Source organism: Erigeron canadensis, chromosome 1 (assembly GCF_010389155.1).
Source record: "Erigeron canadensis isolate Cc75 chromosome 1, C_canadensis_v1, whole genome shotgun sequence".
Lineage (NCBI taxonomy): Eukaryota > Viridiplantae > Streptophyta > Magnoliopsida > Asterales > Asteraceae > Erigeron > Erigeron canadensis.
In genome coordinates this window covers 54,970,666-55,031,786 of record NC_057761.1, presented here as the reverse complement: position 1 = coordinate 55,031,786, position 61,121 = coordinate 54,970,666, and the positions used below count along the sequence as shown (strand labels likewise).

General features: G+C 34.1%; 5 protein-coding genes, 1 long non-coding RNA gene, 1 other non-coding gene and 1 pseudogene across 10 annotated transcripts; 6 read left to right on the top strand and 2 right to left on the bottom strand.

The window, feature by feature from the left end:
- Nucleotides 1-3,321: 3,321 nt before the first annotated feature.
- On the top strand, nt 3,322-8,493 carry LOC122610212 (pre-mRNA-splicing factor SLU7-like). 2 transcript variants are annotated; one of them, XM_043783206.1, is made up of 6 exons: nt 3,322-3,450; nt 4,894-6,001; nt 7,189-7,405; nt 7,563-7,666; nt 7,930-7,998; nt 8,085-8,493. In XM_043783206.1, exons 2-6 carry the CDS (start codon nt 5,165-5,167, stop codon nt 8,160-8,162), a joined length of 1,305 nt encoding a protein of 434 aa, XP_043639141.1. In that variant the 5' UTR covers nt 3,322-3,450; nt 4,894-5,164; the 3' UTR covers nt 8,163-8,493. The 2 variants fall into 2 exon arrangements, with proteins under 2 accessions (XP_043639141.1, XP_043639146.1); XM_043783211.1 differs by lacking the exon at nt 3,322-3,450 and adding an exon at nt 4,524-4,604.
- A 4,850-nt stretch (nt 8,494-13,343) lies between these two features.
- Nucleotides 13,344-18,717, bottom strand: LOC122607709 (probable pectate lyase 13). Of its 2 annotated transcripts, XM_043780737.1 has the most exons (10): nt 18,405-18,717; nt 16,964-17,315; nt 16,628-16,838; nt 16,460-16,528; nt 15,921-16,137; nt 15,287-15,433; nt 14,442-14,793; nt 14,100-14,310; nt 13,935-14,003; nt 13,344-13,733 (listed from the first exon to the last, which is right to left on the bottom strand). In XM_043780737.1, the coding sequence occupies exons 1-10, from the start codon at nt 18,700-18,702 to the stop codon at nt 13,509-13,511; spliced, it is 2,151 nt and encodes a 716-aa protein (XP_043636672.1). In that variant the 5' UTR covers nt 18,703-18,717; the 3' UTR covers nt 13,344-13,508. The 2 variants fall into 2 exon arrangements, with proteins under 2 accessions (XP_043636672.1, XP_043636680.1); XM_043780745.1 differs by lacking the exons at nt 15,921-16,137; nt 16,460-16,528; nt 16,628-16,838; nt 16,964-17,315; nt 18,405-18,717 and adding an exon at nt 15,763-15,862.
- Nucleotides 18,718-21,580: 2,863 nt separating this feature from the next.
- LOC122585804 (ankyrin repeat-containing protein ITN1-like) lies at nt 21,581-25,025 on the top strand. 2 transcript variants are annotated; one of them, XM_043757929.1, is made up of 4 exons: nt 21,581-21,599; nt 22,000-22,665; nt 22,934-23,343; nt 24,204-25,025. In XM_043757929.1, the coding sequence occupies exons 1-4, from the start codon at nt 21,581-21,583 to the stop codon at nt 25,023-25,025; spliced, it is 1,917 nt and encodes a 638-aa protein (XP_043613864.1). The 2 variants fall into 2 exon arrangements, with proteins under 2 accessions (XP_043613864.1, XP_043613865.1); XM_043757930.1 differs by lacking the exon at nt 21,581-21,599 and having other exon boundaries at nt 22,161-22,218; nt 22,312-22,665.
- An 11,402-nt stretch (nt 25,026-36,427) lies between these two features.
- Nucleotides 36,428-40,124, top strand: LOC122605073 (ankyrin repeat-containing protein At5g02620-like). Its single transcript, XM_043777949.1, has 4 exons — nt 36,428-36,708; nt 37,062-37,415; nt 37,924-38,333; nt 38,783-40,124. The coding sequence occupies exons 2-4, from the start codon at nt 37,085-37,087 to the stop codon at nt 39,659-39,661; spliced, it is 1,620 nt and encodes a 539-aa protein (XP_043633884.1). The 5' UTR covers nt 36,428-36,708; nt 37,062-37,084; the 3' UTR covers nt 39,662-40,124.
- Nucleotides 40,125-40,782: 658 nt separating this feature from the next.
- LOC122600735 (protein CANDIDATE G-PROTEIN COUPLED RECEPTOR 7-like) lies at nt 40,783-42,335 on the top strand. The gene has a single exon (XM_043773492.1). It carries the CDS (start codon nt 40,836-40,838, stop codon nt 42,138-42,140), a length of 1,305 nt encoding a protein of 434 aa, XP_043629427.1. The 5' UTR covers nt 40,783-40,835; the 3' UTR covers nt 42,141-42,335.
- A 3,276-nt stretch (nt 42,336-45,611) lies between these two features.
- On the top strand, nt 45,612-47,135 carry LOC122585661. Its single transcript, XR_006321752.1, has 2 exons — nt 45,612-45,825; nt 46,709-47,135. It is a non-coding gene; the product is annotated as an uncharacterized LOC122585661 (long non-coding RNA).
- On the top strand, nt 45,736-45,837 carry LOC122586196. The gene has a single exon (XR_006321903.1). It is a non-coding gene; the product is annotated as a U6 spliceosomal RNA (small nuclear RNA).
- An 842-nt stretch (nt 47,136-47,977) lies between the features above and the next one.
- On the bottom strand, nt 47,978-54,737 carry LOC122606656 (annotated as a pseudogene).
- Nucleotides 54,738-61,121: the final 6,384 nt, after the last annotated feature.

The following is a 61,121-nucleotide window of genomic DNA, read 5'->3' as shown; positions in this document are numbered from 1 at the left end:
AACTCAAAATTTCTACCCGTTGCATATTCGATTTCTCCATATAATAATAATTTATACAGTATTATACAAACATTTATATTTACATTAAATTATAAAACATATTGCAAGAAAACAATAAAATGGGCCCACATGAATTGTTCCCAATTTGCTCTCACACAAACTGAATCTACAACTTGTCATACAAACTAAAACCCCAATGGAGACACCATTTACCTTTGGAGATAGCTTTATTAGGGATGGTTTCGGTTTGGTACCGGTATCGAACAGTACTGAAACCGAGAAATATCGAAACCGAATGTACCAAAAATAAATCCCATTACTGTACCGAATCCACTAAACCGGTACCGGGACTTTCGGTTCTAGACCGTTTTGGTACCGAATTTACACACTTTTTCACCAACCAACAGTTTTTGAACACAAACGAGGCTTTCAAGATCGCAACGTTAGCTCAAACCATGATCATGAGTAACTTCTGAATCGTTACTACCTCCACCACAACTTCTTCATAACAAGATTTCTAATTAATACTATTCACGCACGGCTTTCTGAGTCACCTATAAAAATGGAAAACAACTAAACAGTAAGTAATTGCTTAGTGAGTATATCTACATGCATACATACATATCATGGCCACAACATAACATAATCCATTAGGAACGTTAATGCCAACCGGGTCTTACATAACGCCCTAACCATCATATCTGATATGGATCCATATTACATCACCAAGCTCATGAGTCGTCACCCAAACTTGTGGCCTCACACATCAACGTATAACCGGTTAATCATGATTTGTTTTCCAAATTATATTAACCCCCATGACAGAATATATACGTATAGATATACTCACCTTAACCACGACGACCGAATAGTTTCAAATATCAAATTTCCACATGAGCACCTAGAAATACAATTACAATTTCATTAAGTAACTAGCCCATTCGTTAACCTTACTAATATATCCATAGTTTGAACCTTATCATGGTGTTGACTCAGTCTACTTAATATTAAAAGTTCCATTTTCCATATCATTTTTAGCTTTCCAATTTCTTCATTATCGTTAGCATTTTGCCAAGTCTAACTAATTTATATTTCACCATTCAATACATTAAACCTTTAGCCAAGCACCATAATAGGATAACTATAGGCTAGCCAGTAGCCAATCAAAGAATCATCCTAAAACAGTTGAGATGCATCATTGTAAAATTATAGGACATTGATCAAACGGAACCATGCCTCTAGTTTGATGAGAATTTAGTTTATGTAGTCAACAAGTTTATTTAACTTATTGCATCTTCTCTTCGTTCCTTTCTACCTGTCTCAATATACGAACACTCCATACTTCAAAATTGGTTGCTTGAATTTTGAGTTGTACGTTATTATTATTATTAGTTTTAGCATTTAATAATAATTATACAATTCAAAGAAATGATAAAATGGTCGAATGGAAGGAATGCCAATTAGAATGGGACTATAACGAGGGCATCATAAAATAAGTGATAAGGATGAGATTTACGTTAGTTTTGGTTGGCATGATTTTTTTGTTTGCCACGTACTTACCCTAGTCACTAATTATCCATATCAATATGTATACATTTACTTTATAAAAATCTCTTATTTGTTTTTATAAAATATATGAATAATAATAGTTTTATCGTCATAATAATTATTATCATTTTTATTTAGCATACTGGTGTTACAATTTGTCGTAATGCATTTTTATTTTTCGAAGATTCAAATGACGAATGAAATGAATTTTCTCAAGTCTAAGTATAAATTCCATTAAATAATGGAATGCTTATATAATGAGATTTTTTCACTTATAAACAACCAACCAAACTAAAAAAATAAAATTTAATTCTAATTTTATTAGATTTCGTCAAATTAAACCCGACCTTAATTTCATATTATAGAAACATATTTTATAATGACTATAACTTTGTAGCCTAAATTTCTATTTGTATTAATTTGCATTAAACCCATGATAAAATAAGTAATGATGTTTTTGATTCTAACCGGATAAAAATTAATTTTCACTATACCTGGTTAACTTGATTTGAATGGATGAGTCATTTGTAAGAGATTTTTTGGGTTACTCATTTTCAGAGTGGGTTTCAGATAATCGAAACTAACTATAAATCAAATTACCAACCATCAGATTTTAAGAGTTTATCGTTGTGAGTTCAAATTATGGTGTAAGCAACAAATGCTCATAGGACTTAAAACGTGAGTTGTCCTAGGCTGTTTTTGTTTGTAGTTAAAGTTAAATATACATAAAGACAATACGGTTAAATCAAATTCGACATTAAAAAATATTTACAAATTGAATCAACTCCAAAATCATTTTAACCAAAACCAATGCTTGCCATGAAACGGATAATGTAGGCCCACTAGTATATATATATATATATACACGTATTTTTGTTTAAAGTTAGTTTCAAACTAGATATAGCACCCGCGCTTCGTTGCGGGTGTAGACATGTTAACAAATACTCATCGTATCGTATTCGATCTTATAATGGCACTACTTAATTTAAACTATCGTATTCATTAAAAACACACAAATGTATAGTAACGTTAATTAGAAAGTCATGCATATTATCATATATGTATCTTTTGTCATCATATAGTTAGAGATATAGCCAAATGCTTTCTCAAAATATAGTAATTCATAGTCAAATTATTCTACCGCTACAATTTCTTGCAACAACTGCAGTGAATCATAGTTTCAACGACGATGTCGACACTCTTTTTGTTTCAAGATGTCATGTGTTTAGTTTTTTTCAATGTTATTGGGATAACTCATTCGTAGGTTATTGATTCGGGTACAGACTCTAGTTTATTTGTACAAATCTAGTATTATGCCAATTGAATCTTCAATCTTCTTTTATGTATGCGACGGACATTTTAAGTTTCTTTTGTTACAAATATTTTTTTCATTTATGCATAAGGAAGCTGTACTTCATGCTTTAATACTTGTACTTTGGTTTTACGTGATGGATTAAGAATCCTTTTGGTGTGTGTAATGACAAAATTAAAAAAAGGAATGAAAAGACAAAAAAAGACTGAGGGAGTACACGTGGATAGGGAATGTAGGAAATGAGAGTTATACCTTAAGCATGTATACTTGTATATTATACATTATGCATATAGAGTTGTAAAAAACCAGTTGGTTTTTAGTATATAGGGTAAATTAGATATGTTGACCTCCAACCTCTCTTTATGAAAAATATTTTAAAATGTGAAATCCTAAACCTACGTACAAATAAAATAGCCATTATTTGGATTTTAATTTAGTTTAATTTCCTTCTTTCCCAATCAACCATCACCGCCATATCGTATGTCTCCCCCTTTCGCGAAATTTCACTCCAATTCGATTTTTAGGGTTTCACTTCTATTATTTGTAAAATCGTAACTTCGACTACAGATCAACCATGGCGACCGCATCAGGTATTAAAATCTCTACTAATTTAATTGATTTCTCTATTTCCTTCCAATTTGTTCCTTATGCTACAGTTAGGTTTTTTTTTTTTATATATATATATATATGCCTCCATACATGTACTATAGATATAGATACAATTAAATAGCTTTCCTTAATTCTTACTATCTGCCGGATTTTCAATCTCATCTTCCTCTTTCATATCCGCATACCTATACATATTTATGTATATATATAAGTGAATTTTATTATTAAGTAAATTATATACTTCCATGAGTTATCACTGCAATTTTATATTAGTGCCGGTTATAGAAATTAATCATCTTTTCCGTATGTGCAATCAACGACTGCAAATAGATTGAAAACTCTTTCTGCAAATAGATTCCTCGGGAACAAAAACGGAAAGTTATAAACTTGATTAGCTGAATCAACTTGAAAGTTGAAGAAAAAATTGGAAACCGTAGCTTTGGATAGACTGAGAACGGGTTGGAGCAATAGCATGCCATAGACTACACTAAGCCTTTTTTTTTAATAAAGAAAGTATGTAGATTATTGTTTATGCCCAAGTACCCGTGTTAACATATATTAAATGATTTATACATTCATCATAAGATTATATGAAAATTGATTACATATATACATTAATCGTCATTTGTTCATGATATGAAAATGGTGAAGCGCCACAGCTGATAAGTTGAAAAATATAAGCTTGTTTAAAAAATGATACAAAATACGTTTTAATGCATACAACTTCTATAAGTGTTCTGCTAGAAGATTTGGATTATTTTTGTTTGGGTAATTGTTATAAATGTATAAATGGTTGATTAAAAAAATCGAAACACATACAAAAATTGTGATATGTTATAACATATTTTGGATCCACACAACTTGTTACTCGATCGAAACTACATACCCTCGGTCATGCCAAACCACATACACTGGGTAACGGTTTGCACAAATACATGAATGATTCATCCATCTCGAGGCAAAGAAGGTGGAAGTCAAGGTGGCTTCAATTTTTCTGTCACACTAACCTATATTTGTAAGTGCTAGAAAGACTCAGCATCTTCAAGTATGACCTCATCAAATTCTAAGAAGGTTCATATGAGCATATGAAGTCTGATCATCCGCAGTCATAAACGGGATATCTTTCTATTAACTAGTGAGTTAACCAAGATTGGTATATGTTATTTTAGACGTAAAACTAAACAATCAGTAACTTAACGTCTCAAGAATCTTCTTATAGTGACATCTATCTCTTTTGCTAAATAGCTAATGTTGCTGCAAATCAATATGGCCAATAGTGTTTGACTTTTGGTAGTATATTTGTTCTGTTTCCAATCATGATCTATGCTGTTAATGTATATTGTTATCAAAAATGCTATCACATGGAGTGACTTTTATGTTCCTACGATGGGTCACTAAATTATTGCAGTGGCGTATAAATGTAGGGAGGATCACAAGAAGCAAATGGAACTGGAAGAAGCTCGTAAAGCTGGGCTTGCACCTGCAGAGGTTGATGAAGATGGAAAAGAAATCAATCCACATATTCCTCAGTATATGTCATCTGCTCCTTGATATCCCAATGCAAAGCGGCCGAGTTTGAAACATCAAAGGAAATGGAAGTCGGATCCAAATTACACAAAGGCTTGGTATGACAGAGGAGCTAAAATATGCGAAGCTGAAAAGTACAGGAACGGTGCATGTGAAAATTGTGGAGCTATGACCCACAACACCAAGGCATGCATGGAGAGGCCGCGGAAGCTTGGAGCAAAATATACCAGTAAAAACATAGCACCTGATGAGAAAATTGAGACTTTTGAGCTCAATTATGATGGGAAACGGGACAGGTGTAATGGTTATGATCCAGCTTTGTATGCTTATGTCATTGATAGATATGAAGCTCGTGATGAAGCTTGGAAGAAGCACTTGAAGGATCAGCAGTTAAAAAAGCTAGAGAAGAACAATACTGGAAATGCGGAAGAAGGGGTCAGTGATGACGAGGACAATGAAGATGCTTTGAAAGTAGATGAAGCCAAAGTCGATGAAAGCAAGCAGATGGATTTTACTAAAGTTGAGAAGCGTGTTCGTACAACCGGAGGTGGGTCTACAGGAACTGTGAGAAATCTGCGTATTCGAGAGGATACAGCAAAATACCTTCTGAATCTTGATGAAAACTCTGCACATTTTGATCCGAAAACTCGATCCATGCGTGGGGACCCCCTTCCAGATATGAATCCGAATGAGAAGTTTTATTCTGGGGATAATCAGAACAGATTTAGTGGGCAAGCTTTGGAATTTAAGCAATTAAATATACATGTCTGGGAAGCATTTGAGAAAGGGAATGATGTGCACATGCAAGCGGCTCCTTCACAAGCTGAATTACTGTACCAAAATTTTAAGGTTAATATAGAGAAGTTGAAATCTCAAGTGAAGGAAACGATTGTTGAGAAGTATGGGAATGCAGCTGCCGAGGAACCGCTTCCGAGAGAGCTCTTACTGGGGCAAAGTGAGAGCGAAGTTGAGTATGATCGGGCTGGTAGGATCATTAAGGGCCAGGTATGCTATATTTTCTTTTCTTTTGTTGCCAATGCATGGTTGATGTTTAGCTGAACATCTGAGGGTCTTTTTTCTGCATTTATGCCTTGTCCTATTTGCTTCATGTATTCTGAGATTATTGAAAGTTGATTTTCGTTTTGTAAATTGTTTGCCCCAACATTGGATGTTTCGAGTTGGTATGCATGCACGTTTAGTATTGCTAGGTTATACATGACCCTGACTACTCTTGAAGATGCCTGTAATTACCAAATTTGTCTATTAAGTTTCAACTAGTTTCAATTCCTATCTAGTTGCAGTCCTTTTAGTAACCCCCATTCTATAGAAGGCTGTAACAAAGAAATTGGAACATCCTCAAGACCTCAACCCACCCCCCAAACTCTATATGTAAACAAGAACTAAAATGATTTTTTATGGTTTGGATCTTTTGGAATAATGATACCTGGTTGAATGATACTGATACCTAGATTAACCCACAGGCTATATGATTCATGATCTAATAGCAATTATGTGTGGATTTTTTGGATAGTTATTACACGTAATACCAGTGATGGATCTTGGTTCTCCAACTTACCCTATATAAAGTATAAACTACTATTAGTAAATTTTATTAAATACACTTTTTTGTACAAGTAAACAGCACACAGAAATTTCTTATTTGGGTATGTTCAAGTGGTCAAGTTAATTTTTCCTTCTCTATATAGCACATCAATAGTGAGTTTAGACTAAAGAATGTTTTACTCTTTTACCAAGACTTTTTGTTCATTTCATTGATGGTATGTGATCATCAAACCAAGGAAACATAAGTACACAACATTTTATTTACCACACCTGCAGCTTCTGAGATGCGTGAAGGATACATTGTGCATAATAAGTTAAGGTTTATGAAATATAGAAAATGATTGAAGTCCATAAGATTATCACAACAATAACATCAATGCCTACTCCCTCACTACATACATTGCCTAAACATAACAGACCTTTAATGTGCTAAAAAACCTTAGATCAGGCTTTCGTTTTTTAAAATAGGGTCCCTTGTTTTGAATGAACTTGAATGACCTAAATATCTTTGTAAGTTGTTGTTTAATACAGATGTTTTGAATGCCAGTATAACCAACTCCCTGTCTTCAAATCTTTAGAGAAGCTTTGTATCTTATAACCGACTCGCTGAGTGTCTGTGTTATTTGCAGGAGATGGCCCTTCCCAAGAGCAAATGCGAAGAGGATGTTTATATTAATAACCACACAGCTGCTTGGGGCTCGTGGTGGAAGGACAGTCAGTGTGGTTACAAGTGCTGCAAGCAGTTTGTTAGGAACAGTTATTGTACTGGTGCTGCTGGCATAGAAGCTGCGGAAGCCGCAACAGACCTCATGAAGGCTAATATTGCTCGCAAAGAGGCCACAGAGGGTGTGTTTTCCATTTATTATTTTCTGTCTTGCTCTTGGTACTATATATTGTCACGTGTGTTAGTTTTTTATCAAAAGTTTGAATTTATGTATGTAAATGTATTTGTCCTTATAAGTTTTTCCTTTTCATGTAATAATAACATGTTTTGTCTCAATAGATGTGATGGCTCCAACCGAAGAGAAGCAGCCTGGGACTTGGGGAACTGACATTCCGGATGACTTGGTTTTGGACCAACATAAACTGGCTGAATCACTTAAGAAGGTAAGTTTGAGACTCTGCATTTATTTGCTTTTTACTAGTCGGGCTTCTGTATGTATAATACCCCAAACATGAGGATATGCCAAATTCTGAAAATGATTTTGCTTTTAAATACTCAGCTACGTTTATTTTTCTGGTATGGTAAAGAAACTTATTTCATACATTTAAGAGATGTTATTCGATTTAGGAAAGGGTTCTGTGGAGGATATGATTTAATGTTTTAGGTGGGTGCTAAAATGATTAATTATTGCTTCGTATCTTTGTAGGAGGACAAGCGGAAGAGAGAAGAGAAAGATGAAAGGAAGCACAAATACAATGTCAAGTGGACTGATGATGTATGTGAAATGTTTAATACCATGTCATTCCAGATATAATTATATTGTTGATTCTGGTTTTAATCTCACTTCTTTCTGATTTGCAGGTCACGGCTGAAGACATGGAGACATATAGAATGAAGAAGGTTCATCATGATGATCCAATGAAAGACTTCTTAAACTAGTTTTCATCAATAATCCACACTTCATGCTCTTATCTTCAAGTACCCATTTATCGAAGATGTTGGGGAAGTTTGTGAGCTTCAAATTTACAATAATGAAACGTGATTGTATTAGTTTCATATTGTAAGTTATAGGAGGTCGCTGGTAGTGTTTTGACACTAGTATTATCTCAATTTTACTTGATGGTGGGTTGTAATGTCACAATGACCTCTTTGGCATAATGGTTGCATGTAAATTTGTTCCTTTTTGCGCCAAAACTGACCAATGAACTTCTGTTTTCTAGAAGAATGATATGACTGATTTTTTTAATATATTTTATTTTATTTGGGCTTATCCTATGTAACATTTGTAAATTTTGATTTGTTTGACTTTTAATAAATGAGATTAAACGTGGTTATTTAATTTTTGAACTGTTGAACGAAACGTGTTAAATAACAAACTATTTTAGTTAATTTAAATACTTTATCCGTTCCACTAGAAGTGTCCATTTTTTAATTTTTAAAGCTTTTTTTACACAACTTTGACCTTAAATATAATTGTTTGTGTTATATGATACTTAATGAAATTTACATGAATTGATTGAGTTTTAGATGTGCTTCAATTGATATAACTTTCATCGAATATTTATAACACAATTAGAAATATAGATGGTCAAAGTTACAAAACAAAAGACTTTGAAAATTCAAAGTAAGACACATATAATGGGACAGAGGGAGTAATTCATTTTACTGAATTATGAAATAGAGACGTGTATTATGCTAGACGAGGCTACGTGGTCGTATTGATCGGTTTAGGACGTAACTCGTAAGACGATTTCTGGTGATCCACGGGTCGACCCAACCCTATCTAACCACCCAACCAAAGTCTTCCACCCTTCTCCATTCATTTAATCTCTTTCCTTTCTTTCTCTATATTAAGACTTCTCCCCCTCTCTCTCTCTAAGTTCTTGAGTTAATTAATGATACCCAAGCTAAATTAGTCATAAATTCTTCATTTCCATCATCATTAATACATCATATCAAAAGATCAAGTCTTCTAGTGCAAGAATTACCATTTACGGGTTAAATTCGAATTTGAAGCTTTGTTGGAAGAATTTGGTTAGTAAACTTGTTTCAATATCACCATTTTATATTCATTGTCAAGTTCCTAATCAAAATGAAGTAATCTTGGGTCAACTTTTAGTCAAATCGATTATGGGTCAAAATTTTGGGTTTCCGATGGTCAAAATCGGGGTTTTTGCTTGCTAGGCGTAATGAGTCAAATTCAAGGTGTGGGTTATGTTTGTAGTCATATTCCTAATCCAATATAAACAACTTTTGGTCGATTTTCGAGCTAAAACCGAATTGAAATCAAAATTAGGGTTTATGTTCATAAATTAGGTCAAACTAAAATTTAATATGAAATTTAAGATTTTGGATCGGTTTTGGTAGAGATTTAAGTTGTTCGTATCCATTTATGTATAACAAAGCACAAAAACGTGATTTGGGTCATTACAAAACGATTTACAAGCAAAATTTAGGGTTTGGTGCATTTTGGTTAGATAGTCAACTCCGTTTTCTTGCCCAGATGGTTCATGGTTGTTGTCCACAGTTTCTGTCTTTTGAAGCCACCGTTTGCCCGTTGATTGGGCGTCCCAGACGCTTCATAAAACTGCTCCACCGTCTCTTACGACCAAGAGACCGTCTGAGACGGTGCCCCACAAATTCCAGTTTCGAGTTTTGCTTGTGCACCTTCTGTTTTACACCTAGCAAACGGTACCTAGACGCCATAAATACTCTTTATGTACCACCGTCTTAGACGGTGGGTTATACTGTCCTAGACACCAGGCCGAGCTTGGTACACCGTCTCTTACAGTGGCTGAACACCGTCTTGCACGCCCATCTATATATGGACTACCGTTTCAGACGCCATGTGTGGCATTTGTTACGCTACTTGCTGTGCTAAATTTTCTAGTTTTTCTAGCTGTGGGCCCATCCTTCTAGGATCTGTTCGGGCTTTCTTTCGGGCTGTTCCCTAGTCTATATGACATCCTATTCGAGTGGTTTAGATGGTTCAAAGTCGAGCTCACAAGCAATGCCCATATGTATATAAAAAGATTCGTGTATTGTTAAATATTAATATATATATATATATACATGTTAAATATATTGATAGGTGGTGAACACAAGGCGATCATCAGATAATCTGACTTTGATCCTTAATTTCCTTTTGTTGCGCCTGATAATCCTTCTGTAATTTCTCCATATCCTGATTCCTTGTTGACGTCATCAATTTGAGAAAAATTAGGGTTTAAATTGGAGGTTATTGTTGAAATCAATGAATTATACTAAAATTAATGAATTAGAATCAAAGTTGATGAAATAATACTGAAAATTTGAAGAATTACGGTTTTGATTGAATGAATTGTGATTTGAGTGTTTTTTTTTTACACCGGTAGGTTCACCGGAGAAGAAGAGATCGCCGGCGAGAAGAACGGAATCAAGGTCGCCGGATAGGAAGAACGACCAAGCTCTGATACCAAATTGATAAGATAGATTTTAGGGAAATGAGAGAAAATGTGATTTAAACACTGAAAATGATTCTACATGTCCATAAAACAATTACAACGGCTATATATACACAGAACATAAATAATTGCCACACTTACACGACTTGACACTATTAGTCCCTCTATTCTATTTTCTAACACAAAACACCCATAACTATGAAAACACATACAATTAGCCCCCCTAATGGCTATTATTCGTAACAACGTGATTGGTTAGAAGTGAGTGATGAAAATGGAAATGAGTGGTCCATTGTTAACCCTCTTAGACACAATACCAAAACACCTAGCAATACCATGACATAAATCAACACAAACACACGCATATCATATAATCTGCAATGATGTTTCAAGGGCTTTCATATGCCCCGAGCATACTGGTTTTTATCAGAAAAGTGGATTACATAACCCAAGTTACATATGTTGGGCTTATTTATGATCATTGGCCCATATTGATTTATTTTTATAACAAAAATATGCCATGTTTTTCTTTTTGGTCGTCCCTTTAATTTGCGAACCATCTCCCATTTCCAATTCTTATTAAATCGCAAATGTTGGTATTTTTGTGTAATTGGATTAATTGTTTATTTAAGTCATAATAATACATCATATAAGTTTGGTGGTGCGGGGAGCACGCTTATATGAATTTATTATGATCTTAGGGGCAAAGCCCCTAAGGAACGGGGGTCCCGGGGCAGCGCCCCCGGGAGTGAGGTCCAAGGGGCAGAGCCCCTGGCTGGGGTCAGAAATTTTTTATTTCCAACATATTGCTATATTGAAAATCCCTCCGAAAATTTAATTTTCGGAACTTGAGGGACCAAAAATGGCAAATTCGAAACCCTTAGAAAACTGTCTACAAAACAGTTATTGGGCCATTATTCTGAACACAGAAAACATACGAATTCTCTGAATTCTCCATGTTTTCACACATACTCTCTCAAACAAAACACACAGAACGTTCTCGAATCTCTGATTGTATCCGATTGAGTAATTTGGGGTGAACCACCGAATTGATTCAATCTGATAGTGTTACACACGCCTTCGGAGATTGAATTATATATCCTGTTTTATTTGTTATTGATAACTTATTCCCAACAGCAAATAGACTCACTTCATGTTTTATCTAAAGTTTTGAGTTTGATCCTTAATGATGATTAGCTTTGGGGTTTTCCCTCGATTTATGGTAACATTTTATTATCTAGGGTACGTACAAGACTATATACATAACAAAAAGATTTTTAAAAAATTGGTTAATCAAGCAAGATATATACCTTGATATTAAATGGGATAAATAAGTATAAACAAACTTGACTCAACAAGTAACTTTTATAAATTTAGATAAAATCATATAAGATTAATGATTTTGCTAAGTATAAAATTTATTCATAAACTTAACCATGTATTTATTGGAAATTGGCATGGTCATACCGTGTTTTGCCAAAACATACCAATTCTAGTCAATTTGTAACGGGTGATGTATTTTCTCATACCGACCATGCTTTGAAACTTGTATCGTACAAGTCTCTTAATACATGTCATTCCATAATGATTCTCTCTTCATCGGTATAGTGATGCCGATTTTGGGGTGAGTAGCATGGAAAATTTCGGTACCAAAAGTAATCGGATGGGCAACATGCATATCGAACTTGCCATACCGATTTTATATTTGATGCCACGCCCCTCACCATTATGAATCAACAAGTCATCAAATTGGTATGAACCAAATGAAATTGACCAAAACATGGACGGGTCAAGACATGGAAAAAGAAAGACTTTACTCAACGATCTTTTTGTCTCAATTTTGTAGGTGAGCGAACAATAGAAAACTATATCTATAAAACGGATTTGTTAAATTTTGCGATTAGAAGTGAAAGGAAATACAATCGTGGACGTCATTTATTTAAGTAGCTCAAACTCTCAAAGTGTTTCATCTATGCTTTCTTAATATACTTTTTAATAAAAATACACATCATCAAAACATTACACTAAACTGCGTAACAAATCACTCAAGAAAGCAAGATTGCGGATTTTTTTTTTGTATATATACGTTAAATGTGATCTATGAATATTGTTATGAGAACTTAAAACGTGTGTATGAAAATGTGCACTTCACAACTCACTAGTACTTCACAAGTCGGTTATGAAATTTGGCTTACAAATTGTTTATGTGGGGTTTCAATAGATGGCTAAATTTACAAAGGATATTTAACTTGTCATTTTCTACTTTTAATTAAATTTGTTATGACGTGTATTAACTTATCATTAATTTACAGAAACATCAAATATATGCTTGTCCTAGATAAACTTATTTATAGTGTGAACCAAAGCTGATACGTTGCTAACCAATATATTTAGTTTTAATAGTTTTAATAATTAAATTATGACCAACACAATTAAGTCAACTATTCTTCGTTTTTTCTCATAAACACCACCACCACGAGAAAACACCACCCTACAAAAACTATCACCCCCGATCCACCACCAACCGCCAGTGCCACTAACAAACCACTTCGAACGATATATAATCACAGGTCACTCCCCTAACATGTACAAATTCCACATTCAAGGTCACCGTATCACATGGTTTTCAGTTTTCGTTCAAGCCATCCAAAATAGTACTAAAACTAGTATGACTCAATTTTCCAAATAAATGAGAGTTTGTATATACTACGATGTATGGACCTTTTAGTATGCTTACACGATATGCAAGTTTATTATACAATAATCAGTCATATAAATATGCGGCTGTATGTCCTTCAATTATGGCATATCTACACATGTATAAAAATTAATGCAAAATTGGTTACTGACCAGATGGGAGGGGAACGCCTTGCCATCCTGTACAATGCTGAAGAGTTAGTTTAAGGTCCTCTGTTGGAGGTTCAACCGTCCATGTTTGGTAGTGTTGCCCCGGGTGAAAAGAGCTACTTTCTGCTGTTGGTTCCAATAAGCCAGATTGAGTACCAGACACAAATAGGTCACCCTGAGATATAATGCAACCTGTGCTTGCCTCCTCTTTGTCAGCTGCCTGCTCAACATACAACCACCTTATTATCACTTTATAAGGATATTTGCTCTAAATAAAAACCTACTTTCACACTTATATGAATATTAGCATAAGTACCTTGTAATTTAAAAGAGATAGCAACATATTTCACATGTCTTTACCAATTATAAAAAGTTAACAGCAATTTGGGTACTTTAATGATGCAAGAAGAATATACTTTACCTTCTCAGTGAGATATTTGAAAGCCACCTTCTTCTGACCTGCTTCATATATATTGCATTGCGAGTATATCTAAAAGAATAATTAAAAAGTTGTACCACGATTACATATGTGCTTAAAGATGAATGAAAGTTAACGAGATGAACAAAGTTTCGGCACCAGATTAACCTGTGATTCAACACTGGCGCAGACGGCATAAATACCCCAGTTTCTGGTGTAATTGTTATATAGATGTACTTTGGCGAACCTAACACGAGGATGACGTTGTCGGGTTCCATCAAAGAAACAATGGTGAATAGTGATACACATACATCTGTCACCATGATTGGACGCGTCGCCTCCAATAAGTATTGTCTTGTCATGTTTTGAGAAGTGACAACTGAATGCACAAAGAAGAATGTTGTTTAATTGGTCAAAGCTTTGTAAGCAAATATGTTATAGCGTTTATTAGTAAGCCTTACTATTTCATATCACATCACATAATTAATGTAAAAAAGCAAGAATAATAACCGGGAAATGGTGATATTTGTGCTTTGACGGGTAATATCAATCAATCCATCATCATAATCCTTAAGGCTACAACGATCAATCCATATATGTTTCGAATTGGGCTTGATTTGAATCGCATCTACATCAGGTCCTCTACCACCTTCAAACTCTAAGTTGCAGATAATCACGTGTTCACATTCTTTAAGCCTAAGTCCCTTGCCAGTTATCTTAACCCTCTGTCCCCGTCCATCAATGGTCTTGTAAGATGACACATTTAAATAAGACGACAGTTCAATGGTCCCCGAAACATCGAATACAATCCACCAAGGTTCTTTCTTGCGACATCCAGCACGAAGTGATCCAGGCCCGTCATCTACAACAAGTTCAAAACTTCTCAACAGTATAATGGTACCCGAAATCACGCCTTTTAAAATGATTTCCAGTTATATATGATTTGAACTTTGTACAAGACAGTGTCAGAAATTTTTAAGGAAAACATGACACAGCCAAAAGCTTTATTTAAAAAAGTTGAAGTTAAAGTGTTAAACTTATCTTGATCAAAGATCATTGTGACCTATTGATAAGCATGAGTCAGTAACATACGAGTGTTGCTGACTAGCAGAATGGGTCATTGACTTGAGGTGCAACTTCTAAACCCCCGCTATTTAGGGTTCACAATTTCAGTTAATTATACCATGTGTAACTTGTTTTCAAACTCGACTCAAAACCCTTAATAACACTAAAATTATTAGGACTTTATCCTTTTGTTTTGTCTTGAGTGACCCTGGATATAACTTTTTTTCCTTATGGAGAATAATTACCCAGATTCGAATATATATAAGTGTTTAAAAGATCCCCTGACAGACCTGATAGAATGGTAACATGATATACGGGTCCATGAAGTCCACCAATGGCGTGCCGACCAAATCCTTCAGCTTGACCAGCCAGACCTCGTAAGCTGGAATCGACACGAGCATATGGAAATGTCATTTTGTTGCTTGCTGGTGCATTATCTGATGATGAGGATGAGGATGAAGAAGGTATGTTGTTAATGTTAGAGCACCCATAACAGTCGCACAAAAAAACACTGAAAAAGTTGTCACATTAGCACCACACTGAAAACAGGACCCACCCTTCATTTCACTTTTATATTAAAAACACAAAACATTTGGTTAATAAAAAAGACAAGTTATTGATAATAAAGTCAATACATTATTAGTTAATAATATAACGTGCATAAAAACCTTAAATAGGAAAGAATTCCATATTTTTTACATACTTTCATAATGATTAGAAAAAATAAAAATATATCAAACAAAATATATATCAAGTTATATCTTACATGTAGAAGTTCGGATACTTGATATGTATGACCCTTTTAGTAAGCTTACATGAACTGGAGGTTCATTACAAGCATCAGCCATACGAACATGTGATTAAGTGTCCTTCAATTATGACATATTTAAACATGTACAGAAAATTTTGCAACTGGTCGCTCACCAAGTGGGAGTGGAACACCTTGCCATCCTGTACAATTCTGGAGAATTAGTTTGAGATCCTGTGTTGGAGGTTCGACTGTCCATGTTTGGTATTGTTGGCTTGGATGAAACATGCTACTTCCTGCGGTAGTTTCCAATAAGCCTGGTGTAGTACCAGTCGTAAATAGGTCACCCTCAGATATAATGCATCCCGTGCATGCTTCCTCTTTGTCAGCTGCCTGCACAACATAGAACGACCTAGTTGTAACCATTTAGGACTAAACACATTAAGTTTTCCCTATTCAGGTTACGTCTTTTCAAACATTTCCCTGGCCATCTCCGATATTGTACCTAGCGGGAATGAAACCTCAGACCTCTTGTAAAGAAGTCCAGGATGATAACCACTAAGCCACAAGTGCGATGGTAACCATTTAGGAATAAATGCTCTAAATAATTACCGACTTTGAAATTACTAGAACTAGTATCAAAGTTTCCCTTTCTTTACCAATCATAACAAAAAAAATCAGGTATGTAAAAGGATGCAAAGAGAATATGTTTTACCTTCTCAGTTAGATATTTAAAAGCTACCTTCTTCTGTCCTGCTTCGTATATATTGCATTGTGAGTATATCTACAAGAAATCAATCAATAAGCTGTATGATACTCATATATATGCTTGAACAAGAAAGAAAGAGAAAGGAAATAAATAAAGTTTCTGTAGTATATTGACCTGTGATTCAACACTGGCGCAGACAGCATAAATACCCCAGTTTCTGGTGTAATTGTTATACAGATGTACTTTGGCAAACCTAACACGAGGATGACGCTGTCGGGTTCCATCAAAGAAACAATGGTGAATGGTGACACACATACATCTGTCACCATGGTGGGACGCGTCGGCTCCAATAAGCATTGTTTTGTCATGGTTTGAAAAGTTGCAACTACATGCACGAAGTAAGGTAGATTAGTTGGTCGAATCTTAGCAAGCAAATCTATCAGATACTTCCTATCACATCACATAACTAGTTTCATAGCACATACACCAATTAACTCTAAGAGTAATTACCGGGAAATGGTAATATATGTGCTTTGACGGGTGATATCGATCAATCCATCATCATAATCCTTAAGGCTGCAACGATCAATCCATATATGCTTTGAATTGGGCTTGATTTGAATGGCATCTACATCGGGTCCTCTACCACCTTCAAATTCTAAGTTGCAGATGATCACATGTTCACATTCTTTGAGCCTAAGGCCTTTACCAGTTATCTTAACCCTTTGTCCCCGTCCATCAATTGTCTTATAAGAAGACACATTTAAATAAGATGACAGTCCAATGGTACCCGAAACATCAAATACAATCCACAAAGGTTCTTTATTGCGACATCCAGCACGAAGTGATCCAGGCCCGTCATCTACAACAAAGTCAAACTTCAAATCTTTTCACATAGCACAATTCCTTTAAACAATGATTTGCGTTAATATATGACCCTGACAAGTCTGGTAACAACGCAATGCAACTTGATTTCTACATCAGATAAAACAAAACTCTAACCGAAACAACTCTTGGAGAATGAATTTGTGAAAATGTGATGCTTGTAGAAACAATCTTACAAATACGAAAAAAAAAAACAAATAATCTATATCAGAGCTAAGTAATGTCAATTTGCATTTGGGTATATTGATCCGAAATAACATCCTCGGATTTCATGTTTCTCATAAACATCAATCATCTAGAAATGAAATACACATCGAAGCATTAAACGAATTGAACACAAAACGATTGAGCCTGTGATCATATAGAGACGGTATCTAAGTAAACAACAGTTGTCACTACATCAGATGCGCTGACCGAACATTGGCTTCCACTTACTGTCAACTAGGTATATTTTTCATTTGGGTTTATTGCCTAGAATCTTACGTAGCTTTTTATCTGTCCTTTCCAACCAAATTTTTTTGGGTGTTGTAGGTCATTAAAAATATATTAAATCGTTTTGGAAACAAATAAAAAAAAATGGCCCAACAAGACACATTTTAAAATTTTAATAACCTATAAAAAACGTTTAAAATAGACGAAATAAGTTCCATGGTCGGGAAGGGGCATATCAAAATTAGGGAAATGATCCCTACACAACACAGTTTTACCATACACAACAATATATGCATTAAAAGGTTGTACAATACAACTGTCTGATGCATGTATTGTTGTGTATGGCAAAATTGTGTTGTGTAGGGATCACCTCCCTCAAAATTAAGTATATGAGAGTTGTAGGCTAAACAAACTTGAGACAGTAAACCCATTTCTTTGAGAGATATAACATCCAGTCATTTTGTTGATTATTATGTATTTCCTTTTTCATTATATATTTATACTCTAGCTTTTTGTGTAACTGTGAATCTTGAGTAATTTGAATTCTTTTTTTGTTTTGAAAATTGAAGAAGCTTTTTTTAAAAGAAAAAAAAAAAACTTTTAATACTACAAGTGATGTAATGTGGAATAGAACCTGATAAAGTGGTAACATGATAGATGGGTCCGTGAAGACCACCGATGGCATGCCGACCAAATCCTTCAGCCTGACCAGCTATTCCTCGTAAGCTGGATTCCACACCATCGTACGGCATCCTCATTTGATTGCTTCCTGCTGCTGCTGTTGCTGTTGATGATGAAGAAGAAGAAGAAGAAGAGTGAAGGGGGTTATAATTATCATTATTAGGATTATTATTATTATTATTAATGTTGTTTTTACGGTTTCGAAAGTGATGATGGTGGCCCCCGTGTGAGTTACTATGATGGTTCCCCATTCATTCACTCATTAATCACCCACCCAAAAAGCTATTTATTAGAAGACGTTGGTTTTGATATTTTTGTGAGGTGTGATTCATTCATACCGACATAGCAAGTCCAATTCAGCTGCTGCCTGCCTCGCTCTTTTGTTTTGTTAGGTCGCGTTTAGTTCACAGAATTTGATGGAATTTGATGGAATTGGAATTGAATTTCACTCCTTAGTGCGTTTGGTTACACAAAAAAGAAGGAATCTCATTCCATAGGAATGTAAACATTTCATCATTTGATGGAATCTCCATTCCTTGGGGATGGAGGAAGAAATTTCATTCCTTCAATCACTTGAATTTTCAAAAAATCAAAAACATTCCGTCAAATTCCATTCCTTCAAATTCCAATTCCTTTGAAAGATTCCATTTCTTCCCAAAACATTCTGTGAACTAAACGCGTCCTACTTTCTTTCACTCTACTTTTAACTCGATTGTTTATTATTTTTCTAAATAACTAGTTGTGTGTCCGCATAACTCAAGATATGGATGGAATTTTTAAAAAGATTTTAGGGCGCGTTTAGTTGGAGAAATTGTTTTTAAGTTTTCCATTTTTAGTTTTCTAGAAAATGAAAAGGTTTTTCATTTCTAAAAAACCGTTGAAAATTTTGAAAACGCGTTCAAAATAAAAGATGGATTTTTCATTTTTTCATTTTTGAAAACTAGAAAACATGTTCAAATTCACTTGTTTTCTAATTTTAGGTTTATAAAAGGTTTAGAAAATAGAAAAGTGAAAACAAAAACTGAAAAAAACAGTTTTCTAATTTTAGTGCAAAAGTTGGAAAAGGGAATTTTTATTTTCTAGGAAAACTTTTCTAAAAAATTAAAACTTGAACGCGTTTCCTGTTTTCCATGTTTTTTTGGAAAATGAAAATGGAAAACAAGAGAGTTTTCTTGAACTAAACGCACCCTTAGTTTCTAGCGTATGAAGTTATAAACTAGAAAGTAAACACTCTATGTCAGGTTTTTTTATAATAATATCTCAACGGTGTATAAAGTTATAAAGCAAAAGATTTAGATAATAGATAATATCCTAATCCTACCTCAGTGTTAGTGTGTTACCAACATATAGAAGTAGGGATGTGTACGGGTCAAAACCCGGCCGACCCGCGAAAGCAAGGAAAATGGAACCGTGACCTGGCCCGTGAAGGTCCGGGTTGGTTCGGGCGAGTCACGGGCGGGTCACAGTTTCCTTCATAATTTTCGATTTTTGGCTCCACCCGACCCGGCCCGGCCCGTCCAACCCGTGACCCGTGAATCCACTAAAACTGTGACCCGTGACCCGACCCGTTAGTGTTTCGGACAGGGCGGGTCCGGGTCGGGTCACAAGTTTCGGTCCAAATGCTAATCCCTATATATAAGTGATATTGTTTATGTCTTGGTAAAATTCCTCCATCAAATACCTCACACTTAAACATATAAACTGGTTTTAAAAACAAAATTTTGTGAACTTCAATTAGCACACGATGCGAAGAGTGACGATGGTCGGTCGTTGGCATGGTCAACTATTGACTTTGAATTTACTATTAGGGTAAACGGAGTATGTCACCGGTAATTAAATGCCTTATAAGTACCGATAAGGCGGAGAGCAAATTAATGATGATGGTGATCTTGTCACATTTTGTTATTTTTTTTTATTTTTGTCTTTTCTATTTTGTTTTTTTAGTGGGGAGACAATGAAGAGACATTTTTTTACTAGTGGGAAGGGTTGAAGATGTAAAAGAAAAAGGCGAGAGGAATGGAGAAGCATTCCGTCCACTCCCACGAAGTTGCATGCTTACATATATTTGAGATTATAAGTTTTCAATGTATAAATATACTCTTAAAGCATATTTTAAACATTTATGTAATTGTGTAAACTTAGGTGGATCCTTTTATTTAGCCTTTTTAAAAAAAAAAATAAACAACGTATATTAATAGGAAAAAATTGCTCTCACATTAGCTTATAAAACAGCAAAAATGATATATCCGTTAAAATATTAGTCTAACAACTCGACGATATCTGATAAAAGTAAATAATATAACCGAAAGAGAAAATGATTACATTTGTCATGTAATTGAGTTATATGAAAAATAATCAATATTGTTCCTATGACTTGATGGGAGAGTAATAAAGAAAGTTTTTATATATGTCACTCTTAGTTGTTGCTCCAGTCTCACATGTTTGGCTTTATGCATGTATCTATGTTTGTTATGTTTTTATGTGTTGTTTAATATGTTTAAATGAGTGCTTATATGTTGTGTTTTGTTAGATATGTGGGAATATACGTTTATCCTGTTTGTTTTTATTATTCTAATCTATTCTTAATGTAGTCATGTGTCTTACAGTCTATTATTCTTTCTCCATTTGACCAGAAATTCTTATGGAAATAGTTTATTTACTTCTAAATAAAGACAAGACAGTCTACATCTTACCTCTTTCATTTGACAAAGATTAAGTAATGTATTTTGTATCCGGTCGAATATACTTATATGGGAGATGATATTAATACAATGTAATTGAATAGATCTATCACATTCATGCATCATCTACTTGTACAGTCTGCTGTTTAATAGTATTGTGTGGTAAATTAAACAAAAACAATGGTACGAACATCAATTCTCTGGTTTATATACACTTGTATCTGAAGGACTTATGAGTAGTTTTTCTAAAGTTTACGGCCTAATCATAAAGAATCTCTTTAATGAACCCGTGCCGAAACGTTTAAATAACCGACCTTGATAAACGGCAATTGCAAAAACGAACGACCAAGACTCTTGTATGGAAATACATTCGCCGGAAATTCAACAAAAAACTACCGCGTTCTCGGTATCTCCGGGTTCCTTTTTGTTCGTATAATTTAACTCCAAAATGAATACCGTTATCGAAGGTATAACCCTAACCAATATCTCCATTTTCATTTTAAATCCCTTTGTATAACACACATGGACACACTCTCTAAATCTTTATGACCACCAAATTATATTTGTATTTATTTACAAATCTATTTATGTTTGGACTAATAGTATTGTTATAGTATGTGTAGTGTGCTTCTACACTATTTTTGCTATTTATATGTATCAGTAAGTTAGATCGATGTGGTGAATATAGATTTAATGGAAATGTTGTGCTATTACTGTAATATATATTGCCAATGTGGCCAGTGGCGGAGTCCTGGTTCCATCCTAGACATTTTTGTAGTTTAGGAGTAGGAGTGGATAGTTTGCCGTTAGAAAAAAAGTTGCTGAAATACTGTATATTTTTGTTGATGCATAATTGTTGTGATGAAGGAGATGAGAAGGATCTCGAAATGGGTTCGGATACAGCCCCAACTCCTATTCGGCAACCGTCTCCTTCTCCTTCCAGAAGGTCAATTGACTCATACCCTCCTCCTTCCCCTAGGGCACCTGCATTGGTGGTATCCAATTCCGGTAAGTTATTAGGGTCATCATCAAATGTTGGTAAAATGTTGGGTGTTTCGAGTTCCGGTAAAATGTTGAACACATCAAGTTCGTTCAAGTCACTATCGTATACTAGTTCCAATTCCAATTCTGGGAAGTCGTTGTCAGCATCTTGTTCAGGGAAGTCATTAACGAGTCAAGGTGGGAAGAAGAAGTATGTGAAACAGGTGACAGGGAGATTTAACGATACTGAGCTCCATTTGGCTGCACAACGTGGTGATGTGATGGCGGTCAAACGAATTGTTGATGAAATTAATGAGCAAATGTTGAGGACTATGAAAGGGGCAGACTTTGATGCAGAGGTGGCTGAAATAAGGGCTTCAGTTGTTAATGAGATGAATGAATTGGGAGAAACGGCTTTGTTTACGGCTGCAGAAAGAGGGTACATCGAGGTTGTGAAGGAATTGTTGCCTTACACAACTAAAGAAGGTCTTTCTATGAACAACAGGTCTGGTTTTGATCCATTACACATTGCGGCTAGAGAAGGTCACCGAGGTAACATAATGTTATCATAAGTATCTTGATGTAATTTCTTTTGTTGTGATTTCAATATGCTTGTCAATGTCGTCTAATTGTACTACCATTGTATATGCAGTAATAATTAGTGGGTATAAAAAATGAAAATGAGCATAAAAGTGTGTGGGTCAACCCAATAAACATGCAAAATGACCTGTTTTGACCTATTATCCAACCTGCCTATCTTGTCACTTCTAGTTCTTAGATTCTGCCATTAACTTTTCACAGTTAACTCTACGATATGCAGAAATTGTCAAGATCCTTCTTGACCATGACCCCGAGCTAAGCAAAACAGTTGGTCAGTCAAATTCAACCCCTCTTACAACTGCAGCTGTAAGAGGACATTCATCAGTAGTCGATGAATTGCTCTCTAGAGACTCTAGCTTGGTGGATGTCACAAGATCAAATGGAAAAAATGCTTTGCATTTAGCTGCACGACAAGGTCATGTAGACATAGTCAGTACACTGCTCAATATAGATCCTCAACTGGCGAGAAGAACCGATAAGAAAGGTCAGACTGCTTTGCATATGGCTGTGAAAGGGGTTAGCTGTGAAGTTGTAAAATTGCTTCTTCAGGCTGATCCAGCAATTGTTATGCTCCCTGACAAGTTTAGTAACACTGCTTTGCATGTAGCTGCAAGGAAAAAACGTGTAGAGGTATTAATCAAATTTTAGCAAACTGTTGATTTTAAATGATTATTTTTATCAGAGATGACATTCTGACCCGTTTACTGAAGAATTTGTTGATTTTGGTTGTATTTTATCTCCAGCTGCTCAAATTAGAAAAGTTAGCTATAATGAATTGGGTCAATTGGATTGAAAGGTTCAAATAGGTCAAACAGGTTGGAAGTACCCCAAAGTCTGTTTTTACTAACAATGCTCATGTAAACTTTCGATTTATGCAACATGAAAGGGCGAAAATTGCGACTCAACCTAAACCGACCCAACCCCATTTATGACATGTAATAAATTTGCCTTTGCCACCCCAAAATGAGTTTTCATCTGTTACCAATTCACGCCGACCCATCCATCTTGCTTCCTATAGCATTTGGTTTTTTGTCACAAGGAAATCATGTTTTTGCTGGAAAAACTTTACACTTCGTAGAAATGTGAGAACAGGCCAAAGAAAGTGCACATTACCATGGATTTCCGTTTCACTGGCCTTTGTATACTTGCAACCTATAATGATTACTTTGCATTTTTCAAGAAGTTGAAAAGTTGCAAAAATATATATGTTATTAGTGTGAAGTCATCTAATCTGATGTGGCTGATTTTATTCAAAGTACACCAGGGTAGAGTCCTTGGGGATGTACTTTAATGATGTATGAGGTTTTATTCGCAAAAGATACACTTTGGCGACTTATGACCCAGCCACTGTTTCTATTCTAGCCATTTTGTTGATTTTACAAGCTAGAGATAAAAAAAACAATAACACAAAATCAATAAATGGGTTAGTAGATGATTTACATTCATAGTCAATGTCTTATCAATATTGGTTGAATTTGTGTCTGCTGCAGATAGTAAACGAACTGGTACTTCTCCGTGACACAAACGTGAACGCCTTGACAAGAGACCACAAAACAGCACTTGATATTGTGAGCGGGCTCCCTTTCTCAGAAGAAACCTCAGAAATCATTGATATATTGGCCCGTTACGGAGCAGTAAAAGCAAATGACTTAAACCAGCCACGAGACGAACTCAGGCAAACCGTCACAGAAATCAAAAATGATGTCCACAACCAGCTGGAACAAGCCCGAAAAACAAACCGAAACATGAGCGGGATCGCGAAAGAGCTTCGTAAACTCCACCGTGAAGGGATCAACAATGCCACCAACTCTGTCACTGTGGTAGCAGTTCTTTTTGCTACAGTTGCATTTGCTGCCATCTTCACAGTGCCTGGTGGTGTTGATGAGCAGAATGGGACTGCTGTAATGGTTCAGAGTCAGTGTTTCAAGGTGTTTTTTATCTTCAATGCTATTGCTCTTTTTACATCACTAGCAGTGGTGGTGGTGCAGATCACAGTGGTTAGGGGAGAGATTAAATCAGAGAGACGGGTTGTTGAGGTGATTAATAAGTTGATGTGGTTGGCTGCAGTTTGTACGTCAGTGGCGTTTATTTCATCATCATATATCGTGGTGGGGAAACACCATAGAGGGGCGGCAATACTGGTGACAGTTTTTGGGGCAGTAACGATGGTAGGAGTTCTTGGTGGCATGACATATTATGTGGTGATATCAAAGAAACTGCGTAGAGTGAGGAGGAAGTCAAAAAATAGTAGTGCTTCGTGGCGGAACTGGGAAATCTCTGATGCTAATATAAACCCAATTTATGCTATATAGTTTTGTATGTATTTTTGGTTACTGATTAATTAAAATCTTTGCACATCATGTTGCCCTACGAGATAGATGGTAAATGAGTGGGTTAACGAGTCTAAATGGTCAACTAATGGGTTAAACTGAATCTATTTTTGGATTGGTCGAAAGTGAGGAGAGTTGACCTCACAAGTCTACAAACTTCCTCCTTCGGAAAACATTTAAGATGAGTATTTATGCATTCATTTATGTATTTAGGATTTACAAACATAAGCATAAATGATAGATAGACCATTAAAGTAGATAAAGTTTTTACTATAGATTAGTGTGCAGTCATTATCAGGATCTTGTTAAGGGAAGTCATTGATGAGTCAGGGCTAGAAGAATTATGAGAAACAGGTGTCAAGTAGACGCAATATAGTGATTTACTAGCAGCCTGACAGTCAAGTGAATTGATGAAATTCATGAGCAAATGCTGAGGACCATTAAAGGCATGGAACTTGATGCGAAAGCGGTTGAGATAAATCTTTTGGTGGTGAATGAACTTTTGCCTTACACAACTAAACAAGGACTTGCTTAAAGGAAAAAAGTCTGTCTTTGATCCATTCCATTGCAAATTGCTGCTAGAGAAGATCACCGAGCTTACGAGGTAATATAATCTTCATCATAAGTATCTTTAAATAATTTGCTTTGGTTGTGAATTGTAATTTCAATACCGTCAAACACCACGAGCACCATTGGTTACTACTGGTCATTATAATTGGTCATGAGAGTTTTGTTTGCTGGTGATCTCATATATACACACTACTATGAGCTCCATGTTCACGCGATCATGGCATGGATGGTCACCCTTTGTCATCTTACAGCTGAAGCGGTGACTAACCTTATACTGACTTTGGGTTTTACGGATCATCGTGGATTCATGGTCTCTTGGCGCAGTTGGTATGTTTTGTGCTCATTTGTAGGGCTTAATTTTATATAGTGATTTAATAAATAGTAGTTGCATGATTTTATCCATTCCTAGTACCATGTGACTATGATCCCTGCCCCCTGGTAGCTTACACGGTTGTACGAGGTCACAATTCACCCAACACGATCATCCGGGGTGAACAAAAATTGGGGATGGATGCGGGAAAAATTCCTTCCATGTGACTATGTTCCTTGCCTTAGGCCCCTGGTAGCTTCCATGGATACTGGACCCCATTGGAGGCTTACGAATCTCCTGAACTATCCTTGCTTAGTCTAATGATGATGCCTATTATGGTCGGAGTATTGTGTAGAGGTTTTACACAGAAAAATGGAATGATTGGATCTTTGTTGTTGGGTAATCCTGGTTCTTCATTTATGGCATAGTTATTATTGTGTTATTGCTTTTCTGTGCCTTTCCTGAATTGTCCTGTTAACATACACAGATGAAACAAAAGCAAGACAATCAACTCCTTCGATGTCCAGTGACCTTTGTTTTGTTGCCTTAGTTGATTATTACAATCTGCTTTTCCTTCTCCCCGTGCTTTTTAATTGTTATATTTTTTTTATGGATGTACAACATACTTTCTTGACTTCCCATGTTTAAGTTTTCTTCCAAGGTCTAACTATGTACAATCTGTTTGTACTTTCTTTAATGCATTGTAATAATAACTTTTTCATAGCTTTTTGACTTGGCAATAGAGGAATTGATCCTTGATCAACCAACATATCTTCGTTTCATAGTGAGTACATTTTGGATATGTGTAGATTTGATCTGCTTATATATATTTACCTTTCAGAATAATGAAAATAATACTCAGTATATGCTTTAAATATATGTTTCTACTGATTTTCATAAAACAATTCCTGCAAGGGACCTGGTTTGGTTTGACCACATGGTCGCTGTATTGTTTAAATAGAAAAATGGAATGCTGAGCCTTGGAATCTTGTTGCCGGGTATTCCTGGTTCTTCTGTAGATCTGGGTTCTGGGGCATAGTTATTATGGAGTTATATTGGTTTTCTGTACCTTTGGAGGCTTAAGAATTCCTTGATTTGTCCTTTGTATATATCCAGATGGAACAAAAGAGCAAAACTCAAGTCTTTGATGTCCGAAGACCTTGGTTGATTTGTACTAGTTGATCGTTACACTCTTCTTCTCCTTCTCCCGTGTTTTTCAATTGATATTCTTATCTTATATTTGGATGTATATCATAGTTTCTTGATCACCCATGTTCAAGATTTTATTAAAAGGTCTACATTGCAAGGGACTTGGTTGGTTAGATCATCAATATTGTTGTAGATAGTTTATATGAATCGTTGAAATTTTTTCCCAGTGTCCTGTTATTTTTGGTTTTTATGCTCATCTTGTTGCTACTGGAGTATTGGTTGCTCATCCTGACCTGAACATGTTACTTTCGTTTCCCCTTCTAAATGAGTAAATAGGGAGATTCATATAGATCGAGAAAACAATGTGCGAGTCTTTATACGTTTGGTGCAAACTCTTTTGGCAACTTGTCTGCTATGAATGGATGTTACTCTTTTAAAAAAGGGTAATGGAGGGAACCCTAGCCCCGATACCACAATTAGATACCCATCGACTCACCGCGTATGAGCCATATGATGTCGGTACAATACCTCCATCCTAATCCCCACATGATCTGGGCACCCCGAAGGATCGAACCCACGTATTTAAACTTCACATATGGGTCTAGGCTTCATTGGTAACGGGTACCTTAAAGGAATTATTTTTTGCCCCAAGCGGGGGTCAAACCTGAGACCTTAAGGTCACCAAGTGTTTGCCTTACCACTAGGCTAATTCCTTGTTGGTAATGGATGGTACTCTTTTGGTATGATTGCTGGCCTATTTTCCTTTTTCTTTTGTTTGATGATATTACTTACACAAGTACCTGTGTAAATAGTTTATGTTCTCTGCTTCCACTTGTTTAATTCTGTTTTTGCACATGAGTACCCGTGTAACAAGCTTAAGTTCTGTAGGTCAATCTGTTTTTTCTTCTTCTCGATCCATGCTTTGCTGCGATGCTTCAGGATGCTTGTTTGTCGACGCATGTTCAGATAGAACCCAAAATGTTTGGATCGTGCTCTTGCTGGGTTATCATCAGCACGTGCCCGTTTCTCCTTTACTACTGTTCTGCTCATTCTCTGATTTCAAATTTTTATGACCATACTGTTTAATTATAGTTTTCGATTTTCGCCAATACTTGTGGTCCTGCAGAATTGAAGATCTAGTGAAGGCAGTAGGCCAGTAGTATATAGCTTCATATCAAATTTTAGGTATATGGGTAGACGGTTGGTATTCTTTGCGACACTTCCCTTATAAATACTCGTAATAGTATATGGTTTATCTATGCTTGCCATTTGTATCTTGCAGATTAAGTGATGCATGGGTATATGCTAATTTAGCTGGCAATGGAGTACCATTGGCTTCTACGTTTTTTTCATTTTCGGTTTAGTTTAACTCTAACCAATACTAATCTTAATACTTGGATTTTTTTTGGAGGGGTTAAAAGTTGAAAATTTTATATATACAAAGTAGTTCTGAAGAGTATCTTCAATGCAAGCTTCATAAAATAGAAGTGAACTATTAAAAAAAAGTCTACAATCTTTTGAATCGTAGTGAACATATGTCGTATAGTGAGATTCAAATTAAGTAATTTATTATTTTCAAACTTCTTTGTTAAATTTGGAAAATTTATGAATGATAAAAATAAAATTTTATATTGTAGAATCTAATAGATTACAAAAGTGTAAAAAGAATTTATGATAATAGTTACCCTAATTAACGACTCTTAGAATTATCGAAAGGGGGATGCACCAAAAACTTATTTTAATTGGACGGCATACTTTGAGAGTAGCTTTTTGAGCATATAATGGTGATCCCCGTCTACGCGCAAATCAACTTTATGCTCCAAAAAGTTGCCAGTTTGCCACGAAGCCCATTTATTTATTTTCCATCCATATTTGTTTCCCATCCCACCAGAAGTAATAAACCACAAACATAAACCAAGTGTACTTAAATTCATTCATTCGTTATTAAAACCACATACCAAATATTTTAAAAAGAAAAACCAACTGTACTTAAATTCATTCATTCGTTATTAAAACATTATAATCGAACCATTTAAATAACAAATAGTTCGATGTAACATATGAATTCACAGAAATAAATGATTTTGGCTATAGATATAAGTAAACAAAATTTACCAACTTTTTAAACCAGTAGTTCTTAACATTTTTAAAAAACTTAACTAAACTAATACCACATATATTCCATAAATTTCTTATACATAAATAAAACAAGATTATGATGACATCTATATTTTAAAATAAATATTACTTGGTATCACTAGACATTTTCTTATAGATTATTTATATTTTATCTAATTAATTTATGACATCATATCTAATTAATTTTTGATTTTCTCTATTCTTTCATTAAATATCTTCATTTTTAAATATTTTAGTTTGCTATATGTAAATAGATTACATGCTTTCTTTTAAGTTTTATTAAAAAATTTATTATCGGACTAAATGACATTTACAAACATTTTTTGGTAAATTAAAGTAAATTTTTCTTGATCAGCTTGCGTAATACGCGGATTACTAAGCTAGTATATATTAAAACAAGCTTTCTTAAAAAATAAAACAAGTTTTAATTATGATATTTTCGTGACTATTAAACTAATTGCGAGAATCAACATAATTGATTATTGGATGTTATAAAAAAAATAGTTCAATAATATTAGGCAAGTATATTATAATACTCGTAATTCTTTATCACAGATAAAATGTTCACGCTAGAAATTCAAAAATACAAGTCGAAAACAAAAACATAAAAATGGTTTTCATCTATTAAACGTGGACACTTTTCAAGAAAAAAATATTCTATTAAACGTGGACGGACAAACAATTATACCCAAAAAACTTGTGTGTTTCTGGATCAAAATCTAGACATCGCTAAAAACAAGTAATGATACTATTACAAGACCAGACAAGATATTAATTAATAACATTATAACAAATGGATTACTACGAGTATTATTATTATTTAATTATTTAATTATTTGTATCCACAAAATTGTATGTGCGCATAATAAAAAAGAGTAGTACGTGGGGCATGGCGGCTACTCAGTCAACTATATATTGTGTGGAAGTGGAGATATCACTATCGAGGATTACCATACCAACCATGAACACCACATCCCTGACGGATTTACACATGTGAATATCGCCCACCAGTGACTTTCTCTTCCTTGCTTGGACAACATATATGGATGAGTTAATTTCACAAATAGTCCTTGTTGTTTTACCAAAAAATCACGTTTCCTCCTTTAAACTTCAAAATGACACCGGTGGTTCTTTTATACGCGGATAATTGTCACGTTTCGTCCTTTAATCTAGCGGATGATGGTCACGTTTCGTCCTTTAATCTAACGGATGATCGTCACGTTTCGTCCAATTTACGATCGATTAAAGGACGAAACGTGACCATTATTCGCGTATAAAGGACTACCAGTGTCATTTTGAAGTTTAAATGATGAAACGTGATTTTTTGGTAAAACCACAAGGACGATTTTTGAAATTAGCTCTATATGGATACATTTTCAAAAATGATAAGTATCATGTAATGTAACAAAATTTGGACGAATGTCTATAGTATGAAATAACTAAAGTTGTATGTATTGTATGTAAATAACTTTAAAAAATGTTTATTGTATCTAAAAAATATATGTGGCAGCTATATAAATGTGCCATTTTAATTTATGATATCTATCCCTTTTCAAAAACAAATTGTCCGAAAAATAAATAATTATAGAGTTTGACCTCATAATATGAAAAGCCGTCAAATTTTGATATAATCTGATAAGATGGCATAATAGTTTCTTTCTTTTTTCTTTATTTGAAAAGACATTAAAAATATGCCTTACGTTTCTGATCTAATTAGGCTTTGAACCTCTAAAAAATCTCTCATGTTTCAACATTAGATTTTAGATAATTATCAATTGATTTAGTCCTTATTTGGCCATGATTGTTAATCATATATTTATACGGTTTTACCTTTCAAGAAACATATATATTTCTACTAGCTAATTAACCCGAGTTTAACCCGGACCGCTTAATTAAAAAGTTAAACCAAAAAGTATATAGAAATATGTATGTAATTTGTTGTCGATACATTATAATTTGATTATAATTTGATATTGAGATAGCAAAATACTTGTAAAGATGAACATTAATATATAAAACCCGATTAAGGTGATGAAAAAATAAAAGAACTACGATAAATCAATAGTAGATATAGAATTAAAAATAAAGAGTTAAGATAAAGTCGATCATTTTTCATATTAATTAAAAAAAATTTAAGATTAGACAAATAAAATGAAAAAAAAGATGACATAGGGCCTCGTAGAAAATATATTAAAACAAAATAAAAAATGATTATGACATTATATATGTTTAAAAAATAGTTTAGAAACAAATGCTGGCATGCCACCTATGAAAAAAACTTTTAAAAACAATTTTGTTTTATTTATATAAGAGATTAATTATAAAAAAAATTAAGGTTAGACAAATAAAATGGAAAAAAAAATATGACATAGGGCCTAATAAAAAATATATTAAAACAAAATAAAATTTGATTATGACATCATATATGTTTAAAAAATAGTTTAGAAAAAAATATTGGCATGCCACATTTGAAAAAAACTTCTAGAAATAATTTTGTTTTATTTATATAAGAGATTATATTATACGAGATGGGTACCCGCGCAATGCAGCAACGGTGACGGCAACGGGTGGTGCTGGTGCTGGTGGTGGTAACGATGTGGTTATTAATCTAAAAGTAATTGACGTAAATGGTAGTGTAGTTATTTTATGGTTTAAAGATGTATCTTTTGTAAATAACTTTATTAAGAATATTATAGAGATATTAGGTGAAAATAGTTAAATTAATTAATAGACGAGATAAATAGTTTGGATAAATATGAGTGTAAAATTTTTCATAGATATGTTGGGTAGATTTAGTGTGTGAGTTGAAAATGTGTTGAAAGTTAATGGCATTTTGGGTACTTGAAAGGTAAAGAGTTGAAAGAATGAGAGGATAGTTTGTTTATTAATATGAGAACGGTACCCGTGCGTTGCGACGGCCGTCGAGTTAGTGGCGGTGAGATGGTGAGGTAATAGGTCATAGAGTGTGATTGGTCATAGGAGGTGATAAGTCATAGAGTGTGATAGCCAAATGTCTTAGCCATCCGCCCTCGGATTTAAAAATTCGTCGAAAGTATATCAAATGACATCTCTAATGAAATAGCATGAAAATTTTAGAACACCCATATAATTTTTATAATTTATCGATGTACGGTTTTTGAGATAAAATATTTTGAATGAATCGGAGGAATAAATGATTTATGGGGGAGAGGGAAAAAATGATTGGTTGAGATTTGAGGAGAGAGAAAATGTGTTAGGTAAATATAGAATTGATATATGAGCATTTTGGGAAAGTAATTATTAAAAATTAAAATGTAGACAGGGGAGATTTGCTTTATAATATAGTATAGATATAGATAGTTTATTATAATATTCATAAATCTAACATATATTTTGCAAACTATGTGAATAGATCTATTGTCATTCATAACACTAGTAAAAAAAAAACATAAAAAACAAAAAACAAAACTGATAGTATTGGTTTTAATTTTTCATTTATATTTATAGAAAATTAAATCCATTAGGGTCTAAATTATTTTTATGTCATTCATTCATTATAGTCTTCTAACAAATGGCTTACGACAATGATTTTAAGTACTTATCTATAAAAGCTATTTAATATAACACTAAATTTTTATATTTATAAAAAAGTTATACTTCATAAAATGGAAAATGATGATTATTATAAAAATATTAATGTTTAAATAATATTCAAATTTTATGAATAAAAATCTAAAACCAAGAATGTTAGATAAGTGGTTAACGCTATTACTCATGAAAACAGAGGTCAAGGGTTTCACCTTCATGTTTTACAAGGTTGAAGGTCTTTTTTATTTCTTAGATAAAACCTAGATGGACTCAAAATCCGTAAAAAACGACATTTAATGTTTACTTTACTTTATAATCTATATATATATATATATATATATATATATATATATATATAGGTTTTAGGTAAAATAAAATAAGTATTAAAGTAAAACAAATTAAACAATATGTTTTTCTTCACTGAAAATCACCGTGCATCATTAAAATCATTGTGTATCATTTATTTCGTGAATCTTCGTGCATCAATTTAACCATGATCCAAAGGTCAAGATCTTATCTTTTTTGTGAGTAAATTACACTTTTCGTCCTTGAAGTTGGCACGTTTTTCACTTTTCATCCCTAAAGTTTAAAAATTACAATTTTGACCCTAAAGTTGGCCAATTTTTTCAATAACCGTCCCTCACCAAACGTCGTTAAGTTTCAGCCGTTAAATAGGTCACGTGCAAAACACGTGAGGGACTGAAAGTGCAAAAAATTACAAGTTCAGGGACGAAAAATGAAAATTACTTTTCTGTTGTCGGAAAACTTCATCTTCTCCGGCTGAGTGGTCGGAAAAATTCGCCGGAAAACTTGGAATGTCGATATCTCACTCGTTTCTTCGAATTAGACCACGAAACCACCACCAAACTTCTTAAAATTCATTTCCGCACGAATCCTAACAATTAAAAAGATAAATGCCCGTGATATATGCACCAATCGGTCACCACGTACCCCATCACCCTTTCCTCTTCCTCTCGACACCCCCCACATGAATATACAAATACATATATATATATATATATAGTTACGATACTTACCATTCCAAAGCTCCACCGTCGGGTCATCACCACCTTCAACTCACCACCTCACGCCACCCCTTTGTAATCATCAAACATTGCGACCACCATATACAAGTAACAGCAGCCGGCCACCACCCCTCAACATCCCTCACGTCTCTCCCTTTCTCTCTCGTTGTTGCTACAACTCACCACCACGTCATTTATCTTTTTAATTGTTAGGATTCGTGTGGAAATGAATTTGAGAAGTTTGGTGGTGGTTTCGTGGTCTAATTCGAAGAAACGAGTGAGATATCGACATTCCAAGTTTTCCGGCGAATTTTCCGGCCACTCAGCCGGAGAAGATGAAGTTTTCCGACAACAGAAAGGTAATTTTCATTTTTCGTCCCTGAACTTGTAATTTTTTGCACTTTCAGTCCCTCACGTGTTTTGCACGTGACCTACTTAACGGCTGAAACTTAACGACGTTTGGTGAGGGACGGTTATTGAAAAAATTGGCCAACTTTAGGGTCAAAATTGTAATTTTTAAATTTTAGGGATGAAAAGTGAAAAACGTGCCAACTTCAGGGACGAAAAATGTAATTTACTCCTTTTTTGTTTTACATTAATACTTGTTTTACAATACCATATATATATATATATATATATATATATATATATATATATATACGAGAGCAAGTACCCGTGCGTTGTGGCGGTGAGATGGTGATATGTCATAGCCTATGATAAGTCATAGGAGTGATATGTCATAGCCAAATATCTTAGCCGTACGGGCTCCGACCTCAGATTTAAAAATTCGCCGAAAGTATATCGAACGATAACTCTAATGAAATAACATGAAATTTTAAGAACACCCGTATAAATTTTATAATTTATCGATGTACGGATTTTGAGATAAAATTTTTTAAAAGAATTAGAGGAATAAAATGATTTATGGAAGAGAGAGAAATTTGTAGTCATTGATGTATGGTACATTATGTATTATCATGTGTACATTGTTGAAATTAAAAGTTGAAAGTTGAAACCCTATTTGCTTTACAATATAGTATATATATATATCTATATAAATATTAAAACAATAGTTATCCTAGCATTTTAAAGCTTTTTACAATTTTAAAGCTATTTTTAAAAATTGCCACATAGGTCTTTATCCTATGTGGCATCTCTATATTTTTTTACAATATATAAATCTACAAAATTATATTATCTAAAACTATTAAATTAAATAAAAATAAAATCTATATATAAACAAAATCTTACAAAAATAAAAGTAAAAAATCACATTCTATATCATAATAGAAACCGTATGAATTTAAAATCTATTTTTAAAAGTGGAAAATATTTGGTTTTCAAATTATTTATTTCTTAATTTTACTATCCAATATAACCAACATTATATATCACATTGTAATATAGTTTTTTATCATTTCGTGGTGGTGATTTTACGTTTTATAAAAACTATTATAAATTACTAGGTGAATTTAACGTAATTTGAATTATAGGTTTGTTCTTTGTAATCTAATTATAATTTGAATTTGGTTTCTAACTATATCTAATTAAAACCTTTTAACTTTTACGAATTTTATTATTTGATGAAGTAAGTTTTATGAAACTATTTTCTTTTAAAGTGTGTGATGAAATTCTAATAAGTCACATATCACTTTGCAAAAAAATAAAAGATCGTTATGATTTTACATTATATTTACATTTTAACTTCATTTTATGTTCATTAGTATTGCATGAAGTATAATATGTGATAGTTAATATGAATAGTTGATAACGTATGTTTTTATATAAATGCAAAGATTTTCATAAATAATAAGAGTTATATTTTGAATTTATCTATTTCAATAAATGTAAAAATTTCCATTTAATGATAATATAGATTTATATGTACGTGCCTAAATAATGTATAGTTGTTAAAGTTATTATAAATATTCATATAACTAAAATAACATTTTTAAATAACTGCACATCGTGCGGGTAAAAGACCTAGTATATATATATATATATATATATTTTAAACTATTACCTTGAAGGCATTGGTTAGAAAAAACCATCACCACCACTCATGATTTAGATATTTTAAACCCAATAGATCATCTTTCAAAAGCCATTATTTTTTTATCCGTTCATTTTTGTATTCATATATTAACATTTTCAGCCTCATAATCCATCTATACCACATAAAATTAATAATTTAACCTTTTATATAAAATGATTTGCAAACCAAAGTGAGTTGTAAAACAAAATGTACATAACTAATATTCATTACCGACCGTAAAAAAAAGTATAGAATTTTGGTGTCGTCCTTTACATTGCAATTTTTTTATGTTAAATATGAGAAATTGGATTTGTGAATTCAATTTATAGTGCTATTTATATTATTTTATCATCATTATTATGACTTTGGTAGATAAAAACAAATGTATATAAAGTTATAAAGAAAAAGAAACATGTGACATGAAAGAACCTAAATTCACAGAACATTCTAAATGATTCAACATTTTCACCACCAAGAGTCAAATACCAATAAGTTGAGAAGAGGAAATGAACATTATATAAATTTTTATTTTATTTATACAAAAGACCATTACCACCACCACCACACAAAAAGATGCCTATGATTGCTTTCATGTCTATTTTCTACTCGTATTAAACAACTTTTTCTTCCCATCCATTGACAAAATTTCACTACACTTCATATTTTACTTAGTTTGCTGATTACCTCCATTTTCAATCCCTCCAATAATCATCTATTCATCTCCATCTTCATCATTCTTTCTTTCTTTCTTTCTTTCTAATGCTCTGTTTATTTGTCCTTCAAAATCCTTAACTTTATATGTTTTTTGTACAATTTCCAAGATGGATTGAGTGATCTAGTCATCAAAAACATCTGTTCCTCAAAACCCAGGTAAAAAGATTCAAACTTTATATAAATATATATATATATGTGTGTGTGTGTGTGTGTGTGTGTGTGTATGTGTATATGTATCAGTTTTGTATATGCTATAGTTCAAGACTCTGTTTCTTGATTGATGTAAGTTATTGATCCCTCTTGTTTGTTTCCAATTATTGTTAAAAATTGAAACTTGAACTCAGTAAATGTTCATTGATCTAAAAACAACAAAACCTATATAAAGATTATGTTTAAATTAGACTCTTTTTTCCCCCCCTTTTTAATGTAATAATAATAAAATCAAGTCTTTTTATTGATATGGGTAGCTTAAGAAATTAATAAATGTTGAATTTTTGTCATGCCAATAGGATTTCGGTTATAATTGGATAAGATGGATTCTCCTGTGGCTGGAAACAATCATCAGAGTTTAAGCAGAACTAGAACAATGGAAAAAAGAGATGATACATCTTTGCATATTGCTATAAGGTCAGGGGATATAGATAAAGCTTTAGAGATTCTTAGTAGCACCGATGAACAAAAGTTAAACGAGTTATTGTCGAAAACCAACCAACCAGGCGAAACGCCTCTTTATGTTGCTGCTGAGTGTGGGCGTGTTGATTTAGTAAGAGAAATGATGAAGTTTTATGACCTTGAGGCGGCTGGTATCAAGACGATGAACGGCCTTGATGCTTTTCATATCGCTGCTAAACAGGGAGATCTTGGTATGAATTTGATTGCTCAGTTTTTATGTCTTGTTTTGGATGTTTTATATTGAGGTCAATTTAAGTAACTTTGAGCTGAATTTTGACATAATAGTTATTGAGAAAAAAAAAGGATAAATACTCTGAGCTGTATAACAAATACTAAAAAGTAAAACAACAGAAGGATTTGTAACAAGATCAACCTAACAAGATTGTATCACTTGCCTAATATTTCGTGATGCTTTCTTGATAGGCTAGCTTTGTACTAGTTCTTAGAGGGTGTTTAGATGTGTGTTTTCAAAGTAATTATTTTGACTTGATAATGCAAACCAAAATCAAATAAGTTGGTGTTTAAAGTTGAGAATATTGAGAAATAGTTATACATTAATTTTGATCCAGTGTTGTTAGAAATCCTTACCAGCTTGCTCAAAATTGATTAGTTTGACCATAATTGTTCAACTCAAAATTTTACATATCATTTCTGTCAAACACTTAAAAACAAAGTCTTAATTTGAGTATCTGTTTTTAGAGGTGTTGAAGGTTCTTATGGAAGCACAATCTGAGCTTTCGATGACATTTGATCAAACAAACACCACGGCGTTACACACAGCTGCTGAACAAGGCCATCTTGAGGTGGTCAAATTCCTTCTAGAGAAAAATAGCAGCATGGCCACTATAGCAAAAAGTAACCTTAAAACAGCATTACATTCTTGCGCGCGCAAGGGTCATTTGGCGGTGATGAAAGCACTTTTGGAAAAGGTACCGGAAATAGCCACTAGAGCCGATAAAAAGGGGCAAACTGCCCTTCATATGGCTGCTAAGGGACAGAATGTTGACATGATTAATGAGCTTTTAGCAGTTGACAACGGACTGATAAACATGGTTGATAAAAAGGAGAACACTGCATTGCATATTGCTACACGAAAGGGTCGTAAAGAGGTATAATTAAGATTATCATTATTTTGTTTCCAGAAAGTTGACTTTGACATTTTGAGCCAACATACTACTAGCTTTTACTATATCATAAAAATTTTCTTTTATATTTATAGCAAGTGTAGCATCATCCTTTCTCAATCTGTAATTTTTGTCAAAATTATTTCAAAAAGTACTGTAGAATTAATACAAAGGGTCTTATCAGATCATCAAAGCTGAGCTTCTAGAAAGTTGACTCTGACTTTTGAGCTCAAAATATCTTTTAGATTTGTTTTTATTATGAATAATATTCTTAAATGTTTAAAATAGCATTTGATAGTTTATGACATGATAAGAACTGTGGTAGTCATGGATTTCTAAATGAGTAGAAAGTTTTACAATAAAAGATTCTATTTTGACATGTAGTTTCGAAAGACCTCATGAAATTGCTTGATTTCATGGTGATTGATTTGCAGATTGTTCTGGCTCTGCTAAGTCACAAGGACATAATCAATAAAGAAGCCATCAACAGATCTAAAGAAACTGCCCTGGATACTGCTGAGAAATTTATACGATCTGAAATTGCAACAACTTTGCGAGAACATGGAGTCGTCAATGCAAAGTCAATAACAAAACCACCACAAATGACTGCCACTGCCCGAGAACTCAAACAAACTGTGAGTGACATCAAACACGAAGTCCATGATCAACTCGAGCACACTCTTAAAACTCATAAAAGAGTTAAAGGGATTGGGAAACGCATAAACAAGATGCACCATGAAAGCCTCAACAATGCAATCACTTCCACCACAGTTGTGGCAGTTTTGATAGCTACTGTGACCTTTGCCGCCATATATCAGCTGCCTGGACAATACATTGATGACAAACACAATGTCACAAAAGATTCTACTTTAGGTGAAGCAAACATAGCTCCCAATCCCGGGTTCACTGTTTTCTTGATCTTTGACTCACTTGCCCTTTTTATATCACTGGCGGTTGTGGTGGTTCAGACATCCATTGTGGTGGTGGAAAGGCGGGCAAAGAAGCAGGTGATGGCCATTATTAATAAGCTAATGTGGTTAGCGTGTGTTTTTGTTTCGGTTGCATTTCTTGCACTCTCGTTTATTGTAGTGGGAAACGAGAAGTGGTTAGCGGTTGGGGTGACAGTTATAGGGTCGGTTACATTGGCTTCAACAATTGGAACAATGTGTTATTGGGTGATTATGCATCGAATTGAGGCCAATAATTTGAGAAGTATTAGGCGCTCTGCAAGGAGCAGCAAGTCACTCTCTGGATCCGTGTCTGTACACTCAGATTCAGAGAATGATGATTTTAAAAAGCTTTATGCTATCTGATTCGATTGACCCCTTGAATCATGATATCTGATTTTTCAATATAAACAAGCTATTCTTCTTGCGTAAATGCAGATAAAATACTACATTTTGCAAGAATACGTAGTTTTGGACACAAAAAAATCGTTTTTCTTTACACTTTCACGGTTTTGAATAAAATTCCTATGTTCTTGCAAGGTATAGTGTTGTTCATGGTATTTTTCACGCGGAAAATGGTTAGTTTAGAAGGAAGAGTCAAGTATGATGGTTCAAAAATCCGATCACTGGCTTTAGCCACTTGTTCTTGTACTTTGTAGTTTGTACTAAGTCGGGCGGTCATCCACAAGTGGGTTCATATGTAAATAGATTTGCAGGTGATATGTAAAGTAGCAGATAGTTGCCATACATACATGTTTTGAGATCCTGCTATATATACTAGTTGTACAATAAGTTTTTGTTCAAATGATGTGGACGACATGTTCATCAACTTAATTAGCATATTACTCTTTTAAGAAAGAAAGATAGTTATTGTAGAATTCTGAATTCGAAAGCATATGATGATGAATGACCGATGCTTGTATAGTTTTGCTGATAGGGTTAAGAAATGTGTATAAACTAGGGAGGTTTTTCAAACTTATCTGTGAAGCAAATGCCAACCAAATTAAAGTTGTAAAGGAACATTTTCATTTTATGTTTTTGGATTATGTAAATTCAAGTATCTAGATTTTCATTCAAGAAATTTAATCTAGAGGTACATATTGATACTCAACTGATGGTGATATAACTTGTAAGCGATCTATCAAAATTTCGGAGTTACTATCAAATGTTTTTAATGTTTGATGTTTAATAGTAGTTTAATTATAAGAAATGAAGATAAGAAAAAAACGACACATATAACACATATATTATTATTTTTTTTGAATAGCAATTCAACCTCAACTTAACCAAACTTGCAAGTAAAAAAGAAAGAAACTATCTCTAGATGTGGCCTAAAGTACATGGATCCACGCTGTCAATCCGACGGCTCAGATTCACCACCAAACCCCTCGAAACCAAAATATACATCGTAACAAACGACTCACACACACTCCTATACATACATTTTTATCTATATATCTAATATATATATTCCCAATTTCACCCCCCTAACAAACTTTCAGGCTTTTGACACCACCACCACCACCACCGTCGGAAAACAATGAAGATCCTCGTCGCCGTGCTCCTCCTCTTCATCCTCAGCGTCATCTCTCCGGCGACGGCGGAGATCAAGTCACTGAAGATCCGATCCGATAACCGTCCAATGATCCTCTTTGAAAAATTCGGATTCACACACACCGGCTTCGTCTCCATCGAGATCTCGGGCGTCTCCGTGACATCAGCGCTACCTCATCCAGATCCATCACGTCTCGGATTCTTCCTTCTATCAGAAGAATCACTGATCCAGGTCCTTTTACAACTTCAACAGAACCCTAACTTTTGTGTTGTAGATTCTCAATTTATAACTCTGTTATTCACTTTCCGTGAACTATCGCCTCCGCCGCATTCCAGTTTCAATAAATCATATCCTGTTACCGATCCTAATGAACATTCCCTTTTTTTCGCCAACTGTAACCCCGAATCTTTAGTTACTATGGATGTACGTACTGAATTATATAATACTGATGACGGTGCCAAGGATTACTTGTCCGCTGGCTTAACGCAGCTCCCGTCCCTCTATTTCGTCTTTTCCTTGGTTTATCTAGGGTTTTTAGCAGTTTGGGTGTCCATTTGTCTCAAGAATCAACGGTCGGTTCATAGGATACATTTGTTGATGGGTGGGTTGATTGTCATGAAGGCGCTTAACTTGATTTGTGCTGCTGAGGACAAACATTATGTTAAGGTTACTGGTACTCCTCATGGATGGGATGTTCTGTTTTATATCTTTCAGTTTATTAGGGTCGTGTTGTTGTTCACTGTGATCGTGTTGATTGGTACTGGCTGGTCGTTTTTGAAACCCTTTTTGCAAGAGAAGGAAAAGAAAGTTTTGATGATTGTGATCCCGCTTCAGGTTTTGGCTAATGTGGCTTCGATTGTCATTGGGGAAACTGGGCCGTTTATCAAGGATTGGGTTACTTGGAACCAGGTGTTTTTGTTGGTGGATATTATTTGCTGTTGTGCCATTATTTTCCCCATTGTGTGGTCTATTAGGTCGTTGAGGGAGACTTCTAAGACTGATGGCAAGGCAGCTAGGAATTTGGCTAAGTTGACTTTGTTTAGGCAGTTTTATATCGTGGTTATTGGGTACTTGTATTTCACGAGGATTGTTGTTTTTGCCTTGAAGACTATTGCTGCTTACAAGTACCAGTGGGTGTCCAGTGCGGCTGAGGAAATTGCTAGCCTTGTGTTCTATTTGGTGATGTTTTATATGTTCCGGCCCGTTGAGAAAAACGAGTACTTTGTTCTTGACGAAGAGGATGAAGAAGCTGCTGAGATGGCTTTGAGGGATGAAGAGTTTGAGCTTTAAACTTCTGTGTCGAGGATCCTTTCTTGTTTTTATCCGTCATACTACTTTCTAGGTGATACACTGTGAGTTGTCAATTTAAACTTCAAGTAGTTTAATCTGGAACAATTTGATGTTAATTTTTCTTTTTTGTTATAATTATGGAATTAATGATAGTGCGTGTTCAAAATTTTGTAATATCATATCATCTGTTTGTCATTGATGGTTTTGTTTCAAAATGTCTTCATTTATGTGCTGAATGCAGTGTTCATTTCTTGCTTCTTTCTGTGGCTGCATGCTTTCAGAGTAATCTCATTTATATCTTTTATTGATTTTGGTGCTTTTTCATAACGACAACTACTTGATTCATATTAGATTATTGTAACAATCTGGAATGCAAGATAAGTAACACCATGGTGCTGAACATGTTACATGGTTTTTGTTTATATCATGTATATTTATTACTTCAGCTTTAAAAGCCTCATATACATTTTTTCATATTTTTGTTTTTTGTTTGCATGTCTGTAAGGCCTCTATTCCTTTAAAGTGTAAGGCTTCCTTATTTTTAAATGTGTAATCATTGATTATAAAATGTCATATTATGTGTCAAAACATCCGTTGTAATTTAATGGTAACTGCTATTGTGCCAAACTATTTCTAGAACTCTAGACAGCACTTTGAATGTGAGGTTACTGATTAGTTTCCTAAAATAAGTGGCAAACCACACATTCTTTTCTTTAGTAAGCTGGTAGCTATGAGTATGGTAACGCAAACTTTAGAAGGTCCACAAGTTTAAGTGGGAGCTGATGTTTCGGGAATCATGAGCTAGCTTTGGTGACCCTCATTGCAGCTGTTCTATTCACATCCTTTTAATTAACGACCAAGATTTGCATGTGACAGAGATCCCAATATCCTTTATCCTAAGCAGGAAAGTTCACATGGTAGGGGAAGATTACGTAAAAATATAATAGTGTCAAGGGTGTTGGAATTATGGTGTGTTAATAAGAAAGCTTTATAAACGTAAGTGTACCCAATCCGATCTTGTGGAACCCATTGAGCTCATGCGAGGTGAGTGCAAGTCATTTTATTAATAGACTATTCTTGGCCTCTTGGGAAACCCTGCTTGTTACCGGCATGGATGCTTTGTTTGTAGGGTTTTTTTTTGCAGCAATTTAAAGGCTCAAGCGAAGCGTATAGGAACTTTAAAAATCGAACTTACTATTTTTGGCTCAAACACACCTGTAATCTGGATGCTTGATATTTACTAAAGCTTTGAATTGATATTCTATCCCCATTATCCATTGAGCCTGCCCGAATATTCCCCCTTCTGTTGTATTATTTCCAAGTTTCACTAGGCTGGTGTTGGTTCTGCTATTAACACCTGTAATCTTTCTCCATTTAACCTCAAGTGACCTTATGATATATGCCCTTGCCTGTTAGAGTTTTGAAATATTATACAGTAGTTCTTTTTGTTGTGCTATTAACAACCATGAATTCAATGGTCCTTATACGTAGTAATAATTTATTGGTTATGTAGCATCTTTTTAAGCTTTTGCATGGTTTCAGCATGTATAAGGCGCTACGGTTTTGTTCTGGTTTCTGTTTGTTTTTTTTGTCATCGTGGATTCTTTTTCCAGAGATAGGAATTGTGTTCTTGTGGATTCTGTTCCAGAGGTATGAGCTTGTAGATTTTTTTTTGCTAGAAGGTTATAAACATATGCTGATTGGAGTGATTGCTGCCTAAAAACTGGTAGCATTGGTAGGCAAAGTATCAAAGGATGGTCAAACTAAACACTTAAATTCCTGATATAACTGTCTATGCTTGCTTAGTTCTTGCCTGTACAAATTTGATATAGAACTCTTAGTTCTTCATATGATATAGTTGAACCGCAGCCTAAATATGGTTTTTGGGGCTGGAATTTGTTTCGTGAACCTATAGGATATCTAGTTTTTTTTTATTTCTTCCCTAGCCGAATGTGAATGATTACCCTTTGATTTACGAGATGCAGAAGAAGAATTAGTAGCAGGTTATCAAACTAAGTGGAAAAATAATGTAAACTCACAGGTTCGTTTTGGACAAACATAGTGCTATTTTATGATTTTGTCTTCCTTGTTTTTTCTTTCCACCAGATAATTAATTTTGGCTGTGTAAAACTGCATATAGTTTGATAACTTTTGTGTGAATGTTATTATATTTATTAAAGATATATCATGCTACAAGTGCGGCTGCAAATACTATATGAATCGTTGTCTTCCATTTACAAGTAGTTGATGATAAATTTAGTCATTCTTGTTCTTAAGAAACAAATAGATATATATTGTTCAGATAATTTTGAAGTATGCTAAAGGTAAATTCTTGTTTTGAGGATCATGATAGAGAGAAAGAACTAGTACTTACGAGTATATCTTAAGATACATAGGTTTCTTTAATCTCTCGAAAAAGGAGTGGATTGACGGTGAAACTTTTCATCACGGGTTGGGATGGAAAAGGAGTGGATTGCATGATATAATGATGAGATAGCTCCAAACAATTTCTTTTTAGCACAATGGGTATGGTGGGTACGATATGAACCAAAGATCTCTCTTATAATGATGAGATCGCTATCCAATTTGAGCAATAGCTAGTGAATGGAGTGGCATTTTGGCAAATGAACACTAGGGCTCTTTTCTCTATATCAAACCAAAGCCTTGAAAAAGTTTAATGGAACATGAACATCACTATTACAAAACAAAACTTGAAAAAGTTTTTGACACATTTCAAGTCACTTAATCTTTACTAATCTTTATAAGCTTAAGACTTGGATGCATAAAAATGACGACACTATTCTGTAGTCAACCATGTAATTGCAAATTTGCAATTTAGAAAATGACAAAGCCATAAACGAATACGAGCATGGTACCCGCGTAATGCGGCGGCGATGACGGCTGTGCAACGGACGGATGGTGATGGTAGCGGCGTCAAATAGTGTATGTAATTGATGTAAAAGTATTTTATTTAAATGGGGATAATATAGATATTTTATAATATAGGAGACTAATAATGTAATTTAATATTAAAAGTTGATAGTGATTTACTGTAATTCATTAAGGGTAAATTGGTTAATTCGCATGTCCTTTTTTGTAAATTTTCAACATAGGAGTTATAATTTTTATATAGCAGTATAGAAGTATAGATGGAAAAACCACAAAAAATAGTCGACATATCATTGATGATATGTGATTCCATTGTCAAAATTAAACGGACAAAATGAAAGCTATTATATTTCAACACTATTCAACAATAATGCAAGCACAAATAGGAAATGATAAATTTACAATCATCAGTTTGGCGCCTTATATACCCTTGACAAGACCCTTCTGTGACCGATGTGGGATGACAAGTACTATTGTTAATTCAAAAGAAATTATCACAAATAATTACCTGGATTAAAAATCGAGCATTCCAATGATATTAACACATCCATCACATATGTAACATTTGATTAATATTATCATTGGAATGCTCGATTTTAATCCAGGTAATTATTTGTGATAATTTCTTTTGAATTAACAATAGTACTTGTCATCTCACATCGGTCACAGAAGGGTCTTGTCAAGGGTATATAAGGCGCCAGGAATCGTCCCTTCGGGACATCCGATAAAATTGGAACGATACAAAGAAGATTAGCATGGCCCATGCGCAAGGATGACACGCACAAATCGAGAAATGGTCCAAATTTTTTTTTTTCTCCCCTTTCTTCCGATTCGATTTCGTTTGGCCCTAATTGGTGTTTACGTTTTTCATTAAAAAAATAAAAAATTAGGGTTCTTTTCTGGGTTTAGCAGTTACGGTTTTTTGGGTTCACTAATTGCATGTATGTATCTATTCAATGGTATTTGTAGAGGCTAATTATGAGAAGAGAGAATCTGGGACACACCAAAAGTGTGTCTTGTCCATGAGATACATCACCGGCAGTGAACTTTGTTTCAGGGTTTTCTTTTTAACTGTTACTGCCTAACCAAGTTTGTGATTTTGAGTTGCCGCCTTGTGCTTATTACTATTGTCAAGGGTGTGTGTCTACTATTTGGGTTCAGTGTGAACTAATCTTTTCAACAATCTAAAGCTATTAGACCATCTCCAATAGGGGGAAGCTCTTATGATTTCATAAGACTCCTACAGCCTGCTGACATAGTACTTACTTTTGAGGAGTCCACTTGACAATGTTCTTTAACCTACTTTCTCTATGAACCCTTAGCCAGTGGCTGAACCACCCATAGGAATCTTTGCTTGTTGTTTGCCAACCTGCAAGCTTTATTAGTAAAGTCAGGTTCACATATTTGAGTCCCGAAACTCACATATACTACATTTCTAATTGATTAGAGCTCTAACCAAGACATAAAGCTTGGATTTTATTCTAGTAAGCTGCTAGAAATATATACTGAATGACCCAATTAAAAATTGTGGAACACTATCTTTTTTAGATATGTTCAAGTTCTTTGAAGCGGTTTCAGATTATCCCTGAAGCCTGTCTTTGTTTCTTTGATCATTTTGGGTATAAACTCCAGCTTGCCCTCCTCAAAATCTCTGTTCATAATCGTTAAAATATCTATAGTTGCCACAGATTCGTAGTTGCAACATCCAGGATTGGCTCTTCCTGAATAGTAGTTTTGAAGGTATCCTTTTTGCCAAGATCAAGCAATGCTGCAGAAACAAGGATGCACAACATGCTGTTGGTCTGTGAGAATCCTTGGTTTCAGAGTGTCTGCAAATGATCGACATAGTGTGTCTGGGATCAAGCATGTCAAAGACCCCTGTTTCATGAATGTAGCCAAACAATTCTACGGTTTATGATCTGATCTATTTGTGTCAATCTATCACCTTGCACTTCGGTATCCTAGGTTTTGATATGAGACCTCATTAATGTGAACAAATGACAGACTGACATTCTATTTGGCTTCAATGTGATAGTTTGGAATTCCTAAAAGGTCCTGTTTATGAATAAATTTTAAATTCATATAACATACTTGTCATTTGCCAGATATGAATTTGGAATGCATTCAAAGCAACTCCTGTTGATTAAAGTATAGAATGTTCCACCTTCTCTTGAAGAGGTTTAGATGACTTCTTTGTTAGTGACTATTCATTCTCTATGTTTATTGATCTTCCGATCTCTTCCTGCTCCATCATGTTATCTGACATAACCCCTATACTTTTATTATCAATATATATATATATATCCTGTGTGCAAAATTTGATCTCTGGCGAGTGTGAACCGATAAGTATCATTAACGGATTCAAGGAGAGAGTTTGTTTTTTGTATTACACTGCTAATTTAGATTTAAGTTGATTCCTGTTATTTCCGCGTTGTCATAAAGATTAAAGCCCTTGTTTTCTTTGGTTATGTGGAATTGCTAAATTTTTTTGAATCGAACCTAGTGTTACTTTCATATTTCATGATGGAATTCGTCCTTGAGTTTCTCTCATGTAAATTGAGTAAATGACCTTTTCAAATCTTTTGTGGAATTCAAAACATTTGTTTCTTTCTTTCCCCAAAAAATTCAGACGTGCTTCCCTCTCCTACTGTTTGTCTAGTAAAATAACTCGATGGTCATAAGTGGTTTGTTGGCATTGGTGATAGTTTCCTACGGTGGTAATCAGAGAAGTTCGGTGGAGCTCATCGGTGGTAGTAAACGGTGGTTGGTGTGGCGATCATGGACAAGTTGAGGCCCGTCCACCCCCTCCCTCCCCCTTTGCAACCGATAATTGACTTTTCATCTAACTTGAAATCCATCATTCCAGTTCAAGTTACAAAGTTGTAGTTTGGTAGTTTTGCATCTATAGGACATTCATAAAAAACCGAAAAGCTAATAAACCAGCTGAATTAGCAAGGATAAAATTTATCAATACGGAAACTTTAATGCAATGTGAACGTGTTTGTATATCTCAGTAGCTTATGTTATTATTAGGGAATATAGAAGTACAACAAACTGGGTCAAACATCTAAGTCCCCATTTAGAATGGGCGTGTCTCTCAGATGATCAAATTGGCGCCAACATAATACCATCTGAAGAAGTCTGGGAAAATCGCCGATACTTGAAAGTACAAAAGGATACAGATACGAATATAAAGCTCTAATCAAAGTTATCAATTTTGATGGGGGTGAAGTCATCTGCCACCTTAAAGTGTCCCACTAAACGTGCAAAAAACATCATTTGTTGTTCCAGTGTGAATTTAATATTTTCCGCCTGTATGTCACAAAGTAGAAAATAAGGCAAATATTATGTGGAAAGCGATACTAACAGCTTCAGTTTTTAATATTTACCATGCGAAAACCGTGCTGCTCGCCTTCATATTCCACAAGAGCAACAGGCAATCCTTTTGATTTCAAGGCTATGTATATCTTTCTTGCTTGTTCAGGGTTTACAACCTGCAAAACAACACACAACAATTTAAGTGGAATAGATGGTGTTGCTGGTAGAACCGACAATTGCAAAAGTGGTTGCCGCTTCGATATTATATCAATTCTGAATGCTAATCTAGCAGTCACTTTTAATAAAATATAAAAAAAGGTTAAAATGGTAAGATTCATCACTCAAGACCTATCAAATAGTCACGGAGTCTAGGCAGATTCATTTAAGAATAAATTTCCTGTTTTCTCAGACAAACTTGGTAATAGGTTAACATTGCATTGGATACCTTGTCTTCCAGTCCTTGAAAGAGGATGATGGGGCAAGAAAACTGATCAACAGCATTGATAGGATTCCTCTCGATAAATTCTTTTTCACTCCCTGTTGCAAGTGGCTAACTGTTCAGTTTCTGATTTATATATGGAAGTTGATACTTGATGCTCATAAGTTGAGATTTACCAACAAGATTATCAATGTAGCAAGACTCGAATTTGACACTTTGTTCTTTCAACAACTTCACGTCAGCTACCTGCACGTGACCATGGCATAAGAAGCCATTAAAAAGCCTATACTTGTGTAGACCATTGAAGGACTCTCTGATGTCACTATTTAGTATTTACCCCACCTAAGATTTTTACAATCTATGCATGATATGTAAATGGCAAACTTAGCTGGTTTGGGTCAGTTCGAAAATGGGTCAAATCAGGGAACGCGCTAAATTAGTAGATACTATCAAATATGTAATAACTCAAGCTTGTCAACTATCACAGGATGGCCGAGTCAAATGGGTCGGGGTGACTTATTGGATTACAAAATTTCCTTTATTAGAAACACTTCCACACACAAAAAAATAATATTAGGAACAATTGTAAATAACATAAAAACAACAAATAGCAGATAGCAAATATCTAAAGTTCTTTTTATAGATAACAATTAATAAATTAATAATTAATAGAGATAACAATATATATCAACTAGCTGTAGATGCCATAGTGATGATCATTATTAATTAATTTTTACTTTGTCAAACAATTTGAGTTATAAAATTAAAAAAAAATTAAGTCTTTGAAATTAATTACAAAATATTTTTTTTATTGATTTGTCAAAATAAATATGACATCAAGCATGAATATCACAATGATAGAATACTTACACCAAACAAAGAAGCTCCAGCCTTAAATGTTTTCTTGAAAGCAAGTGCGGCCAGTGTTGTATAACCACCGGCAGAGCACCCGGGTGATGCAAAGTCTTTCACCATCTGCCTTTCCACTGTCTACCTGTACAAGAAAAAAAAAGGAAATATAACGACTATCTCATGACTTGTAAATGCAAAAAAAATGTGCCCATGTGACTATCAAAATATTGTATGTGTAGACTTCCAGTAAAAATCACCAAGAATCGAGCACAACTGCAACAGTCGTTGACATCAACTTTACCCCACTGCTTCAAAAGTCTTTCACGAAATCCTCGACCATAACCTTCAAATTTTGGAACAATTGTCCTTAGCAACAGATTCAAGAGTTTAGAGGGCACAACTTTGACTTACTGTCGGGTAAACGAGTCAGTTTAGGCTATCCTTTGCCACAAACAAGTAATATGGGTACTTCAGAATATAGTTAAAAATGAAGACAGTTCAAACGGATAGAAAGTCACCCAAAGTGTACTCACAACGGATAAAACCTCCCAAAATGCTTTATTCAGAATTAGATACAACTATTACAATTAATACAATATAACCTTCGTTAGCATCTTTAAACATTAATACACATAGAATTGGGGAAAAAACAAAAAAATGTTTGTCGGTTGGTCTAGTGAAACCTGTTTTCACATGTACCAAAAGTAACATGTTTATTACCCGATCATGTTTTAACTTGTGACCAAACAGGTTGATCCACCCATTTTGCCACCTCTACATCAAGATACTACTAGATGAGCTCATAGATAATATATGAAACTGTAAGAACCATACAATGAAGCCCATATAGTGCCTAATATAATGCCTCATACATTCACTAGGTCATCATTCAACCATTTCAACTGAAAATGTGCAAAAAGACAAATTTAATGCTAAATTTGACATACCAGTGCTTCCACCATAATTCACATCTACAAAAGCCCAACCACGACTAGTCCAAAACTGGATACTGAGATTTAAGATTCCACGTGCTTCTTCTGTAGGTCCGCCTATTAGAAAATGTGATATATATATATAAATACCGAGTTTACAAGCATCGGAGAATCCTGAATCCTTGTATAACCTTTAACAAATAACTAAAATCACTTTCATGATAGGAACGGTGAGCATTCTAGGAACATGTAAGAAATGAATAAATGCGATTTACCATGGCTTTCCAAAAGTAATGGTGGTCTTTCTTCTTGATTAGCTTGATACATTGGATTTGTAGGTGGATAATAGTATGCATATGCCTTCTCGCCAGGAACTTCTGTTGGAAACTCGATGAACTCTGGAGAGCTAAAATAGGACTTGTATTTTGAACTGGTAGGTGAAGAAGACCAGACAATCTTGAAATCCACAACTTTCAATGCTTGATCGTCTAATGTCACCTGGCCCACATAGGTAAAAATTAGTATGTTTTTGTTTAGGTCAAAATTTAAATATAATACCTTTCAGTATAACTTCTTCTGAAAGGAGTATAAGGAGTTCAAGTTTTGGCAAATTATAAAGTGTTGGATATTAAAAAAAACTATAGCAAGAGATGGCAGTTTCCGCCAATTTATGAATCAACGGGTTGATTAGAGGTATGTTTTATCCCCAACGGGTAAATTAAAAGATAGCTTAAAAGGACAAAGAATGACACGTAGGATGAACTCAAGATACTATTGGGACAAGAAAGTGTTACAAGTCAACCCAACCGGATCTGTTTCAACTCGCATAGACATATTATTTTGTATGACCAGTTACCCGATCCGCCCATTTTCCGACCTCTAATATAAACATATAGCCAGTACAGATAGAACCTTAGCTATCGACAATGGATGAACGTCGGATGCTCCTTCAACATAGAGACAATGTACACCAGAAGTCTACATGAAACATTATTAAAGTTAATAATGTATAAGGCAACTTTCTTGTTCAATGTATAACTAATATGAAACACCCGCTTAGAGGCCAGTAGAAAGGATAAGTTATTACAATATTCCTTAGATCTGTAAAAGGAGTCTGGAGAATGGATAATGTGCTCTTATCCTTGTCCAAAACTCCAAGATATGACCTCCCTTTCAGCCTGCATATCATCGACGTTGGATTACATACAATAAAAGTAATACCAACTGTCTAAAAGGATGTAACGGCAATAAATAGTCGAGTTACCTGTAACTGCAAGCAATTAAGTTTGTTCGCTTGTTAACTATCTCATATGAATTTATGCCAAAAACCCATGATGGCCTTGTAAACTCAGCCTCTAACGAATATACCGGCAACACCTTGTTATCAGATTCAACCTGTAAGAAGAAAGAAAACTTCAATCAGATGATCACATTCAATTCAACTCATATAGTTGCATGATAGAAGGCTTATTGATGCATATCACATGACAGGAATAGTTTTACAAGCTCCGGTTGAATAATGAAATTATGCATATGACTCCCATGGACCCAACAAATTGTCGGATAGTAGGTCAAACAAGCGTGAATACAAGATAAAATCTAAAGTGCACAAAAAATCAAAGAAAGGAGATAGAAGCAAGGTAGATAATGAAAAAACATCAAAGATGAATAGCAACACATAGAATGCATGAATCATCTTAAGTCATACCCATCTGTGAAGATTCCAAAATCCAAGATTCCTATCAGTGACAAAGAACAGTTCTCCTGCAGTAAAGCAGATGCAACAAATGTAAGCAACCCAATGACAAAGAAGAATTTGATGACACATTATCCACATTTTGTAACGATCAATACCAAGAAAAGTTGTATTTAGGTTGAAACTTAGCTAGAGCTGAAATCTTAAATTATACATAAATCGTTCTTGAAATAATCTTAGTAATCATTTCATGAAGGAATATGAAATATAATCATGCAAATAGCTAAAATAGCACAGCTACAGGTTGTTATTTTATATGTCTATGATATATCATCACCTTCAGATGACCACTTCGGCTCGGTTGGAGATTCTATAATGGTAGGATCAGCACCCGCCACACATACACGTTTATATATATCTCTGCATAATACCTTTGATCAAAATTATAAAGTATAGGGTGGCATAAATCTTTAATAAGTATTTGTATCATTAAACAATACACAGTACACAGTAGAGGTAGCAAGATGGGCATGTCAGAAGGGTCAGGTTGAAATGAGCCTCTTATTACTATAGTCGAAACAGCCTGAGCTAGGTTGACCTTCAATCACATTTTGGCCTTTTAAAAAAACCTATAAAACATTGATGTGTTAATTATCGATCTAAATATTTGAAGCAACTTTGGGGGCGATTTTCAAACCTTTTGACTCATTTAACACGTTCCCCCTTTCCATAATTTTGTTTATTTGACCAGACAGATCTGAGATAAAACACAGTCCAATTCGACCCATTTATAAATGCCACCTCTAGCAGTCAGGCATTGACTTTACCCGCTGTCGGAGATGTAGCCGACCCAAAGTTGGGACCTATCCCATGGCATGTTAGGGTGGCTCCACTCAATCCATGCCATCCTTTTTCCCTCAAGATCTAATCTGGGGAATGCATAAAAATCATGTCCACCAACTAATACTTTTGGATCTGCATGTGACAAGTACAAATATGGAAATTACTGTGAATTGCAAAATATAAACAGATAAACACATCCATTAGGGCTGATAACTAAATGTCTAAATTAAGAACTTTGAAAAGACATACATCTAGTTTACCTTGAATAATGCTATCACTGAGTTCAACTGATACTATAGTTGTGACAGAGTTGGAGCAACCTTCTCGTCGATCTGTCATGAAGCCAAGTCACAATTTGTCTATCAAAGATTACGAATGGTTCGTAATTGTATAAAAGAAAAAAAGAAGCAGGATGCAGCAAACCTTCTCTAACTGTGATATACCGATTAAGCCTTTTATCAAAAACTCCATCAGCATATGCTACCAGAGGTCCACCAAAATCAGGAGTCAGTGCAACAGGTGGAGATTCTGCTGCCAAAAGAAGTTATATTCAATACATTGGACAAAACTATTCTAACCCGTTTGGAAGTTATCATGATTCCAGTTAGCGGTTATCATGTGCCCCCTTGGGGCCACATCAGAGAACTGTCAACATGGTAAAAGTTTCGAAAACGCAGTTGCCCATCATCATATTGATTTGGTAACTGCATTCGATCACCTAAATGTATCTCTCAAAGTTGAATGCTTTTTTCTGGAAATACGACAATACCTTTTTATGTAAATTGACATTATTAATAATAAGTAGTTTTAGAATAAACGTGACCATATCTAATCCAGACCTTTAGAACCAATGAATTGCTTGTAGAGTCTCTGGTCCTTGTAATTTGAAAAAATTATGATATCCTCTGTGCTAATACTGAAATCACCACCGCCATATTCATTCGCCAATGTACGAACTGAAAACTCCACTGGAGTTATATCAGTAGCTTCATCTTCATTATCACCTCCTTTAACTATAACCGATCGTCTAACATACAAAAATAAAAATAAAAAATAAAATGTGTTTGTGTCAGATTGCTATCTATGCTAAATAATTACAACTTTGCTTTCATACTATCCTATGTAAAAATCTAATATTGTATTTCATAGCATTTAAGATAGTAGTATAACAAAATAAGGAAAATAATCTATAAATTCTCGGTTGATGTGTCTAACGGCCAAAGGTCTCAAACTATATAAACCAAAAGACGGTGGTAACAAACTAACAATTAAACTGTTCTGTAAATCTTAATATAATCAAGCTAACAATGACATGTGTATATATATATATATACCCTGATTCGGTAGGGCGTGATTCGAGCCAAAAGAGACGACCGAGAGAGTCAACGGCAGTGCCTCCGAGAGTCTTGCCGGCGCCGGAGACAACGTCGGATGTGATAGGGGACGACCATGAACCGTAGGGCGCGGTAAGTTTTTGCCCAGGTGGCACTGAAGTAGCTGACATTAGTACAGTAGTAAGTAGTGGTTTAGTTTTTTCTAAAGGAGTAAGTACTGTATTTAATTGTAGTATTAGTGAGAACTCCGAGGCATTGACTCTTAACCCATATTCTTGAATGTTTTCCATTTTTTTTTTTATTGATTGGGAAGGATTTTAAAATTTGTTATGCTTTTGAGTTTCATTTAAAAGAATAAGGGTATGTTATAACTGGTGATTGAAAACCGGTGGCTGGTAGCTGTAAGTTATAATTGAAAGCTTGAAGTTAGAACTTTTAAAGTATATTTAAATGTTTGGCAAAGTAGCTAGAATTTTTATTATAGTGTATAAAATTATAAAAATAGACATTAAAAAATATGAAAATTTTAATTAAATACATATACACTTTGTTCCATTTTCTATTTTATATTATAGAAAGCAAGAACATCTTTTAAATAAACCACACAGAAATACAATCACACAAGTACAATCCCCAAATTAAAATGAAAAAAATATTAATGTTCAAAAAAATAATTACTATACTACGGAGTATAAAAAAGCAAAATAGCATCAACCAAAAGTTTAAATAGAGCAGGAATGCATGAGGATGATACACCACGTGGTATCACTACCATCAAATACAATCCGTATCAACAAAAAATTCAAAAGAAATTAGTTGCTGAAGTGAAGGGAACGATCAAGGGAAAATAATTGAAGGGCATTAAAGTAATATAACACTCTAAAAGTTACAGCTTGTTTTGAAACGCTTGAAGAGGTAGCGTTAAGCTTTAGAGTTTTAGCTTCAAATTTAAAGCTTCAAGCTCATCTAACTAAATGAAGCTTTTTATGTAGCATGACCTTTTTCTTAAAAGTTTGAAGCTTGAAGCTTCTAAAATCTTGCTGTGAAAGATACCCCAAGAGGGGAAAAAGAAAGAGAAGAATTGGAAGAAAAATTTAGTACGATTTGTTTAAAATTTTTTTTTTTTTTTTTAACTTTTGGGATGATTTTCAAAGAACAAAAATCTAACTCTTTTCTTCCATTCATCTTTCTTTCTCTCCTTTATATCCCTTCCTTAAATATCTATCACGATGACTAAAAGTGGAAGGGGTGATGATTAAAAGGTGTAACCGATTGTTTTGCTCGGTTTCTCCATTGGCACATTTTGGTATATCAGTTTTCCTTCCCACAATCCGAAAAAAATGACAAAGAATATCAACAACTAAAATCGGCTTAGTGCAGCTCATATATGAACGTTGGGAAAGTGTGGAACACTTTTTTGGATTTTTTATTAATTTTTTTTATTTTCTTCCTATAAAATACACTAAATAATACGTAATAATAAAATCATACACTTATAATTTGTTAAATAAAAAAACAAATTACATTACTTAAAATGAACAATACATTAATAAAAACAAACACAATACATTTTTAAAAATACACTTTCTATAGATAGTATAAAACCAAAATACATTACTCACGGTTTTCAGTGATATACCAACGATTCAACTAACTAAGGTCGTACGTCGGGCACTTCATTTTATTGACAGCTTTGTCTTCACTGGGTCTTTAAAAGAACATGTCGGCCCATGTGCGTTGGTCTCCTTATATGTGACCGGAAGTGATGTGCAAAATTGAGCTTTAAATTTATAATCTAGATTCACCTTCAAACTCACTACTACGCACTCACGGGCAGTGGACTCGATCGTTTGTAATATAGTTATGAGGTAAGTCCGTGTTCGTTCGCAGGGATTGGATATGACTAGTTGCTCTATGAAATGGTTTGGAAAACGGGTATTACTTCGAAAATCCTTTTTGACAATAAAAGTAAAAATTGATTTACAAGATAAATTGCATAAAATTAAAAAAGAACTTCAGACAATATAATTAAAAGTCATCCACCTTGACTTCCCTCGACTTCAAATGTGATTGCATTTAATTAAGAACAAATTCTCTAGAGTTTAAAGATAATCGTGACAAGATTAAGGTGCTCACGTGGTACCACCAACCGTGAACAAAATACCGAATCACCTAAATTGCTAGTTAAATTACCCAAGCCGGTACCACCAAAACAAAGACAATTCTTCCAACAATCGGTTTTATTGACTATCAAATTATCAATTGAACCTATGTGACAAGTGGTACCACCAACCGATATCAATCACGTTGACAAAATTAATCTTTTCTTAAAATGATATTTACTATCATACCATGAACTAGTGATAATTACTCATAAACAAGTAACCGTTTTAAAATCACATACACATTCAACCGGTACCACCAACGAAGAATTATATGCAACCAATATCAAAATTAATTAATAAAAAGAATTAAAATCATCAAGATCACAAAACAACGATAATTAAATAAACTCTTTCGAATTAAAAATGTTGCAATCACATTATCCGTCTCGTTTCATCAAGGTGGATGATTAAACGTTTAGCCACTCATGATCAATCCACAATAATAATTAAAATATAAGAGAAACATGATGTACCAATCGTTTGATGAAAAATAAATTGCAAGACAGTAAGTAGATACGATCTAGATGGGTGCTCGTGAATCTTCAACGAATCCGCCTAAAAAATTATCTTGACTGGAGATTGAAGAACCCTTGTAAAACAGCTCCTAGAAAGATTTTTGATAAGTTGGGAATTAGGGTTATGTTTCTTATTTATACTTCTCCAAATCTGATGCAAAATTCGTCTAAAACCCTTCAGGTCCCGTGCACTCACTGCAGCGCAGTGAGATGTGCATCCCCTTACTACGGCGCAGTGAGGGCCTTTGACTTCGACTTTAGGGTGACTGCGGCGCAGTGGCTTGTGAAGGCCACCACTGCGGCGCAACTTGTTTCCACGTCTTGGTTTCTTGTTTCCTTGACTGTGGTGCAATCTCTTCATCGCCATCCCCACTGCGGTGCAGTGGGGTTAGTTCAATAACATTTAGTGGATTATGGTTGCGGTGCAGTGGACTAGGTACATCCCCACTGCGGCGCAGTCATATACTTGTGTAGAGCAACCTCTTTCGATCTTGAACTTGCTTAATCTCGCCGTCTCTTCTACTCGAATCAACTCTCGATATTATAAATCCTTTTTGGGCCAATAAGTCTTCCAAAAACGCATCAATCGAACGCGTAACCTGTTTAGAGCCTGAAAACACTAACAAACACCATAAACGCGCCAAATGCATGCGAAAACGACTTAAAACACATAATAAAATGAGCAATAATGATGTGGGTAATGGATATAAATTAGTCACATCAGGAAGCCAAAAAGTTTAAAATAGCAACTTTCACCTTGTTGATCCTCTCCTGCAAAAAGGTTTTTCAAGCATGGAAACCTACACCGTCGTTGCGACCACCATCATAGTCGAATTGTGCGGGCATACGTTTAGTTGTAATTTTTCCTCCTCACAAATCTCATTTGTCCAATACGAGTAAAAATTGGAATTCAATATATTAAATCCCTATGATCAATCTCACAATTTAATCAGTACGAAAACTAAATAAAACATATGAAAATTAACCCCTATAAATATTGATTTCAGTTTACCTTTTTTTTCTAACTTTAGTTAAATAAAAAATTTGCAGTCTGTTATACTTAAACTTACTACAAACACAAACAATATTTTTAGACTAAACGATTAGAGTTAAGCTCAACAAACAAAAAGTGTACATTATATAATTTGAAAAATACATACCAGTTCATCAACAAAGACCATCTCAAACGTTTTGATTTTCTCCACGTTGTTCCACTCCGAAATAGTTCATACATACACAACACGGAGTCGTAGATGATGTTTAACATGTGTTGGCTTAAGATCTTCAAGATGAATTAATGTCATCTTATTTTTTGTTGTTGAATAAGAAGTCATAATGAACATATAATAGACAATAAACTAAAATAAAAAGGGATACGACAACAACAACAACAACAACAACAATAATAATAATTTGAGTTCATAATATATTAAATGTCATAAAAGTGTAAAAATTAAAAATATGTTACCTAGTATTAGAGGAGGACGAACCTTTTGGTAGTCAACTGTTTTTTTTTTTGGTCGTAGGTTTTTTTGGTTAAGAATATTTAATAATTAAAAAAAAATAGGATTAATGAGGAGGAAGTTTAATTTGTTCTAGGTCTAGTTAGATGAGTTATCCTCCTGATAAGCATAATATGCGAATGGGCAAGTTTTTAAATCTCTAGTCACATACTTCTTAAATAAAAAAGAATATCTCAGAATTATCAACCCACTTAACACCACATACTGATAAAAAATGGTTTTGACTAACTATTGAGTTTTCAGAAACCAAAATTATGAAATCTCAAAAACAGACTACATTATCTTACGATGACAAAGAATCAATTAAGAAGTTTAAGTAGGGGTGTTCGTGGTTTGGTTTTTAGCCGGTTAAACCGTGAACCGAACCGTTTAAAAAACCGAAAAAAACTAAACCGAATTTGAATTTGGTTTTTGGTTTGGTTTGTAACCGAAACCGAATTGTATATTTGGTTTTCGGTTTGAGTATGGGTATATGATAACGAAATTGGTTAAACCGAAAAAACCGAATAACTTTTATCATTATCATGTATTTCAAAAAATATTTAATATTTGTCTTATTTATATGGATTAATACTAATGCACTTCTTACATTAGATGTTTTATTTGTTTATTATATTCATCTTTTTTAATTATTTGAAACAATTAGATAGAAAAAACAATAAAGAACTTGCAAATCGAAGATTAAAAGTTTTTAATCATGATGATAACCAAGAATTTATTTGTTTCAGTACTTTCTAAGACTAGTTTTTTTTTTGTTTGATGATTATGTTACTTATTTATCCATTTCGTGTTTGAAGTCTAAAATTACTACTTTGGTGAAAAATTATGAACCTTTTGGTTAAAAACAACTTAGACAAAAATTGTGAATTTGTTTTTTCATATTTGGTTTCTTTGGTTTTAAACCGAAACCAAACCGAATTCTAATTTGGTTTTCGGTTTGGTTTTTCAATTTTGAATTAGGTTTTGGTTCGGTTTTGGTTTTGAAAAACTAAAATAAAAAAACCGAAAAACCCGAACCAAATAGACCGAATAACCGAAAACCGAACCGATTAACACCCCTAAGTTTAAGTAGAGAACAAAGCTTGAATTCATTTGGACCTTACGAAGCACAAATAATCTCTTTTATAATCTAAGAAGAAATCACCTACATATTAGCATGTAAAACATCAACCCTCAATTAATCAGAGATGCGAAAAAAATTAATCAAAAAATTAGAAAATTGAACTACTTTATAGAAGAAAAAGAGATAAAATGCATCAATTATATGAAACAAAAACATAATGAAAACAAACCCAAACATTTGCAAAATTGCAAAAAAGACGCTCAAAGACAACATGGCCTATAATGGGTGATTTCAAAAAGTTCTATTGAACATACATATAATAGACATGATCCATCAACACTCATTCTTAAAAAGCATTGTGTATCTCGCTTATTATTAAAAAAACCGATAATAACTTAAAAGCATTTAGAAATAATCAAATTGCAACCAAAAATTCATTTATACAAACGTTAAAAAAACGAAAAAAACATCTTAGCCAAAAATTAAAATAAAAACCAAATTTTAATATTTAACTAGTATCAAGAATCAAATTCTTAAAAATATGTTACAAACACTGCCTTGCAAAGTTAAAAAAACAAAAAAATATCTCAGCCAAAAATTAACAAAAACCAAATTATAATATTTAATTAGTATCAAGAATCAAATTCCCAAAAATATGTTACAAACACTGCCTTGCAAAGTTGAATAAAGATCCAAGAGCAAGATTGAGAATATGTTGGCTAGTTAGGTCTTATGATGAAGATATATTGGAAAGTTTATCTTCAATTGATAGGGAATAGAAAAAAATAAATAAAAAAATAGGGCGGCCCAAAAAATATAAAAAAATAAATAAGAGAAGGCTTAGGAGGGAGTTTTAACCTTACAAAAGAAGATTAAGAATGTTAAGTGTATCCAACCTACTATTTTTTTTTGTTATAACACCATTTAAGATATTTTTACCTGCATTTTTACAAAATTGACATACTAAACATTCTATTTGAGTGAAGGGTTAGACTTTTTCAAAAAAAAATTTTTTCTTGAAAAGATTTGATTTTTAAATATTCTATTGACTTTAAGAATATAAAAAGTCAAATTTATCGTCAAACCGCCTTCAAAATAGGAGTGCGTTTGACCAACGCTACACCCGCCAAAACCGACCTATACAGATATACCATATATATATATACACGCATTCATTACCAACCCCCCCACCCACCCCCAAACTTAATTCCCACAGAATTATAAATTCCTTAACCCCTCCACCACACACACAGACACACACTATGTGCGTCCATCGAACGACAATTAGGGTTTTGTTTTCGTGGTTATTATCCGTATCTCCTCCTGTTAGGGTTTTTATTGATTTCGGTTCAGGAATGAATCAGGGTTCTTTATCTATTTTAATTCCATCAATTAATTATGATGTCAGGTCC

Bases quoted from the DNA above. Each gene is read 5' to 3' on its own strand.
- LOC122600735 (XM_043773492.1), top strand. From the start codon at position 40,836: ATGAAGATCCTCGTCGCCGTGCTCCTCCTCTTCATCCTCAGCGTCATC.
- LOC122605073 (XM_043777949.1), top strand. From the start codon at position 37,085: ATGGATTCTCCTGTGGCTGGAAACAATCATCAGAGTTTAAGCAGAACT. The intron at 37,416-37,923 runs GTATGAATTTGA...ATCTGTTTTTAG, and splicing joins TGCTAAACAGGGAGATCTTG to AGGTGTTGAAGGTTCTTATG. The intron at 38,334-38,782 runs GTATAATTAAGA...ATTGATTTGCAG, and splicing joins CACGAAAGGGTCGTAAAGAG to ATTGTTCTGGCTCTGCTAAG.
- LOC122610212 (XM_043783206.1), top strand. From the start codon at position 5,165: ATGACCCACAACACCAAGGCATGCATGGAGAGGCCGCGGAAGCTTGGA. The intron at 7,406-7,562 runs GTGTGTTTTCCA...TTGTCTCAATAG, and splicing joins TCGCAAAGAGGCCACAGAGG to ATGTGATGGCTCCAACCGAA. The intron at 7,999-8,084 runs GTATGTGAAATG...TCTGATTTGCAG, and splicing joins ATGTCAAGTGGACTGATGAT to GTCACGGCTGAAGACATGGA.
- LOC122585804 (XM_043757929.1), top strand. The intron at 22,666-22,933 runs GTAACATAATGT...TACGATATGCAG, and splicing joins GGCTAGAGAAGGTCACCGAG to AAATTGTCAAGATCCTTCTT. The intron at 23,344-24,203 runs GTATTAATCAAA...TGTCTGCTGCAG, and splicing joins CAAGGAAAAAACGTGTAGAG to ATAGTAAACGAACTGGTACT.
- LOC122607709 (XM_043780737.1), bottom strand. From the start codon at position 18,702: ATGGGGAACCATCATAGTAACTCACACGGGGGCCACCATCATCACTTT. The intron at 14,794-15,286 runs GTCTGTCAGGGG...AACTTGTTGTAG, and splicing joins TCATGTTACCATTCTATCAG to ATGACGGGCCTGGATCACTT. The intron at 14,311-14,441 runs GTTATTATTCTT...TTGTGCATTCAG, and splicing joins ACAAATATCACCATTTCCCG to TTGTCACTTCTCAAAACATG.